At 54.5% G+C, this 51,801-nt stretch overlaps 11 protein-coding genes across 11 annotated transcripts; 6 read left to right on the top strand and 5 right to left on the bottom strand.

Annotated features, from left to right (window-relative positions):
- Window positions 1-5,642: 5,642 nt before the first annotated feature.
- Window positions 5,643-11,920, bottom strand: TRIREDRAFT_53226 (uncharacterized protein; the record flags this gene model as incomplete). The annotated part of the gene is made up of 2 exons (XM_006961565.1): window positions 5,643-6,122; window positions 6,236-11,920. 2 exons carry the CDS (start codon window positions 11,918-11,920, stop codon window positions 5,643-5,645), a joined length of 6,165 nt encoding a protein of 2,054 aa, XP_006961627.1.
- Window positions 11,921-12,397: 477 nt separating this feature from the next.
- On the top strand, window positions 12,398-13,409 carry TRIREDRAFT_53492 (uncharacterized protein; the record flags this gene model as incomplete). The annotated part of the gene is made up of 3 exons (XM_006961150.1): window positions 12,398-12,602; window positions 12,664-12,726; window positions 12,796-13,409. 3 exons carry the CDS (start codon window positions 12,398-12,400, stop codon window positions 13,407-13,409), a joined length of 882 nt encoding a protein of 293 aa, XP_006961212.1.
- A 291-nt stretch (window positions 13,410-13,700) lies between these two features.
- TRIREDRAFT_34306 (uncharacterized protein) lies at window positions 13,701-13,997 on the bottom strand (the record flags this gene model as incomplete). The annotated part of the gene is made up of 2 exons (XM_006960970.1): window positions 13,701-13,880; window positions 13,968-13,997. Coding segments are annotated over 2 exons (210 nt in total), but the record flags the coding sequence as incomplete, so codon positions are not given.
- Window positions 13,998-14,699: 702 nt separating this feature from the next.
- Window positions 14,700-16,646, bottom strand: TRIREDRAFT_102648 (uncharacterized protein; the record flags this gene model as incomplete). Its single annotated transcript, XM_006961566.1, has 1 exon — window positions 14,700-16,646. One exon carries the CDS (start codon window positions 16,644-16,646, stop codon window positions 14,700-14,702), a length of 1,947 nt encoding a protein of 648 aa, XP_006961628.1.
- Window positions 16,647-18,659: 2,013 nt separating this feature from the next.
- Window positions 18,660-19,576, top strand: TRIREDRAFT_21198 (uncharacterized protein; the record flags this gene model as incomplete). Its single annotated transcript, XM_006960916.1, has 2 exons — window positions 18,660-19,255; window positions 19,320-19,576. Exons 1-2 carry the CDS (start codon window positions 18,718-18,720, stop codon window positions 19,574-19,576), a joined length of 795 nt encoding a protein of 264 aa, XP_006960978.1. The 5' UTR covers window positions 18,660-18,717.
- A 135-nt stretch (window positions 19,577-19,711) lies between these two features.
- TRIREDRAFT_102650 (uncharacterized protein) lies at window positions 19,712-20,444 on the bottom strand (the record flags this gene model as incomplete). The annotated part of the gene is made up of 5 exons (XM_006961567.1): window positions 19,712-19,816; window positions 19,882-19,944; window positions 20,015-20,039; window positions 20,098-20,188; window positions 20,279-20,444. 5 exons carry the CDS (start codon window positions 20,442-20,444, stop codon window positions 19,712-19,714), a joined length of 450 nt encoding a protein of 149 aa, XP_006961629.1.
- A 551-nt stretch (window positions 20,445-20,995) lies between these two features.
- TRIREDRAFT_43884 (uncharacterized protein) lies at window positions 20,996-21,751 on the bottom strand. The gene is made up of 3 exons (XM_006961009.1): window positions 21,476-21,751; window positions 21,250-21,417; window positions 20,996-21,185 (listed from the first exon to the last, which is right to left on the bottom strand). Exons 1-3 carry the CDS (start codon window positions 21,740-21,742, stop codon window positions 21,123-21,125), a joined length of 498 nt encoding a protein of 165 aa, XP_006961071.1. The 5' UTR covers window positions 21,743-21,751; the 3' UTR covers window positions 20,996-21,122.
- A 319-nt stretch (window positions 21,752-22,070) lies between these two features.
- Window positions 22,071-22,914, top strand: TRIREDRAFT_102652 (uncharacterized protein; the record flags this gene model as incomplete). Its single annotated transcript, XM_006961151.1, has 2 exons — window positions 22,071-22,496; window positions 22,576-22,914. 2 exons carry the CDS (start codon window positions 22,071-22,073, stop codon window positions 22,912-22,914), a joined length of 765 nt encoding a protein of 254 aa, XP_006961213.1.
- Window positions 22,915-26,380: 3,466 nt separating this feature from the next.
- Window positions 26,381-30,058, top strand: TRIREDRAFT_73809 (metallopeptidase; the record flags this gene model as incomplete). The annotated part of the gene is made up of 5 exons (XM_006961152.1): window positions 26,381-26,638; window positions 26,808-27,662; window positions 27,728-29,363; window positions 29,434-29,579; window positions 29,721-30,058. The coding sequence occupies 5 exons, from the start codon at window positions 26,381-26,383 to the stop codon at window positions 29,901-29,903; spliced, it is 3,078 nt and encodes a 1,025-aa protein (XP_006961214.1). The 3' UTR covers window positions 29,904-30,058.
- A 2,435-nt stretch (window positions 30,059-32,493) lies between these two features.
- Window positions 32,494-38,175, top strand: TRIREDRAFT_119664 (uncharacterized protein; the record flags this gene model as incomplete). The annotated part of the gene is made up of 5 exons (XM_006961153.1): window positions 32,494-32,565; window positions 32,596-33,337; window positions 33,467-36,210; window positions 36,359-37,112; window positions 37,182-38,175. The coding sequence occupies 5 exons, from the start codon at window positions 32,494-32,496 to the stop codon at window positions 37,844-37,846; spliced, it is 4,977 nt and encodes a 1,658-aa protein (XP_006961215.1). The 3' UTR covers window positions 37,847-38,175.
- A 10,214-nt stretch (window positions 38,176-48,389) lies between these two features.
- TRIREDRAFT_102655 (phosphodiesterase) lies at window positions 48,390-51,322 on the top strand (the record flags this gene model as incomplete). Its single annotated transcript, XM_006961154.1, has 4 exons — window positions 48,390-48,561; window positions 48,631-49,449; window positions 49,584-50,176; window positions 50,336-51,322. The coding sequence occupies 4 exons, from the start codon at window positions 48,390-48,392 to the stop codon at window positions 51,320-51,322; spliced, it is 2,571 nt and encodes an 856-aa protein (XP_006961216.1).
- Window positions 51,323-51,801: the final 479 nt, after the last annotated feature.

Genomic DNA, 51,801 nt, shown 5'->3' on the forward strand with positions numbered 1-51,801 from the left:
TGATGTTCAATCGGGAACGTGTTGGGCATTACCATCTGCTCCATGGACACGGCTGTTAGTCTAAGTGGCTGTATGTAGTAGTATGCATGTTTACTGTACGGAGTTGCGGGTAGCAGAGGTTCAGTTCGGAGTGGATGAACAAGCAAGCAAGCAAGCAAGCACACGTGCGTGCCATCTCGCCGTCTGTATGGCATCGAATTGACTACTATTACATAGTAGTACCTACCTACTGAAAACAACTACTAGAGCAATAAAGCTACCTTGATGGCATCGACTCCATAGGACTACTTCCATCTCAACTTAAACTTGAGTTTCGCCTCCCAGTCTCTGGGGCAGCGGAGCGACGATGTGGGCTTCGCGGCCTGTTAGTCAGAGGACAAGCAATAAAAAAATCCTGGAGAGAGCTTCAATTCTTCATTTTTGCAGAGGAGAGTTTGCCGCGCTATTCCCAGTCGGAACTAGGGCTGGGCTGAACTGGGCTGACTGGCACTAGCGGCATCGCGGGATCTCGATCTAATACATATGCGGACTTGGTCGAATGGGGGAAGACGATTGGTTGTAGTAGTAGGTAGTATGTAGATTGTACCAAAGTAATCTGATGTGAGACCGAATCGTGTTAAGAAGAGGCGAGAATTTGCATCAAAACCATCGTATTGCTGTCTATGCATTATCGTATGCGCTTCTTCTCTTCGCTTTGAAAAGGGGTGTGTGTATGTGTGCCCCTTTTCCCTCTCTTTTGCCTTCCGGTGACATTCTTCAGTGGTGATGATCCAGGGGGGTGTTCACGATACTAGGTAGGAAGAGGCACTGACTCTGTGTACGCGAGCGAGCGAGCGAGCGTTGTCTTGGAGTTGGGCGACGGCCTGCAATAGTACGAGTACTACGTCCGCATCCTCAGCTTGTCTCGTCCAGTGCTGTCTTGTCTTTTTCGATCTTGGATGGCAATCGAACGAATAGAAGGCCTTCTGCTGCCGCAGTGTGCGCATAGGTCCCAAGGTATTATTAGCACAAAGCCTCCTGAGATGCCACCTCATCACACACTTGCACTAATCCGTCCTTCCATGATGCCTTCACTTCCCCTTTTTGTCGTCTTAGCAAGCAAATAGGCATTCTCCTATTCTCCGCCGTAAGAAAAAGAAACAAGCACTCCCATCATTCCCGTCATGAGCCGTCAAGCCTTTTTCTGCGCGCCCCCCTTGCCCGGTGCCCTGTACTCGGGTCCAAGCTAAGAAATAGAAGAAGAAAAAAAAAAACAAGCCATAATTCCAATCTAGCAACCAACAGCCCTACAATACGATCATAGCCCAACCCGCCGAAAATATTACTCCGTCATGGATTTCCCGTTGGCTTTTGGGCTTTTCTGTCGAATACACAGCAGGGAGGAAAACTTGTCTGTTGCTAGGCCAAAAGTTGTCCTCCACCAACAACAGATTTCCCGTCAATGGCATTTAGCCAGCAAATCACGTCCAGTGGGCGTCTTCTACCGGCGCCGCCTCTGCCGCCTCTTGGGTCCGGCTGTCGCTAGATGAGACGGGACAGCTTAGAGGAGGAGCTTGTACATAGAGACGGGCTGCTGGTGGTGGCGAAACCCCCCCCCATGGAGCTGGGGAGGGAAAGATGAGAAGCCCCAACCGATTCGTGACGAGCTTGACGAGCTACTATGAACAACAATCGCAGCAGTAATAGCAGAGACTACCGTAAGTGTAAGAGCTACAAAGGAAGAAACACAAGGCACCGTAATCCGTCGTCGTATCAAACGACTTTACGGCTCTCACACCTCCGTCATGCCTCATACAATCATTGATCCGGCAATCAACTGCATAACTTGTATCATCCTATCTCCCCCCCCTTTCCGCATCTTCCTCTTCCATTCCTCTTCTTTCTTCAGGGGACCAGCCCCCCCTACTCCGGCACTCGCCTCACCAGCCCAGAAACAAACTTTCCTCGCTCCTGTGCCGATATCCTGATCCCTCCCCCAATCCTTCTCAGTAATCCGTCGATCCCTGAGGGAATCTTACGATCGGTGGCGTGAGCCGGGCGCGACCGGCTCTTCCGTAGTGGCTGCTCTCCGATTCGCTCCCTCAGCCCTGGGTTCTCCCCTTTTTGTCCCGTTTCAAGGGTTCTGGGATCTCCCTCTTTTCCCTCTCTTCTCTCCTAACTTTCTTCATGCAGTAAGATTTTCCCCTGTAAACACCTATCTGTGACGTGCTGATGTGTGACATTTCAAGCATTGTCATGCCATGTGTCCCACGAGATTGGCGATGGGAATTTTCCCTCAGCCTCAGGGGAGGGGGGTGCATGAAATTCTGGTCAGTCGTCTTGCATGATGTGTTTGAAACAAGTGAGAGTTTTTGTAAGCACATTACTTTGAAACGCGGCGCTTGCTGCCGTGCTCCGTAATGCATAAGGTAGGCTTTGGCTGACTTGATACTATACACATGACGCATAAACGGAGTTGAATCTTTGAATGACTTCTTCTTCTGACCAGCCAATTAACCGACAGTAACCACAAACCTCAAACACTACTACAAGCGTAGTGCTCAAGTAAAGGAGTGGCTATAGCCATACAGATCCACTTCCATCTCGAGATCCTCTCTCCACAAGTCCACGGCGGCATCAAGCCCGACATCCCTCAACCCAAACACCGTCCCGGCCATCGGCCAACTTCAGCTCAACAATTCCCTTGAAACTCCTCCCATATTTCAAATCTCCTTAGCAAAGAATATACTACCCTGAAACTCTAAACGTCGCTCCTTTGGTGCTTAGTCTCTTCCCCTCCCCTTTCATCTCGCCACAGCAAACAAGCCAATTCAAGCCACCACACCACCACTACCACCACGAAACAACAAAACAGACTTTGGCCATTCAATCTTAGCCTTCACATCCATCTCCTAATCAACATCTAGAATAAGCAACCAACGCCATGGCTTCCCACCATTCCATGACCGCGCCACGGTCTTTCCCCAAAGCCCGGTTCGCACACCCTCCTATAGAAACCACCATTGCCCGTTGAGGACGGATCTTCATCAAGCTAGAGGAACTGAATAGCCTCCTATTCGTAGCTCCCGCCCCCCCCCCCTCCAGAGGGATCACAGGATCCCCAGGACTTGGACTTGGGACAAGTCTCAACAAGCCACAACCGCGGGGCTTTGGGGGGGAGAGCAAGCTTGGCGAAAGTCCACTACTACTCATCACTACCTCTGTATGTAGTCTGTGCCATGATAGTTCTGGGGAATGTTAAGTTTGCCACCTCTATTTCTCCGCCGGCAACTACTATACTATGGAAGCGAGAGCCAGAGAGAGGCTGTACCTCAGCTTAGTTCTCCATCAAAACCCAAGCCATCCTCCATACCCAGCCATTGTCCATACAGAGAGCACAGGCCTGGATGAATACCAAGCCCCCCGAAGATTATCGGGTCAAGCCAGAGAATCAAGGTTGAAACGGTACTGGCGAAGCTCCAAGTTGGCTTGGGCTCGCCTCCACAACGGCTGGAGAGGCAAACTCACTCCCCTTTGATGAAGAAGGAGACGATGATGATAGAGAGACACCTGGTTAGACAGAAAGGAACTTGACGAGCAAGTACCTCTTCTCCAAGTCACTCGCATCGCATCCGCAAAGTCCATGCAGCTCAGCTTTCCGCTGTGGACCTCTTTCAGGACCAGAAACCAACCAGTCACCACCAGACACACAATCCCCATCATCATCATCATCAGCATCAAACTGTAGAAAACCGCCAAACGAACCACTCAAGTCTCTCCAACTCACAAGCTCACGCCCCATCAAAGCTATCCATCGTCCAACCTACGCACAGTATTCTAATGTTGACTCCCAAAACGGCCACACGCATGATTCTACGCTTCCCAAAGGCTCACCAATAGGAACAACAACCGCAACAACAACAACAACAACCACTCGTCCCTACCAATCGCCCTCTCTTCAGACTAATGCACCACCACCCTTTCCCACTAAAAGAACCCCCCTCCCCTCGAAAATGGTGAGGGGGATCATGCAGAAAAGAGAGAAAAGTAATCAGGCAGCGAATAGGAACTGTCCGCGAGATTTCTACCCCTTTATTGACAGCGAATGTCTGCAGCAGCAGGGGCTCAACTCAGCTGTGGCCACGTCGAAGAGCCTCGGCCCGTTGCAATTTGGACATACTGTAGTTATCATCAACCCGCAGCATGCATCTCCGTCGTCGTCATCATCATCATCACAGGAGGGAGCGCCATGCTGGTCTTGTATAACGTCATGCATGTTTGTACATATACTATGTCTTGTGTATATTTGTGTATCTATTCCTCTGTGCCGTTCTGCGTAATGTTAGGACGAGGCGCAAGGAGGCATCATTGAGGCGTACGGTTCCTGTGGCATCAAGCCATGTCGCAGCCTCGTCACCTCCCACCGAACTCGAGAATCCATTCCTCTACAGGGGTAATTATGAGAACAAGTAAGAAAGTGATGGAAAGGAAAAACGAGGCTACGCGGCCCTGCAGCTGCATGTGAAGTGCATATATGCCTCCCATCCCACAGCCCACGATACACAATCCCACTACTACCTAATCTACAACACTCCGTAGGTATCAAGAAACACACACATTGCGTGAAAAGTACATATCTGTACCAATTGTTATATGCACGCTGTAAGCCTTTTGTCTCCTCAACATCACTGCCCTCCCTCACCTATAAGGTCCTCCTCTCACATTTCTTTCAGCCCAACAGAGACATCAAGGCGGAGGAGTCAACCTACAAAGAAACCTCGCCATGCATCCAATCCCACCCAGCAGAAAAAAAAGCCCACAACTTCTTACATGCCTTATACACACACACACACACATACATATGCAACAATAACAACATGCGTAGTCAGCTTGCGGCCAATTGGCAGCACATAAAGATGCCCTGCAAAAAGTCCTCTTGTAACAGACATGAGATTGGCTCCCTTGTCCTGAGCAGAGCGGGCCACTTTTGAACGTGTGATAGAGAAACCACTCAGCTTCATCTCTCTCTCCCTCTCTCTCGTTGGCTGAAAGACAAGCCCCCCTCCCTGTGGACCGTCAAATATGCAGCAGCAGCAGCAGCAACTTCATACGTTTGCCACATTTTGTAGTATCACGCATCCTCTAAGCCGCTGTCACTCTCAACTCCTGCAGAGCTTGCCCACTAGGAGATGCCGAAGCCGACTTTAACATCGGCAAACGCCCAACTATCAAATGACAGCCACGGAAAACAAACAAGGGGGGGGGGGGGGGGGGGGGGGGGGAAGCGATATCACTTCGTATAAGCAACGCCTCACCTGAGCCTATCGGCTTCGTTTCGCAGCACCCGGGGCGGGTGACACTTGGGGCGTCGAGGAATGAATGCGACAGAAGGAAAGGGAAATAGACATCATATTCGTCAAGGGCTACCATCACCATGCATCTATCTATATACATGACATGTGTTTTCATCCCGCGCCTCATTAAATCATACAGAAACTCCCATCATGCACCCCGCCCGGCTCACGTATTTGTACCCTCGAATTTGCCAACAAACGCTTGCATGAAGCGGCAGCTTGATATATCATCTTCACGACAGGGCTTCTTTCTCCTGTGTACTTTAGTCGTGTAAGCGGCCCCTCACTTCTCACCTGGCCAGTGGCCATCTAGCCACCAAAATTCATCTTCAGCGTAATGGTTGGCTGCGAAGTCTCGTTGGACAGCGACTTGTCCGCAGCGCCGGCTGCCGGCCGACCCGATCGGATCACTTCCTCGAGGAACGCTCGCTGGCCACTGCTCAGGCCCCCGACAATGGCTCTAAACACCCCCTGATCCACCGCGGCCAGCTCTAGGAGGCGTGTGCTCGTCTCTGCGTAGACCTCCTCGCCCTCTCCTGTCGCTCTGGCCATGAGGGCCGGGATGATCAACGACATGGCGGCAGTCACTCGCTCAGGCTTGACCGACCTTACGTATAAGCACAGTGTCTGACAGACGAGTGATCGAGCCCGCTCAGGATCCTCGGGCTCCACATTCGTCACAAAGGCCAAGAGCCGTGGGAAGAGATAGCGGGCGATGCTGACATCTGCTGCAGAAGGCGCCCCTTGCAGCAGCAGCGAGCGGATGCAATTGGCTGCTATCTTGGCCGTCTTGAAACAACACAGAAAAGGGGGGGAAGCCGTTAGTACGTGGGTAGTCAAGACGACGCAGCGAGAAGAGGGGTGGACATTGTCTGGGTGGGTTTGTTGGGATAAAAACATACCATTCGATCTGTGAGGCAGTCTACGACCTCATCTAGATAGCGTGCGACAAGGGGTTCGGTAGCAGGCAGCTGATTCGTGCCACTTGTAAGAAGGATTGTCGTCGCGAGCAGGCTGTTCTTGACAGAAGTCAAGGATGTCGGCGTCTCCCGCTTCTGCGCGTTGAGGTAGATGGACAGGAAGCGCCGGAGGCACCCTTGCAGCTGGATATCGGTAGCCGACGGGCCCTCAGCCGAGTCCCTCCTCGACCTGGACATGCTGGCGACGAATCGTTTCAGTATGGCGAGCGACTGTGGCACAATGAGTTCCTGGCAGCCGGGCGTGGCGAGGATCGTGGCGAAGATGTGAATGATGCATGCATGCAAGTCCGTCTTGATGATGGAAGGGAACACCTCGGCAGCATCGACAATGGCGTTCAGCGCCGTGCTGATCAGCATAATGGCCTCCCCGTTCATCTGGTGTCGCGCTGGCGCATTGCCCTCGGACAAGCCCGGCAAGATGCCAGACAGGACGAGGACAATGATTCGCGTCAGCTCAAACAATTGGTCAATGTCCTCGGAGAGATCGCCGTCGTCATCCGACTGCCTTCGCGCAGAAGGATGCGTGACACACAGGTCCCTGGCAACTTCGACAATCACGCTCTGGACATCCAAACCTTCCGTCAGCACAAGGCGATCCAGGAGATCCATTGTCTCGGAAAATACGTCTGGCCGGTAGATTGCGTGCCCGGTCACGCTCGGGTGCAGAATCTTCTTGAGGGCTTGCAGGATGGCCAGCATCTGCTCCTGCGTGGCCAGCGAGTTGTCTTGCCCAGGTCGGGTGGCCAAGGCCTCAAACGCGAGGCCGAAGAGCACGAAGAAGAAGGCCACCGGCTCGTCTCGGTAGTTGATGCCAGGAACTTTTGTCTGGCCATTGGTAGATGTCTCGCTTAGCTCCTTGCCGTCAAGGGCATCAAAGACAAACTCGCTGTCTTGCTCAATCAGGCTTGCAATCGCGTCAACAAGCTTGAGCCATGCGTCTTGGTAGAAGCGAAGCAGCGTTTCGCGATTCAGCGCTGCGTAGATCGTGTCCAGGCTACCCGACATCGATGGCGGTCCCAGAGTCATGGAGATGTCAGGCTCGAATCGAAGTCGAGCAAACTCTCGGAGTGCCTCCAACCAGAGAGGAGTCAACTTGCCGATATGCGGCTTGAGGACGTCCAGTAGATACTTCTGCTCGCTGCTGGCGACTTGCAGCTCCGCCCATGCCGAAAAGACGGAGATCTTGACCATGACCTGGGCGTTGGAGCTGAGACCCTTGAGATCACCAATGCCCGCGTTTTCGTTGTCGCTTGAAAAGTTTTCCAGGGCATTGACCAGTGTCTTTAGGATACGTCCCATCCGATCGACATCGGTAACGATGCCTATTGATATGAAGCTTGCGCAGACGTTCACGGCCTCCGAGGCCAGTTCAGGGGATGAATCGGCCGCAAACGCCGGCGTCAGTGCAGAGCTAATCTGGGCCTGGTACTGCTCCAGCAGCATCGCCTCCTCAAAATCCGGATCGGGCGTCTTGCCAAACATCTTGAGCACCGCGCCAATGATCTTGAGGCCCCAGATACGCAGCTCCAAGACGCCCGATGTTGATGCCGAAAAGGCCATGCGAACGACATCCGCAATCTTATTCTGCAAGGCAAGCTGGGCCTTGGACTCGCCGTTTGCTGCCACGTCCTTGGCGATGATGGCAAACATGTCGTAGATGCAGCTCATCGCGAACGTTGTGACTTGCCAACGCAGGGGCTCTGCTTCTGACGCGGCATCGGCCTTGTCTTCCTTTGCACCCGCCGAGGCGGCAGCGAACCCTGCAGCCTCTTCATCTCGTAAGTCAGGCAGGCCGCCTGTCGTAGACTTGTTTGCGTCCTTCTCCTGTTCTGGCTTAGCTCTCGTCATCTTCAAGACAGCCTGGAAGCGTTGAAGCCATGAGGAAGTCTCGGTCAATGCTGTCTGATGCAGCCAGTTTCGGATAATGTTGCGGATCCCGTCGTGGGACGGTTCAGCATCGAGCACCAGCCATAGTAGGTCCTCAAACCCCTTTTCTGCTTCTCGCAGTACGTCTCGAGGATCTCGTTTCATGATGTTATACAGTCCGTCAACGGCGGCGTCTCGTAGAGTGGCGTGTTCAGACGAAAGATACTTTTGCAGCAGTCGAACGTAGTCTCCAAAGTGCAACTGTCCGGGTGCGTACAGAGACAGATGCTCCAAGCACCCCAGCGCAGCCCTTTCCACGAACACATCCTGCTCCTCTTGGAACTGCCCAACCAGCGTAAAGATGAGCTCTCGTGACTTGTTGGCATCTTGAAGGTCAGGGCCCAGCACGTTGATAAGCGAGTCAACGCACCGCGCGATGGCGGCCGTGGTGGACAGCTCCATCTCAAAGTTCATCGTGATGGCGGATGATATCTCGGCGTGATGCGTCTCAGAGACGTAGAGCTGAGCGAGCATTCCCAGGGTGCTTGGCACGTAGGTGGCGAAGCTCAATCCCGCAGCATCTGAAGCCAGTGACAACGCCTCAAGGGCCCAGTAATGGACCACCGGATGAGGGTCGTTGCAAAGGGACATCAATATGCCCAGGATCGTCTTGAGATGGTAGCCAGCCGCCATGCCGCCCACTTTGGTCTGGATTGCACCCAAAGCCATTGCGCAGCCGGCTCTTGCGCTGGGCTCCCGATTTCCAACGATCGTGTCGACAAGGTACTTGATCTCCTGATTCGTAAAAGCGTTGCCGTACACATTGCATAGTCTTGCCACGGCCGCATAGCCGAGGCTGCGGACATACTGATCGGGATCGAGAACAAAGTCTCGCACAATATCCTGCAACAACCGCTCAACGGCGATGTTGGAAATGTCTCCCGAGGGCGAACTCGTTTCCTTCACGGCAACTCTCATTGTGCACAAGACGGCTGTTGCGAGGTTGGCGTTGATGGCTGCTTTGCGACCAAGATCTCGCTGGAGAGAGCCCGCAGACGCAAAGGTTCTGATTTGCTCTAGGATGCTTTCCTGTACCTTGGCCGGGGTCAACGGAAATGCAAAGGCAAATAGCTGGATGGCGTTGTTGATGACCTCGGTAGCAGGGGGGTCAGGATCTGTCGTGCCGTCGTCTATACCGCCAATGTACAGCATCGAGGCATCATGCTCAAGGCTGCCGCAGACGGGCGATTGCAATAGACTGTGAATGAAAGCCTCCGAATCGCTCTTTCGAACCTCATCTTCTTGTATGGCGTTTTCGTTCTGCCCAGGTAGCGGCTTGACGTTGAACCCGGCTACGAGACCCGTTATTCCAAAGCCTGTATTATCGCCAACATCCCAGATCGACTCAAAGGTGCCGGCAGCATTAGCTATTGACGCGCTCAAGGAGTTGGGTGTGTAGTTATCGGGGTCTGCAAAGAGTGATATCGCAAGAGTCAGCAGATTCGACTGCAAGAGGGCTTCGCTGCCCCCTGCAGGGCTCAGGTTGACTAATTTGATGTAGCACTGCAAAACTCTGCGCTGCACCATTCTGTCGAGATCCTGTAGCTGGAGAGCGGGAGTCAGTCTCTGCGAGATGTCCTCTGTTATCTTCTTGGAGGGCAGCGTCTTCAAGAAGGCGGTCGTGCTTTGGAGCATCGCCGCGATACGCTTGGAGACATCGACCGTGAGGAGCCGGTTGTTGAACTGGAGGAAGGCTAGAATTGAACCCAAAGCGCATTCCCTCACGTGGGTAAGAAAGGATGCTTCGAGGAGGCTTCTGGCCGAAGTGTTATCCTTGGCCAGGGGCTTTGGTAGGGCGTTCTTCCACAGCAAAAGCAGCTGCGACAGGTGAATCTTGACAAAGTTTGGACCCAGGGACATGAGACCACCGATGAGAATCCAAGCCACCTGAATCTGCGTGCTCGAGACCCGCAGTTCGGACTGGCTGCTCGATTTGAGCAAGTTGGTTGCCATTGTCAGCACTCGGCTGTTGACGTCGAGAGAGCCGTGCAAGGGACGAGAAGGGCTGGCACTCAGAGTGGCCGCCAACCCATGCGCGAACCCGATACAGCGCCTGGGAGAGTTGCGGCCCGATCCCAGCAGCGACAGTTCTCGGCTGAGGCTGTTCATGCAAACCGAAAGGCAGGGAAGTAGCTGTTGAGGGCATGCAAGGACGAATGTCTTCATGCAATGCGAAGCAAACACCTGGACCGAATAGCTTGGGTGCTGGAGAACCTGCAAAAGCCCATCTCGACACGACTCTGCAAAGCTGTTTGCAGCCGACCCCAGCGACTTGATCAGCGATGCGACAGCGTTGAGAGCAACGACCAGAGTATGCTTCTGAGGCTCTGGCCTTTCGGGCAAGGCCTGGGGATAGTTCTTCAGCACGCCGCTGATCAATGATTCCGCCGCAGATGTTTGGCCAGATTCTCCCAGGATCTTGCGTCCAATCACATCCTGGATAATGGCATCTATGATCTTCCGTGATATCAAAAGGCGATAGCGGTTGTTGTTGATGGTTGGATGGCCGAGGACATCGACAGACAAACTCTCCACGATGCTGAGATAGTTGGTCTGCACAGTCCGCTCTCCGAGCCGGCGAAAGAGCTTGCCGTAACACACCCCGATTGCGGTACGAGCTCTGTTTGAAGTTGCAGCCTTGACGTAGTGGCCGGCCAAGATCTTCAGTATATCCTGAAGTGACAGAGCTAGGTCTTGACTCCGCTTTGCGCCAGGAGCCGGGCTCGACGAGCGGGATGGGATCTCGTCTTCATCTCCTGCAATGTTGGGATGCGTGGAAGCCCGCTTCAGCTTCGTCTTGGACTTTTTGTTCTTTGTGGCAGCTTCCGCTGCGCTGGATTCTGAGTAGCCCTGCACCAGGGCCTCGGCAAAGCAGCTCGCCACGGCATTGCGCACCTTTGCGGATGATGAGTCGGCAGCCTTGAACATGGCCGTCTCCAGCTTGTCAAAATCGGTAGAGTTGTTAAAGTATGTGGTGTGCTGCACCAAGGCTTTGAGACACCGACACGCAGAGACCACGACGAGGCTTCCCTTGTCGGCAGAGGCATGGCTCCTAGCCTGCTTCCACACGTCCCTCGAGATGTACTCATCCATGGATCCCTCGACCATGGTGACAATCTTCTCGAGGGCGGAAAACACCGCCGCCCTGATGCCCGCATTGTTGGACGCCGACTTGAGCAGCTTCAGCAGCGTCGTGCAGGCCAGCTGATGCAGGCCAATGGCGCTGTCGCCCGCAGAGGCGAACACATCGCCCAGGCAGCTCGCGGCCGCATGCTTCGCGCGCGTCTCGCCATCCGACTTGGACTTGCCGCCGGCCGCAATCGCGACGAGGTCGTTGATCGTCTCAAACAGCAGCTTCCTGTCGCCCTTGCCGAAGATGTGCGCCAGGCAGGCCCCCAGGTTGTTTCGGATGACGCGCGACGGCTGCGGGGCGGAGAGGTTGATGATCTGGAATATCTCGCGCTTGAGGTAGAATTGCTGGGCCGTGCAGTCGTCCGCCGACAGGCTCAGCACGTGCTGCCGCAGCCTCGAGACGAACGTGAGCAGGAAGAGGTCCTGCTGCTCGGCGGGCAGGGCCTGAAGCTTGGCGAGATCCAGCTCCGGGGTGGCAGTGGCCGAGTCGACGGCGGTGCTGGTCGGACCGCTCGCAGCGGCTCCGGCCTCGGGCTCATGCGACGACATGGCGTGGGGGGGGATCCAGGCGTCGTCAGTCAGAGGGGAGCCCCGTCTGGTCGAGTGTGTCGTTCGATGGCGTCTCGCTTCGCTTCGCTTCGTCTCGTCTCGCCGTTGCTGTGATGTCCTTGATAGGGGGATGGCCAGCTATGTATGTGTAGTACTACTAGGTAGTACCTGTATCCAGCTGGTGATGATGGGCATCGACACTAGCGGTGGTGCCATGGCCAATCAGCAGGCGGCAGTGGCTCTAGAACTGGCAGCCCTCTTGCCAGAGCTCCAGGGAAGATTGTTTCCCCGGCGCAAATCCAGGAACATGCGATCTTGTCCGCGTGCTGAACCCTGAGGCATCTGGGGGGAGGGATAGACTGACTGAGCGTCCAAGACTTGGAGCAACTGCAAGACGTCTATTTAATCGACCATCTCTGCGACTGGTGCTTCGGCTTGGACTCAGTAGCAATGGCCACCGCAAAGACATTCTCGCTCATGACAAGATCTTGTCTCTCGGCCACTCCTCGCCGCTTGCTTGTACAAGTGTGCCCGTCATGCTCACGGTCATTCGGAGCGACGGCGTCTCAGTCCGCTGGACACAACAAATGGTCCAAGACGAAGCACATAAAAGCAGTCACAGACAAGAAGAAGATGTCTGAGCGCGTCTCATTCACAAAGCTCATCACCATGTATTCAAAGAGTGAGTGTTCCTTCTAATAAGCTTCTTAGACGGACTGCCTCCAACGATTGACGTATCAAAGTGTACGGCGAAGACATCAGATTCAATCCACAGCTCGCAAACGCAGTTGCGGCCGCAACAAAAGGTACAAGCTATCAATCTATATTTTTTTTCTCAAATTAATGTCACAACTGTCGTCCTAACTCGTAGACAGCAAGCGTGCCAAAGGCATTGATCGAGGGCGCCATTGCACGAGGCCAAGGTCGCTCCACGACCGGCGCACAGCTCGAGCCCATGACACTAGAGATCCTCATGCCCCCCAACATCGCCCTGGTTGCCGACATTGAAACGGACAACAAGACGCGCAGCTTACACGACCTCAAGTTTGTCGTCAAAAAGGCTGGCGGCTTAGTGGGATCGACGGCATTCTACTTCTCCAGACGCGGGCGAGCCGTGTTCAAGCCGAGGGACGACGGCCCTTCTCTCTCAGATGTCCTGGAAGAGGCAATCGAGCATGAAGGCACCGAAGATGTCGAAGAGCACCCTGATGGCGGCTACGTCATCTGGACGGAGCCATCCAAGCTCATGGCCATCACGGAGGCCATCTCCAAGCGCTTCGAGCTCGAGGTCGTCGAGTCCGAGATCATGTGGGCCGCGAATGAAGACACCAAGGCCGATGTCGACTCGCCCGAGCTGGTGGAAAGCCTAAACACCTTGCTTTCCGGTCTGCGAGAGTACACCGAGGTGAGGGCACTCTTCGCCAACATCCGACAGGGAGCCATTACGGACGAGGAATGGGACAAGCTGGAGAGGCACATAGATATATAGACACTGAACCCCACTCGTGAATTGTACAAACAAACACAGATCCATAGATTTTGGAGTAGAATTTCCCCTTTCCCAGTTCCCATTAACTTCAACCTGAACGCCAACCATGCAATTCGTCCCATCTTCGCCGTAGCGCCCCATCCACACACTTCATATCATACAAGCCCAGCTCTTTATTCTTCCCCTTTCACCCTGTATCAACGCCCCAAGTCATCTTGCGCGATACCATCAAGAGCTCTCGTTCTTCTGCGCCTGTTGAGCCTGCTGCCTCTGCTTCTCCTCCAGCAGAGCCTGCCGGAGTTTCTGTCGCGCCACGATTCTCTCGTACTCGGCCTTGATCTCCTCTCGATCCTGCGGCAGCTTGTTGCACTCCTCGGGCTTGGGCCAAAAGTCGTGGACGGTGAATCGATTGTCCAGGTTTGTTCCAAAGTAGTACATGATTCCGATAGGGAACAGCAGATAGGTGCCGAACTATCCACGGGAGGAAAAGGAAAGCAAGAAGTCAGCCAAAACTTGCCGTCATTGCTGGGGTTTTGGTGACAAGAAGAGGAACCTTACCTTGAAGACTTCGAGGTTTATGCCGCCCATTTTGACCTTGGAATTGCTGCTATTTCGTCTTGAGATTGGCTGGGACAATGGGGAAATGTTGCAAGTTATGGTATGGATGCTTGAATGACGAGAAGTTCGCCGTGGACGCCTTTACATCATAACCTCGATAGAGCGATAGCTTCTTCAACCCCGCCAAACCGAATCCACACCTCACACCACCCACTTTATCCCGGGGATCGGCTGTTCAGATCCAAGACACCCAAGACCTCGCAAGCGCTGATGCCTCTGTATCTTGGGACAATTTTATACAGCAAATGAATGAATTTTGACACCCTCAATCCATATTTGCATCTTCCAGGGCTTGTCCCAGCTATGACTACCTAAGTATGTTTACATATACCCTCAAGTTTGAACCGGCCACGAGTCGAAACACATGCAGAGAGCAGCAAGAAGAAGTTGTGTGTGAAGAGGTATGGATAATATCGCCCGTCCCTCCGCCGTGCTCATATAGACCTTGTCATCAACCCAGACGCACACATGCATAAGAAATACATAAGAAAACAAATAAGAGGCCGTATGAGTCCCTCGCAGCACATCAACGCCATCCGACTTTCCATTTCCTGATAGTAGTCCGAAACCCTTACCCACAATGGGGCTCAGTGAGCTGAGATAAGGAAACCAATCCTCTGCCTACGAGACACGATAGACGCCGAGCAAGCCCCGTATATACCCAAAAGTGCATCACTGGGCGGAACCATTCTCTTCCTTGTCCGCCTGTGCTTGTGCCTGAGCCTCCTCCATCATGAAACGCTCAGTAAAACTCCGAGGCGTCCCAGTGAAGCCGGATCGGACAAAACTAGCGCGGAAACTGCTGAGGTCTGCTTCGTCCATACCGCTTCGACCATCCAGACCGCCCACGAAAGTGTTAAAGTTGCCCAAGGAAGCCGCCCGAGCATGCACCTCCGGGTTGCGCACTACAGGCATGATGACGGGACGGCCCTTGTATGATCCAAGGGACCCAGGCTGAAACCTAGACACGGTGGACGTGGAGTTGTCAAACCGTGCCGGTCGCATGATGGGAACAGCCGGCGAAGTTGAATAGAGAGACTGATGGCTGGGTCGGTCCATGCTGGGCACGTCATCTTGAGATCCATCGGAAAGCTCGTCATCGTCGTCGTCGTCGTCAGGCGGGGGAGGCTGTCTTTCGCGGGGCTTTGGCGGAGCACTAAGGCCGCCAGGTTCAAACTCAAAGAGCTCATCGTCATCGTCCCCATCATCGACCAGGGTTTCATCTACACGAGGAGGTGGATTGCTTCTCTCCCGATGATTGCTGGCATTGCTAGAGCTGATGATCGATCTGTTCGGCAACGATGCCGCAGCTGAGTGTCCATTGACCGCTCTCTTTGGGGGCAATTGGGGATGTGAGGCAGACGCAGACTTCCCAACTCCGAGAGAGTTGCGTTTAGGCATGGCTAGATAGTCGTCTTCGTCGTCTGAAGAGTTGCCGTCATCATCGTTGTTTCCTGACCCGCGATGGTTGACGTCATCGGGATATGACGATGTCGCGTTGCTGGCTTGCGCAGCTCTCGATGGAATGGTTGATGTATGGTGGTTTACTGTAGGTGTGATGAGCTCGGCAGAGGTAGGCTTCCCAGGAGGCATCCTGGCGGTGTTGTTCGGATGTGATGGCGCCTCGTCCGTATCAGGATTCACGACAGTCCAGACAGTGCCTTCCTCCGCCGGCGCTCTCGACAAAGCTCGCAAGGCCTCTGTGGAGGAGCTCTTCCGGACTGGGGGCTCCCAGTCCATGTCGTCGCCCAGTATCATGCCAGAGGCAATTGGATCGTCCTCCAAGGCCGGCGGTGATGCGACGGGACCTAGGAATTCGACCTGTTGCGGCGATGACGTCGGCAACACCTCTGTTCCCATAACCTCAAAGCGAACTCGCCTTGGGCTCTGGGCCGGCTTAGATGTACTAGATGAGCGTCGCAGGGCACTTCTCCTGGCCTTGGCGTCGCTCCTGTCCGAGTTGACAGACGAGGTTGACTCTTCGGTAGCGGTCCTGACGAGGCGGTGCGCCTCGTTAGGAGCCTGAGGGTCTGCGGGCGGCGTGTCGTTGCCTGCGGTTGCAAGGCCGCCCTCGGTGATACCATGATTGGTGGCAGTGCCGCTGCCGCTGCCGGTAGCTGGTGGTGCCATTGCAGGCGGTAATGAGTCGGCAGCCGTCGTCTGCGTGGCCGTGGTCGAAGCCGTGGCCGCGGCCGTCGAGTCACCAGGCGAGGGAGCTGCCGGTCGGGGGTCGTACTTGGACGGAGGCGAGCTGTCCAGCAGGGGCAGATAGCTCGGCGTGAACAGGCCCTGCAGCTCCGTCTCGCGTTCGCGCGAAGTGATGGTAGGAGTGCCGGGAGGCTCGTTACGGGCGGCGGGCTGCTGGGATGAAGCCGGGTGAGGCGCTTGTGAGTCAGCGACAGCGGCCTCGAGCTCGAGCTCGGGGCGGAGCGTCGGATAGTTGGCAAAGGACTGGACAATGGCGCGCTGGACGCTGGATGCGACGCTGGGAGAGACGCCGACGAGCAGATCGTGGTAGTAGCGCTGGAAGTCGGAGAGCAGGTCGCAGCGGTAGGCTCGCATCTTGCCCTCCAAGTCATCCAGCTTGGTGTGGAGGCTGCTGAGCAACGTCGCCTCCATTGCGGCTAACAAGAGGCTGCAAGCGGACTGGAGCGTGTCAATGGCCTTGATCTGCCCATGACGCTAGGCAGGGCGGGGATCCGAGGGGCGGCCGCTGATTTGGAGCCGACAAGCTTTTTGGCTGCAACTGTATGCACCGTGGCCAGAAAAAGAATCGGATCGCGGGCAGTTATTGACGTTGGAGAGAGGAATTGACCTGGCCGAAGCAGGTTGTAGATCTCTGGGCGGCCTGGGGTGGATTTCACTTAGGCACAATGCTGGACTTACATAGCGCCGCTTTTCCCCCCCCCTCCCCACCCACGCTCTGGCCCTGCCCGTGACCTCGTCTCTTGTTCTCTGGCCGGGCAAGAGAGAGCTTCTGTTACTATCAACCAATATTTACCTGTTCAATTAACCTCGTCGATCGTGCACTCCAGGTGTCCTTCCCTCATGTCCATCCCGACCTGGCACGAAATGATACCTATGGTACCTACCTTACTTACCCAGGTACTGCTTCTCGGAATACGAGAATCACAACAGGCACTGTCTGCAAGGGCAACCAACCCGTGGGCGTTCTGATCCGTTGCCTCTGAGGGGGCTTACGCTAGGCACAGATTACCTGGCAGTTGAACCGGATATCGTCTGCGGCATCGCGCCAACCACGCTCGCCCGGCGCAGTCGCCGCGTTGGACCAAGGTCCAGCCGGTTGTGTGTGTGAGCTGCTGCTGCTGCTGCTGGCAGAGGGTGGTGGGCAGGTGGTCTTACACGATATGCCTCCCTCGGGAGAAAACGCCGTGGTTGGGATGACTGGGCAAATGGAGCAACCACCCGGCATTTCTGGCGTCGCATCGCCCTCGTCGCTGGATGTGGCATCAGGCAGACCACCCTCTCGGACCCCGGTTGCCCGGATATTCCAGGATGCTTCCAGACCACCAGAGAGGCCTGGGCCAAGCCCTCCGTCCGCCCAACGGGGCCTGAATCAGCGTGGGCAAGGCGTGGGCAAGGCGTGGGATACAGAGGGGTTTGGGGTGCTGCTCATGCATCATGCTGCAGATCTGCCCCTGCTGGTCCACCATCCCCTCACCCATTCGGCAGCACGCGAGACAGCCATCCATTCGAGCTCTGGACGTATGGCGTACGAGTATGGACAGTCGTACAATCGTGCAGTGTCTGTCGGTGTGGCTGTGGTGATGCAACACGCCCATGCCTTGCTTTTACGTGTACTCGTATGAAGCACAAAGTAAGACGGAGCTTCCGCATTGAGACCCAAAGGTAGGCTCTGTAGGTATTTGACTTACAGAGACCATCCATGTTCATCACCAAGTGTATCGTACAGTAATAGTAGCACAACTTATGGGCTCTTACAGCCTTAGAGTACAACCGATTGCCTGTCATGTGGTATCTTTGGCCCTACGTACTTACGGCCATATACTCGTACTACGACCTACTACCTACCTAGGTAGTAGTAGATACTGATGGATAGTGCTCGTGCTTGACTCGCACTTGATGCCACGCCAGAAAGTAGTGTTGGCATTGTCCCGCCGCCACTGAAAGCCATCCAGGCTCCTACATCGGGAGACAACGTAATGCCACCTACATACCTAGTAGATACTAGTAGGCACATACGCAGCTCAGCTTTGTTATCGTGGACAGCATCGAGATTCAGCACGCGACTCATCAACACACTGATACTAGAGAAACCAATCATCATCCAGAGTCAAGAGTGATTGAGTGATAAGCATGTGAGATCATGGGCTTTGGAATACGAGCTGAGGCTGGTGGCTGAGGGCTGGCGACGATCCGCCCATCGATCAGAGATCCAGAGCTCCTCCAACTGTGGCTGGAGCATGTGGCTGGTCAAAGCTCACACCGCCTTTCTCAATCGGGACCGTCCTGACAAGGTTCCCGATATTCTGCCCCCATAGCCTTGCCAGCTGGTGGAGCCCGGCCCAGCTGCGCGTGCCTGCCTCTCCTTTGGCAATCAACGCCATTTCACCAATATTCCATCCAGCATATAGGGAAACCTCGGGGGGACGCAGCATCACCTTCACCTTCTGGCTACTCCTCCACTGCGGCCGACACTCCTCCCAGCATGTCAACCATTCCGGCCTCGGCCCTGCAATCGGGGTCGCCGCCCATCATCCCGCTGCCGTTCAACGCCAAACAGCCCGAGAAGGTGACGCTGTATCCGCTATCCAACTACACATTTGGCGTCAAGGAGACCCAACCCGAGGAGGACCCGTCCGTCATCGCCCGCCTAAAGCGCCTGGAGGAGCACTTCAACGAGCATGGCATGCGCCGCACGTGCGAGGGCATCCTCGTCTGCCACGAGCACAACCACCCCCATATCCTGATGCTGCAGATCGCAAACGCGTTCTTCAAGCTGCCCGGCGACTACCTGCGGCCCGAGGACGACGAGGTCGAGGGCTTCAAGGCGCGGCTGGACGAGAGGCTTGCGCCGGTCGGCCGATTGGGCGAAGGCGAAGAGGCGGGCGACTGGGAGGTTGGCGAATGCCTTGCGCAGTTCTGGCGGCCAAACTTTGAGACCTTCATGTACCCCTTCATCCCTGCGCACGTCACGCGGCCCAAGGAGTGCAAGAAGTTTTACTTTATCCAGTTACCAAAGAGCAGTAGGTTCATCTTCATATCCGATCAGCTGGCCGCACATACTCACGTCTGCCCCTTTTCGCACAGAGGTTCTCAGTGTGCCGAAGAATATGAAGCTTCTCGCCGTCCCCCTGTTCGAACTCTACGACAACACCGCTCGATACGGACCGCAACTGTCAGCCATCCCACATCTCCTCAGCCGCTACAACTTTGAGTTTGTCGACGAGAATGGCGACGTGGTTGCCGCGACCCCTGGTTCAGGTGCCCCCGACGGATACGTGCCCAAGTCCAAGGTTCTGGCTGGGGACGACACAGATATGGTGGAGGAGAACGGAACACATTAATACGGGGAGGGCTGGCACGTTGGAAAAAAACATGGCGATGGTGTTTGGCGCATAGGTTATATGAATGTACACACTCTTCGAAACTTGCGGGCTGTCTAATTTTCCATACAGACTTGTCAATGCTATAGAATCTTCTCACGCCTTCTGTCCTTTGTCTCCCTGGATTGTTGCTATGATGTTACGCCGGTGCTTGCTTGCCCTGAACTCTAGGTACCAGATGCCCTGCCATGTTCCGGTAGCCTAGATGGTGGTTAGCATGAACACACAAGTATTAAGTGAAGAGGCGCAGGGCTGTGACAACTCACCAACTTGCCGTCCTTGATCGGGATTGTGACGCTGGCGCCAATGAGGGCTGATTTGATGTGAGCCTGTTTAAGGTTAGAATCCGGCTTGACATCAACAGACTCCTGGCTTTCTCAGAAACAGTTTGCAACTCACCGGCATGTCATCGGGACCCTCAGCGCTGTTGGAGATGGGTGTTAGTGTGAGACTCGACCACCCAGAGGTCCATTGTCACTTACTCGTGGCGATAGAGGGCCTCTCCCTTGGCACCATAGTCTGGCGCAATACGGTCAAGAGCATCGCTCATATCCGCTCTGACATCCTCATCCCCTATCGAAAACCAAAAAAAGGTCAAACATTGCCCACAAACAACCTTATATCAATGCGACATAGCAACACGAGGAAGAGGTCGAAACCTACAGTTCTCATTCAAGCTAAGAGCACAGCTCGTATGCTGGACAAAAAGATTCAACAACCCGACTTTGTACTCCTGAATCTCGGGCAGCGCCGAGAGGATCTGGTCCGTGATGAGGTACGAGCCGCGGGACTTGGCCGGGAGTGTGATTTGCTTCTGGAACCAAGACATGGTGGCAATGGTGGTGTCTGCAGGTGATGGTGGAGATGACTTTGAGAAGATGTAGCTGAGAGGAAGCGTCCAGAGAAAGTGGAATACGTCTGGGAACAACGACAGCATAAACAGGAGGATAAGAAATATGGTGGTGATGTCGTTGAGTTGTTGCTGAGGCATTCTGTGGTCACGGTGATGTTATGGGAGCAAGAGGTGGGGACTTTTTTGGCAGGCCGCCTTGGAGAGCCGCTGGCTTTTAGTGGGGTTAGTGGTTGCATGTACAGAAGGGGAAGTACTTGCCCGGTGATGGCCTCACGATGCAGTTGTGTGACATCAGCGTCGTGTACCGCGACTGAGGAAGAGATGCTGGAGGCTATTGCGACATGGCGATTATGGATTTGATAACATGGTAAGAATTTGATTGAACGACTAGCGATGGTGTACCTATGTAGAGGAAATTGTGTTGTCGACCTAAGGTAGGTAGCTTGGTATAGGTACCTACTTAGGTTTCAGTGTTATACCGTGTGATGAGAGTCAAGATGATCTACAGCATCTTCAAACGCCGATATATGTACAATATAGTTCTTATTTTTCTTCATTGAGGCTCTTCATGACTAATACAAAATATCCCGCGAGTCGACCCATGGCCTGTCTATCCCCATCAACTCAATAACCCATCTTCCCGCTGCAGTGCGTCTATTTCAAAGGGTAGGAAGTCTCGGGCAGAGACTCGAGGTGTTTTCGGTGGTGCTCATTAGCCTAAAACACGATTAGCATTGATCCCGATGCTCCCAAAAGAGTGTGCTTTGGCAGTCTAGCATACAAAGGGGTTTCCGCAGTAGTTGCAAGTGGCAATTTCGGGCTTGTCGGTGTTGATAAAGATTCTGGGGTGACCAGCAGGGCCGCCGCCGCCGTCGCATGAAACAATCTTGTCGTGAGTCCATTTGACAGGCACCTGGTGCACCAATTCAATCGCAGCGTACGGTTGGGGCTGGAGAATCACATCAATACTTTTGTCCTCGCATTCCAACACCTGTCGAGGGTTATACCTGGAGGCTGAAGTCGGTCTGCTCGAAGCGGGGGCCAGTCATAGCCAGTGCTCGTGGCTTCTGGCTTCGGGACCAGATGGCGGCTCGGTTGGGGGCCTGGGTGATGGCTTTTGAGTCGCTCTCGAGGACAGCGGCCGTGTCGCTTGTGCCGGTAACGGGCGCGGGAGCTTGAGCCTCGAGTCGGCGGGCTGAAGTCGTGAATGTTCGGCTCGATGCGCGCACGCCGCGCGTAAGCGCTTGAACCGCTCGCAATTGGGACGAGGCCATGGCTGCGACGTTTGCGATGGGGTTGCAATAATCTGGACTCGAAGCCGAGCAGCGCTTCTCGAGAGTTGAGGTTGAACCGAGCAGCAATACCTAGAGGTGGGTTGAATGAGCCGGAACAAGGATTGTCCGGGATGGGCTGGTGCTTGCTGCAGGCGCATTATCGACAAGCTCGAGGTAACTTTTTTTCCCTTTCCGCCTCTTGTTTACAAAAGCCATCATAAGCCATCAACGAAAAGGAGAGCTTGCGCGCCACCGAAGAAGCAAATCCAGGCCTTCTTGAACAGCAAACAGAAACCAGAGATCCGCGAGGCGGCAAAATATCATCAGGATGGCTCCGGACACGCCAAAGGGGCCCTCCTCAAGGCTGCTGACGATGAAGTTCATGCAGCGAGCTGTTGCATCCGCAGCTTCATCGCCACAACCCGACGAAAACTCCCAGACGTCCAAAAAGCGAAAGCTGAAGCACTCAGCAACCGCAGCTGCAGAAGAGCGAATCAGCGCGCTGATCGATCAGGCCTCGATCAAGGCTGCTATTGAGGAACAAGAGGCGAAGCGACAGGCAGCCCTGGCCCTACACTCTGCGACTGGCGCGCACTGGGTTTTGAACACAAAGCTGGACAAGTTGAATGCTAGCAAGCCGTCAGAGCCTTCGCTGAACGTTGTCTATGTGGGCTACGGAGATATAGATTCAGACAACGAGTCTGGAGGCGAAGACGCTCCCCAGAGTGGGCGGACATCGACGCGCAAGCCCAAAGTAGTCGAGGATCAGGCATGTTTACACCTCCCCGCCACATGACCACTTGCCCCTTATCGCTTGGCTGACCCTTTAGCAGAAGCCTAGCCCTAGTAAAGACGACCAGTCAGGTGAGGAATCATCTAGTGACGACGACGATGATGAAGAGCCGAAACGCAAAAGTAGACGTCTGGACTCTGGAGACAGCTCGAGCCGCTCACAGTCGCGGTCGATACCCAGACTCAGCGAGGAAGCAAAAAAGGCCAAAGATTTCCGCGAGAAGCGGAAGAAGAAGGAAGTCCGGCTCAACACCATTTCTTCTATATCGTCTGCAGGTGCTGGGGGTGCTGGGAGCCCGGCCTCCAACATGACCTGCTACGTTTGCAAGCAACCCGGGCATAAAGCGGCCAGCTGTCCCAAGAACTCCTCCAGGAGATGATTGCTATTGCTTCTTTCCTTGACGCTTCACTTTGTGGTGTGAACTCTCGTTCTCATTGATCCACTTTCGCGCATTCGATCCCCTGGAGGGATGTATACATTTTTCATGAATGCAAAAGCTCGCCTGCCCCTTATATACCCGATTTGCTAATAGGGCAAGGCAAACTTGCTTCGGCTGCTTGCATCATATTCTTACCTATTTGCACATAGAAGTACTTGGTCAATCACCAAGACATGCTGCCGTCTCCGAGATGCGCAAGTGAACTATCAGCGAGCTTTCCTAGGGTGTTTTCTCGGGCATGGATAATATAAATATAAAGTACGAACCTAGGATATATCATTAGATCAAAGACATTCTCTTCCTCCGTGAAATCGATCATAACTTTCAATTGTATATACAATCTACCGATACAAAAAAGGCTGTAGAGCGGAACGTACCTCTGGATGTCGATGTAAGGTAGCCTGGTAAGATATGGAGCATATCACGTCCGTTTCCGGAGGCTCTCAAAACTCATGCAGGGTGGGAGAGATATCAGATCCAACCGCGGGGCTGAGACGACGCCGTTACGTTGTCACATGCATGCATATTATATCACAATACGACGGCGAGATGATAGATGCTTTACCATTGCTTGCCTGAACATTAGCTTGGAACTCTATGTGGCGCGTTCATTCTCATCTCCAGCCCAACACTTAATGTCATCCCAATTGGTCCTTCTTCCAAACCTCGCACGACAGTTTTGTCCCTACACCACCTATCACATGTACAAATCACACATAGAGGAATCCTGTGAGCCGATCACACAAGGGATAATCAACATCTCATCTTGCAATCCTACATCCCCGCATGAAATCTGCTGCGGGGTCTAACAATCCTTCGCCGAAGGATGAATCCACCATGGAGGGCAATATCGACAACTTTGTCCGTCCAGAGCCATGGTCCGCAGCCGCCACCCTCGAGCGCATGCCAGTGCCGCAAGGCCGCCCGCACGAAGGCGTACATATTACTACTAGGTACATGCATATGAATCCTATAGAGCTCATTCACGAGCTCTAGGCGTTCTTCCCCGGGCCTCACTTATGCCGGCCATTATAATTCGCCTCCCACTTCCCCGCTATGTTCCGGTACTCGATCCAAGATCCATGGAGGAGACGCGGACTTTTGCACTACAGCAACGCCTAGCCAGGCCGCTCGCTTGTCTATGAGGTCAATAGTGCCTGCTAATGAGGAATGAAGCGTCCAGCCAAGCTTTTGCTCAAAGACTATCGGCAGTGCTCATCAGTCACGCTGGGTGTCTCCAATGCTCGACATTGCTACGGTGGCGCAACCGGGAACCGAGTTGAGCACACGATCAGGTGTCACGGACGAGAGTCTTGGGCAGCTCGAGCCGGATTCAATGCCGGCATCACGAGGAACGAGCACGAATCCTTTTACTGCCCGCAATATAGCAAAAGTGTCCTCTTGATTCGGCCTCTTTTTCCCAACTATTGCCCGCTGGCTGTGGAGCTGCGGGCACAGCAGACTGGACGAACAGCTGCGCGTTGATCAGAGGTAAGGCGTTGACCGGCGACAGCCGCTGCTTGGCTCGGCTCGACAACCTTGATGGACTGGTGACACCTTCACAGTCCAGGGGAGTGGTTGACGTGTCAAGCACCCAACCGCCTCTTTGCACTCATCATGCATGGTCCTTGGTCTATGCTCACCGACCCAAGGACTGGTAAGCAGATCAGATCGCAACCCTGACCTTTTATTTGTTTAGCGCGCCCCTCTCAACGGAGTCCAGGCAGAAGACGCTTCGAGGCAATCGTCGGCATCCCGTCAGAGCTTTTGCGGTTGGACAAGGACGCCGCTATGGTTTGTCACGGGCTGTTTGGGGTGGGCAATGTTTGTCCGTTGGTATCAAGGACTCATACGCAGTCATGCTGAGGCCAACGACAAGCTTTCTGCTGTTACTGCTCTTGTCATCATCTGCAAGTTTTCGTAGCAGCTTTACGAGTAGTACTCATACGACTCTGGGCGAGGGATATTAAGTCGTCTGTCCATGACTGGTTGGCTGGCGGGAGTTTTGGCAGAGCATCATACGCAGTACCTACCTACCCACTACGAATCCACGCTTAAACAACCAAGAGAGTGGAAACGAAACGGGGAAGCATCATCACTCCTGCTCCCCACACCCCTTGCAGCATTTCAGAGCTTGGCTCCTTGTGCTGCGGCTTGTCATGTCTCTCCTTCGATGCAGGACGGGCCCTGCAGAGCCAATAGACGCTGTGTCACCACATCCCGAAGCACGGCCCCAACAAACGTCCGCGGCATTCGGCCTGCTGGCCTTGATTCGTGATCATGGCGGCAACATCCTGGTTCATTGGCTTCTCCTTAGTACATAGAACCAGCGCTCCAATACCTACAACAGCTTGATGAAAATGATCTGCAGCCTAGTACAGCAATGAACCAAGCAGCAGAGCGTGAAGCAATCAACACCATGGCCAATAAGAGCGCAACGGATCATCGCAGGGAGCATGTATTGTAGTACAGCCAGCTTGGCGGCGCAATCCACAGGACGGACATTGATTATAAGTAAAGCCATCCCGCTGTTTGCCGCCTCAAGGGAGAAGGCTGGAGGGCACCTTGAGGGAGGGGTGGGCTAGCTCTGGATAAAAGAGGCCCTTCTATACCCTCTGCTCCCGGATCGTGTAAGTCAGGTAGATATATATAGGTAGCATGTAAGCTTCATAACTCCTCGCGAAGCAGACTCTGGATGCATTCATGCAGGGCGTAGCGGCCGTCTGACAAGGTACGCCATCAGCACGCAGCTCTTCCATCTAAACGCACATTCGCGCTGATTTTCTACATGCAGAAACTCGTTGGCACCATTCATCCAAGCGCAGAAGCGCCGCTTGGGATTACTTGCCTGCTTGCTTATCGCCTTGCGTCAGAGCAGACAAAGAGCGTCTGTCGCCCCCTTTTCCCCTTGCTCCTCCTCCTCCTCTCCCTCCTCTCCCTCCTCTCCTTTGCGACTCGCCGTTCAGACTCGGCGACTGCACCACGAAAGGTCCGATTCCCACCAATTGCAGCTTCCGACAACAACCATTGAATCCGATTGAAGACCACGCGAAAGCCTCATCACCAACGGCATCCAACCACATTAATCCCACCAAACCGCAGCCAGCTCCCTATTGCTGATTTTGCCGTCTTCCGACCTAAATAGACAAGGTGGCGCCTCTTCCCCACTAAGCATATACCTACAAGCCTCACACACACCGCAACGGGACTCGCATCAGTCAGCCAGCCCGCCACTTACCTTACCTACAAAAACCACCAGCAGCCCATACCCATAGCTCGCCTACCCCGTCCAATCCTTTCAGGGCCCTTCAGCTGAGCTGCCTCTCTGTTCGAAGCCGTCTCCCGCGCTCTGCCGTCTGTTGATGCTTGCAAGTCGGACTCTGGACGCTTCGTGAAATCCCCCGCAATGGAGCGAGTGCCGGCGCCGGTCAAGGCTGAGGCCCAAGGCCCCAGTCGCCCATCGTCGGTTGTGCTCCTGACCGACAAGCTGGAGAAGCCGTCGATAGACGAGCGCGAGTACAGGGTCATCCGCCTGGAGAACGGGCTCGAGGCTCTGCTGGCGCACGATCCGGAGGCGGACAAGGCCAGCGCGGCGCTTGACGTCAACGTGGGCAACTACAGTGACGAGGCTGAGATGCCTGGCATGGCACACGCAGTTGAACATGTAAGCGGTGGTCCCCTTTGATTATCCCCTGTTTGTTGGATTGCCTACCTAGTGGTTGGGTCCCTCTTTGTTTCTCACGATCCTTCTCCCGCCCTGCAATTGTCGTCCTCGCCCATCAATTGCGCGTCCTGTGATGCAGCAGCCGGACTAACCCTCTTGCCAATGGTAGCTCTTGTTCATGGGCACGAAAAAGTTCCCCATCGAGAACGAGTACAGCCAATACCTGTCTGCAAACTCCGGCCACTCCAATGCGTATACAGCCTCTACGTCGACCAATTACTACTTCGAGGTGGCGGCCAAGCCAGCCAATGGCCAAAATCCGTCAGATGCCAACCCCTCGCCTCTGCGCGGGGCCCTCGACCGCTTTGCGCAGTTCTTCATTGAGCCGCTCTTCTTGTCCAGCACTTTGGACAGGGAGCTCCAGGCCGTCGACTCGGAGAACAAGAAGAACCTGCAGAATGACACCTGGCGCATCCACCAGCTCGCCAAGTCTCTGTCGAACCCGAAGCACCCTTTCTGCCACTTCTCTACCGGCAACCTGGAGGTGCTCAAGACCATCCCGGAGTCCAAGGGGATCAATGTCAGAGACAAGTTCATCGAGTTCCATGCCAAGCACTACTCTGCCAATCGCATGAAGCTCGTCATTCTGGGCCGTGAGCCCCTTGACGTCCTCCAGAAATGGACCGTCGAGTTCTTCTCCGACATTGTCAACAAGAATCTGCCTCCCAACAGATGGACAGAGGAGCCTCCGTTCCGCGAGAGCGACATTGGTGTGCAATTCTTCGCGAAGCCAGTCATGGACACCAGGGAGCTGCACTTGTTCTTCCCATTCCTTGACGAGGAGCACCTGTACGAAACACAGCCTGGTCGATACTGCTCTCACCTCATTGGCCACGAGGGACCCGGCAGCATCATGTCATATATCAAAAACAAGGGCTGGGCCAATGGTCTCTCTGCCGGTGCTTCTCCGATCTGCCCCGGCACGCCCGGTGTCTTTGAGGTCCAGATCCGACTGACGGAAGAGGTAAGCTTATGCATGCATGTTTTGCATTCCCCAGATATGCCCTCTCTAACAGCTTGACACCACAGGGCCTGAAAGTCTATCCCCAAATTGTCAACGTCTTTTTCCAGTACATTGCTCTCCTGCGCGAAACGCCTCCTCAAGAATGGATTTTCCAGGAGCAAAAGATCATGGCCGACATCGAATTCAAGTACAGAGAAAAGGCTCCCGCGAGCCGGTTCACGAGCAGAGTCAGCTCCGTGATGCAGAAGCCGTTGCCGCGAGAGTGGTTGTTGAGTGGCTACAGCCTTATGCGCACCTTTGACGCAGACCTCATCCAGCAGGCTCTGGCCAAGTTCCGCCCAGACAATCTTCGTCTCTGCGTGGTTTCACAAACCTACCCGGGCACCTGGGACAAGAAGGAGAAGTGGTATGGTACCGAGTATAGATACGAGAGGATTCCAAAGGACCAGATGGAGGATTGGAAGCGCGCCATGGAGACTCCAAGCCAGAGCCGGCTGTCAGAGCTACATCTGCCTCACAAGAACGCCTTCATACCCAACAGGCTCGAGGTGGAGAAGAAGGAAGTGTCGGAGCCCGCGTTGGCGCCTCGGATCCTGCGAAACGATGAAGCGGCTCGAACTTGGTGGAAAAAGGACGACACTTTCTGGGTGCCCAAGGCCAATGTCATTGTGGTCCTCAACATTCCACTCGTGAACGCCTCCTCTCAGAGCTACGTCAAGGCCAAGCTGTTTACGGAGCTGGTGCGCGATGCGTTGGAAGAGTACTCATACGATGCAACGCTTGCAGGACTCGAGTACACGGTGTCCCTCGACATCCGAGGCCTGTGCATCGAAGTCTCGGGATACAATGACAAGCTTCCCGTTCTTCTTGAGCAAGTCACCGCCACGCTACGCGATCTCCCAATCAAGGACGATCGCTTCACCGTCGTCAAGGAGCGCGTTACTCGTAACTACGACAATTGGCAGCTTCATTCGGCGTATCAACAATCCGGGGATTATACGTCGTGGCTCAACGCTGAGCATGACTCTCTGGTCGAAGAGCTTGCCGTGGAACTGCGAGAAGTCACGGTAGACGATGTGCGGGAATTCCAGAGGCAACTGCTGGCCCAGATGCACATCGAGGTTTACGCACATGGCAATATGAACAAGGGCGATGCGCTGAGAGCAACGGATACGGTTCTGTCTGCCTTGAAGCCTCGCGTCTTGCCCAAGTCTCAGTGGCCCATCATCCGTTCGCTCATCCTGCCGCCCGGGTCAAACTTCGTCTACAAGAAGACGCTGAAAGACCCTGCAAATGTCAACCACTGCGTCGAGACATGCCTCTACATTGGCGAGAAGGGCGACCGACAGACGCGCGCAAAGACTCTGTTGTTGGACCAGATGATCCACGAGCCCGCATTCGACCAGCTGAGGACAAAAGAGCAGCTAGGATACATTGTCTTCACGAATATGCGGCCCTTTGTCACCACATATGGCTTCCGCATCATGATCCAGAGCGACAGAACTCCCGACTACCTCGACAAGCGCATCGAGGCCTTCTTGGTCCTGTTCGGTGAGATGCTCAAGAACATGACGGAAGACGATTTCGAGGGCCACAAGCGGAGTTTGATCAACAAGAGGCTCGAAAAGCTGCGCAACCTCGACCAAGAGACCAACAGGCATTGGGCCCAAATTTCCAGCGAGTATTATGACTTTGAGCAAGGTAAGTGACTGACGAACTTTGGTTGTTCCGCGCTTCATCCATGCGAAATACTAATGCGTCTGAAATCCAGCCCACCAAGATGCAGCCCACGTGAAACCAATTACAAAGGCCGACATGATTAGCTTCTTTGACAAATACTTTAGCCCATTCTCGAGCAGCCGAGCTCGTCTTTCGGTTCACTTGTGTGCTAGGGGTTCGGACGAGCGGGATTCGAAGGTCGCGGACCTCTTGAAGGAGTCGGGACTGGAAGGCGTTTCCAAGGAGGACCGGGCGAGCCTTGACCTTTTGGAGGGACATTTGAAGACGAGACAAACAGTTCCCGAAGAGCAACGAACATCACTCCTTTCCAAAGCCAAGGAGCTGGGGCTTCCCCAGACGGCCCCGGAACTCTTGGAAACGCCAAGCAACATTGCATCCGCGGTAGACTCGGCCGTGGAGATTACCGACGGGCGACTGTACAAGGCCGGACTGCGGGCAAGCTCTGGAGCTCGCCCCGTCAAGGACATTGCCGAATTCGAAGAGACGGACCCCAAGCTTTGAGTGAGACGGCACGTTGATGAATTATGATGAATTTCCTATGGTCACACAGAAAGAGGGAACAGGCAAAGGAAAACACGATAGATGTCTGATGCTGCACAAGCAAAGGAAGTTACATTGGGGCGAGAGTTGGACAGAGGGTATCAATTACGGTACACACATTAGAGCTCTCTCCTCCTCCTTCTCTACGTCTGGGTATATCTGAAGGAGGAGGGGGGGGATAGGGTAACGTGCTTTCGGGTTAGAGGTCGCCTTCTTGGACAAGAATCGGATCTTTGGACTGCTTGGAACTACTTGGTGACGATGACTGCTTTGGCTACCAGGGCTCACCCGGCTTCATCCACGGAACGGTTACACGAAGCTGTACAGTTAGAACGACACGTTTAACCCAACCTCGGTACTACCTATTACGCCATGTTGGCCCTCTTAGAGTCGCTTGAGAAGCTGCCGTCGTTGAGAGGCCTGGCTTGCAAGCAACCGTGTACGACTGTGCATTGTGACAGCCGTAAACTTGAGGACATACTGGCGGCTACTAAATTAGTAGTAGGTAGGTAGGTAGGTACCTAGGTAGGTATGCAAGGCTCTAATGAGTATATGCTGTGCCAATATGCAGGGACACTGACACACAAGCGAGGTCAGGCATGTATCCGAGGAGATGCGAGCTACAGCATCAGCATTCAATCGACTCGGGCATAGAAGTATTGGTGATTTATTCCCAGGCTCGGTCTGCCCGCATGGTTGTTGATCCGGCAGACGCCAATAATCCGCCACAGCGGCGGGCTTCACTGGAAAACTGAAGGGCAGTCATGAATACCTATTGCCACAGCTGGAAGCCCGGGAAAGTAAAGCCTGCTGATGATTTGTATCGTAGGTATTTGCCAATGTTCAGAGGTGGTGACATGATCTCCCAATTCCAATACCAATACCAGAGGCGCACTTTCGCACCCAAAACCAGTATTTACAGGTAACGAGAGCACCGGCAGTTGGCTCCTTTCTGGCTTGTGCGCTGGCAATGCCGGCTGATGCGTTGCATTGACTGCAGTTGGTACGTAGGTACGAGAGTAAGGTACCTAGACTCGATTCACTCGAGGCTTCGTAGTGGGACTGCCCCGCCATGTAGCTTTGTGGTAGCTGGAGCGGAAGGGAGAACCTTTAATCGCCTACGAGTACCTCCCTAGGTACTTACAGGTACTGACGCCTACGGCAGGCCAGTGGAGTTTCTCTGGCTTCTTCTTCTTCTTCCTTTCTGCACTTGTTTTGTTTTCTTTTGCATCTTCTTCCTGCTTGCCTTCGCATTGTATGACTTAACAGACCTCTGCGATAGAGCACACACACAAACACACACACACAGCCCGCGATTGACTCGAAGTTCTACGATTCTTCAACCAGGTTCAAGGCACTATTACTGACAAACTGCACCTTGTTCTTCTGTCGTGTGCTCGTACAGTACGTACCATATCTGCAGCTTCATCACGGCGGCATCATCACCCTCGCTCACCCAAATCGACCAAGGCGCGGTTACGTACAAAACGGGGCCCTAACCCAGATCCCGCTGTTCCTCTTTTGGGTGTCAGCTCAATTTTTTTTTTTTCCTCGTTCCCCAGTTCGACTTTTTCTGTGCCCTTCCTTCGATTCACTTCTATTCTCTTTTCTCTTGTTTCCTGTACGGACTACTCGTACTCGACCCTTCTTTGTTGTTTTATTTCCTTTTACTTGTGAATTTTTTTTCCCAGGAGGGGGGCTTTGCATCAGGTTAGCCTCGGCAGCAAAGCAGGAAAAGAAACATAAGGAACCTGCAAAGGACGAGCAGGCATACGCGCACGTACGTACGTACGAGTTGACTCGTACCCTCTTTTTCAGGCTTGCGGGCGTCTTTCTGTTCAAATCTTTTTTTCTTATTCTCCCCCTCTTCGCACTTGGCCAGGTACGAATTACAGCAGGATATTACAGGGACACACACTGGCCGACAGAAGGTAGGTCACAGTCAGGCACCACGGCACAGAGACGGTGGCGCTATGCCCAGTCCAGGCCAGCCCAGCCCAGCGCTTCAGCCCACCCAATCCACCCTCCCGTCCGTCCCTCATGCTGTGCTGCAAGCAGCGAGAGCGAGTTGCATCGACAAATACATGGACATGACCATGACCATGGCCATTCGCATGTGCCTGTTCCGTTGTTCTGCTTTTTTTTTTTTCTTTTTTGGCTTCAGCTTCTACTTCAGCTTCTCTCTTCACTCTTCCTACCCTTGCTCTCTACCTTTACCTACTTTGTTTTCATCTACTCTGCCTTAGTCATCCCCCTTCCCTTGCATCATCACACCCACGGCCCGGAACCACAGCCAGAGCCAGAGGTAACTCGCAGATGCGCCAGCATCACGCCGTCGCCTCTGGTGCTGCAGCAACGGCCGCCGCTTGTGACGTCTTTTGCCCCTTCAAGCCGCTGCAAATAGGAAAAAAAAACCCGATAGAAAAAAAAAGAAGGAGGAAAAAAAAAGCCGTCCAGATCCAGAAATAGCTGACACCTCGCCCCACACAGCCCGTCAATCACCGCCTTGCCCAGAGGACTGCACGAAACAAACGCCGCCTCCACTGCCCCGATGTCCGGTGGCCCTGCCTCTGCTCTGTCAACCCCTCGGCGACGGTCTGCTGCGTGCTGCGTCTCCGTCTGCGTCTGTGTCTGCACCTGTGTCTGTGTCTAGAGCAGGTACAAGTACACGGCCATCCCCATCGCCTCTGCCGCCAACCCGCTCCCGCCGTTTCCCCCCCCAGAGCTGCCCGGGCAGCTCACTGTCAAGACGTCTTCCTCAAAGAAGAGAAAGCTCGCCCGTCCCTTGACCATCGATCTCGACGCCCCGACCTCGCCATCGCCAGACACCGCCATCCCCTCGTGCGAGCCCGACGACGACGCCGCCGCCCTCTCCTTTTCCGCCACGCCCATAGCCTCCGGGCTTGAAGCGCCGCTCTACGTCCGTGCCGGCTCCGTAACCGCCTCCAGCGTGCCCCCGCGGCTGCAGACCCAGGCACAGGCCCAGATCGCCTCGTCTCTCGTGTCTGCCGACTACGCTTCCTCTGTTGCCTCGTCCCCCGGCACCTCCTTCTATCCCGAGCCCTCGATCGACAGCGAACGAGGAGGAGACGACGCGAGCTCCGTGCGCACCTACGCTAGGAGCCAGTCACCCTTCCTCATCCCCAGGAAGGTTCTTGTGAACGGAGATGCTGATCTGCCCCAACGCTCATCCTCTCCGTTGAAGCGACGAGCATCCAGCATGGATCCCGAAACCATCCCCAATAAGAATGGCGATGCCGCCACCAGTGCCGGAGACGTGGAGATGGCATCGTCCTCCCACCCCTCGGCGGAGCTGCCCCGCGCCATGAGCGTTGATGTTGAAGCCTCGGACTCCAAGCCCTTGGACAACAACGGCGCTGACGCCGCCGCTCAATGTAAGTTTCGACAATGAAAAGCGATAATAAAGAAAAAGAACTGTCACATGGAGTACAAATGTCTTGGGGAAGAACAGTCAAGTTTCAAGATTGCACAGTTACTGACACATCAACTCTGTTTCACTGCAGCTGCCCCTCCTCCTCCACTCATTGAGCAGGTCAAGATTATCGAAATGCTCCTCAAGGCTTCGGCGGAAAAGCTGCCGCAGGAGGGCGATCAAGCCTATATTGTATCGCGCACATGGATGGATAAGGCGCTGTCCTTACGCTCCGGCAAGGTCGACGAGGCTGAAATATCATTGGGCCCGGTCGACAACTCCGACATCATCGAGGAAGTCATCCAGGAGCCTGGCCGTGAGGATTTCGTTCGGCTCAAGCCAGGGCTCGATCAGCAGTCATTCGAACTCTTCCCCGAAGATGCGTGGAAACTGGTCATGGATTGGTACGGCATGGTAGAGGGGCAGAAGCCCATCATTCGGACGGCCATCAACACTGCCGTCGACGCCCAGTCTCCTACTGAGATCGTCTTTGAGCTGCACCCCCCTATCTTCCGGGTGCACCGGCTTTGGTCGATGCTGAGCCCGCTGCCAATTGAACAGACTCTGAAGGCCGAGAACCCTCCTCCTCTTGCCTTGGTCAGAAGCCGCAAGTATCACGCTCAGACGTTCATCAAGGATATAAAACGCCTCTCAGGCATTCCGATGGACCGCAAAGTTCGTCTGTGGTTGGTCGACACCGAGCTGCTCCAAGCACAACAGGCTCCTGCCAAGACTACAGCTCCGGCTAAAGCTCCGGCCCTCCTCACGACACCTCCCGATTCGCCCGGCCGCGACGAGGGCTCCAGCGGAACGGCAGAGTCTGGCTGGTCGCATCTGCTCGTTGATCTTGCCACGTTCGGCAGTTCCAAAGATGCCAGACGAGTCTCTAGGCTTGCGGATCATACTGTGAACCCCAACTACAATGGCTCCGCCTCCATCCAGCTCTTTGACCTTGTGACTGACCAAACCCTTATTGTGGACGAGTTGGTCAGCAAGGATCTCTGGGTGAGCACCTGCACGAGCCGGTCACTGGTCGAGAAGGCGATACCCACGCGTACTAATGATATGGCGTTGTCCAAACCGTTGAACAATCGAACCAGTCCCAGCTCCTCAGAGGGGCCCACCACTCGTGGCAGGATACAGAAGAAGAGGAATGGCCGCAGTGTTGGCGCCGTGGGTCTGCACAATCTGGGGAACACCTGCTACATGAACTCGGCGCTGCAATGCGTCCGCAGTGTAGAGGAGTTGACAAAGTACTTCCTGACGGATGCGTACGTCTCCGAGCTCAACAAGACCAACCCCCTGGGTTACAACGGCAAGGTCGCCATGGCCTATGGCTCGCTATTGAGGGAGATTTACGATGAAGGCAGAGGCTCAGTCAGCCCGCGGGACTTCAAAAACACCGTTGGCCGCTGCCGAAGCACCTTTGCCGGCTGGGGCCAGCAGGACTCCCAGGAGTTCCTCGGCTTCTTGCTCGATGCTCTCCAAGAAGATCTGAGCCGCATCAAGAAGAAACCGTACATTGAAAAGCCGGACTCGACAGACGACATGATCAACAACCCAGAGGCGATCAAGGAAATGGCCGACAAGGTGTGGGACATTACACGAAAGCGAGACGATTCCGTCATTGCGGATCTCTTCACCGGAATGTACAAGTCAACCCTCAAATGCCCAGAGTGTGGCAAGATCAGCATCACGTTTGACCCCTTCAACAATCTGACGCTGCCCTTGCCCGTCGAGAACATGTGGTCCAAGACTGTCAAGTTCTTCCCTCTCAACGATGTCCCGGTCATGTTTGAGGTTGAGCTACCCAAGCATAGCTCCATCGAGGCTCTCAAGTCGTTCTTGTCGATTCGTACTGGAGTGCCGCCGAACCGCCTCATGGGCGCTGAAGAGTTCAAAGATCGCTTCTTCAAAATCTATGACAACAGCGGAGATGTGTCGGAAGAGATTGGTGCAAACGACGTTGCGACCTTCCACGAACTGGAAGCCGTGCCTACCAACTGGCCTGCCAAAGGCTACCAGAAGAAGCCTCGCTCAATGCTGGACCTCGACGACACCCCGGCCGAGGCCACCGAGGAGTGGAATGACCCCAAGTATGACACCATGGTGGTACCGGTCCTGCACCGACGCCCATACGGCACCGGCAAAGTACCTGAGGGTACCTCTCCTCCGCATTTCATCACCCTGACCAGGGAGGAGGCGTCTAGCTACGACATGATTAAGCGCAAGGTTCTGGAGAGGGTCGCAACCTTCTCTACCTGGTCAAAGTTCAAGGAACAGCAAAACGCCGAAGGCTCGGAGGCAGACATGGTCATCACCACTGCGTCCGACGCCGACTCCTCTGGAGACGGAAAGGTGGTCGCAAACTCTGTCGAGGGAGAAGATGACATTGTTGACGTGACTATGAAGGACGCTGCGAGCATTGCCAGCGCCAATGCCGCTGCCATGCCTCCGCCTGAGCTGCCTTTGCCCAATCAGCCCCAGCTTCTCCGCCATTTCAACTCTCAGCGCCCCAAGTTCATCCAGCCGGGCGAGTTCCTCGACCCAGAGCTGCAGGGTCTTTTCGAGCTCAGCTATTTTGCTAACCGTACCGACGGAACCGTCCCCACGGGCTGGACCAATGTTGACAACCACAAGACGCTTCCGAAGCTTGCGGATCGGATTCCCGAGGATCGGAGGGAGGAGGAAGACCAGCCAAGCCCTGAGAGCTGGAACAGCACCGCCTCTGGTAACGAGGAGAGCAGCAACGAAGAGGAGAACCCACAGCAAGAGTCATCACAGACCCGCATGGCGGACGAATCCAGCGAGGAGGACGTGCCTCACGGCGCTCGGGTAAGTTATTCTAATTTGACTCGGTTTTGTTTTCATCTTATGCCACACAGTTCTCCATACACTACAAGACGACGGGTTGCGATTCCCTTCATGGCATCACTTCAACTCCTGCTGCATGCTCGTCCTGCTGACCAATATCAATGTGTAGACCTTGGCTCGAACTGGTGCAAATCGGCCTCAGAAAATGGGTACTGGGGGCCGCAAGAAGTTCAAGAACCATAAGACATATGGCAAAAAGGGTAACAAGCGTCGTGACAAGCAGATGCGTGCTGGAAAGCACGTGCAGCGCTCGCCCATTGTCGAGTCTGAACCAACTCCTCCGGCAGTAGCCGATGGCGGCCCCCTGATTCGACTGTACGAGGGCCTAGTTGTTGATTGGAGTGAGGAGGCCTGGGAGACCGTGTTTGGCTACACTGGAAAGAAGCAGGATGCGAGCCAGGGAGCCAAGACATTTGTCGACCTGGAGACTATCAACGATCCTGCTCTCAAGATCAGCCAGAGGAAGCGCCAATCCCGTCGATCCCGGGGCATTACCCTGGATGAGTGCCTCGACGAGTTCGAAAGAGCCGAAGTTTTGTCGGAGCAAGACATGTGGTACTGCCCGCGATGCAAAGAGCACCGGAGAGCGAGCAAGAAGTTTGATCTGTGGAAGTCGCCGGACTATCTGGTTGCCCACCTCAAGCGCTTCAGCAGCTCTGGATGGCGACGAGACAAGTTGGACGTGCTGGTCGACTTTCCCATTGAGGGCCTCGATCTCACCTCGCGCGTCATTCAAAAGGAAGAAGGAAAGCAAGAGATTTACGACCTCATCGCCGTCGATGACCATTATGGTGGGCTGGGCGGAGGTCACTACACCGCTTACGCAAAGAACTTTGTCGATGGGCGGTGGTACAACTACAATGGTGAGTTTCGACCCATCGAGAACACGCCGCAAGTGCAGAATGAATTACGAGCTAACTTGATGGCATCAGATTCTTCCGTTTCAGCCGTGTCCGATCCGTCGTCGGTGGTGACGAGCGCAGCGTATCTGCTCTTCTACCGCCGCCGCACCAACGGTCACCTAGGTGGCCCGCGATTTGCCAAGATCTTTGAAAAGTACAACACGGACACGAGCGGCGACGACGAGGGTGAGTCCGACGACGGCCTTGGCAGAACCCTGGGCTCGAGTTCCGGCGCTCCTCGCACCACGATCAAGTCACTGTCGGATAGCCAAGACGCGGAGCTGCCCCCTTATGAGGAGGCGATCCGAAGCATTGAAGACGAGGGCTTGGGCGCTTCAAGCAGCTACCAAATTGCGGCGCCCAAATTCGACATGACGCAGAGCTGGAGCTTCAACAACCTCGACGGTAGTGGCGCCGAGGGATCGACCGCTGCCGACTATGCTAGTGACGACGCACAGTTCGATTCGTCTGCCGATGAGCGAGGTGGCTCTCGGGAAGACTTGTTTGAAGCCGATACTCACATGGCATCGGCCGGCTCCGTGAACGGATTCGCCAACGGAGAAGCACCGTCTCCCGCGGGCGCCCACGAGGAGGTTCTGACCGTGCCTACTGGGCCCTCGGGTGGCGAGGATGAGGATGTGGTTGCTGAAATTCACATTGAGGGCGATAACGCCGCTCGCAGCGAGTTGATGTGATGAAGATGGATGAAGGCCCGGGTTGATGAAAACATGATACGAACACGTCTCTTATCGACTACGGCATTTGCATATATAGACATTTCGTGTGGGCCGTGGGTACATGTGAGATGACCTGAGCAGAAGCTGCTAAGAGGAACAAGCGAAACAAAAGGAGCGACAACGGCATACAGGCACGGACACACGCACACAAAGGCACACACTGGACGTGTACAAGTGGATAGAGCTTTAGATGACGATGAGCCCGCTTGACGGGACAACGAGGGACGGCCTTTGAGCCGATGAATTGATGATTGGCATGTACATAGGATGCATCAGGCCGGTTCCAGTTGGAGAAGGATGGGAATGAGTATGTATTTTGAGTGTCAATGAGCATTACTGTCAGAATAGAGAAGATGTAGTAATAACATGGTACATTACCACAATGAGAGGTCCTTGGCAAAGGATCCACAAACCTCATTTTTTCGCCACGATCTTGGGTCTCCCCCCCCTCGGAAGTGGGAATATGATGTATCACGTACATACATGTGACGCTTGCACATGCAAAAGTGTTGATGCCATCTTGGACGATCTGGGGAAGCTTGAAAGGAAGGGCAGGGGGGGGGGAGGATTTGAATGGGCGGTGGCGGGATTTGTGTGTGGGAGGAGTCTTGGAAGCCCAAGTTTGTGTGGCGAGTCATGTGTTGATGCTTGATGGGGCGAGCGAGGGCTGCTTTGTTTGTGATTGTGATGGATGGCATGATGGGCTATAATGGCGTATGATGATGTACGATGTGTGCTTTGTGAAATATATGGATGGGGGAGGGGGGATGGGAAATGGTGTTTTTTCACTGGAAAGGTCTATGGAATCATTGGTTCGTGTGAGGGTCTCGGGGACGTTGTAGGGTAAAGATCGGTGTATATTTGGAGGGGCGAGAGATGTTGAGCATGATTCATGAGGTTTCTCGTTCTTTGTTCAGAGACGGGACATGGCATGCTTTTCTTTTAGTGCTATCACTGGATATTGCCTTACAGGTAGCCATTCAGAAAGGGAGATAGACTGCTGTACGTATGTTCTGGAGGATCTACACGTCAGTCGATAAGCGAGTAGCACATGTCTACGAGAATCTGTAGTTTCATCCCTCTGTTTCAACTACTCCATCCAGATAAAGAGCCTTGTCTAGTATTGGAAGGCTGTTTAACGGGGATCGACGGAGGAGGAGGCGCAGTCGAAGAAAATGCATTGGGGGAACGATAAGAGAAATGCTTGTCAAGACTGAGCTACTAGTAGATGAAGATTACAAGATAAACTACTAGAACCCAGACAGTGGATCGATAAGAACGAAAGGATGCAAGAACAAGAAGAGGAGACACGGAGCTACCGAGATCCATCTTGCTATGGCGCCATATGTATGGGGGGGTTTTTATAGAAATGGAGTTTAAATCTAGCAAGAGACTTGGGAACTTTCTGGCTAGAGCCTTGTTTCAAATGGTTGTTGCAGAAGCGCGAATTTGTCAAGTGGGTTTTTTCCCCTCTCTGTTTTTCTCGGAGCGAAGAAGATGGGGGGGAAAGAAAAGAAAGAAAGAAAGGGCATGATGGTAGATGGAGATTGGTGCAAGTTCATGCCGAGGTGAGATAGATGGATGTTTTCTTGGGGTGGTTGATTAGCGAGCAGGGCATTTTCGCGATTTAGGGGGGGCTTTCCCCCGGGGATCTTGTGTAGACGTTTCGTTTCGTTTCGTTTCGGTCATGGTGCTGTGGGCGGATTAGTTTCGACTACCTAGTACTACTTGGATACATGCTGCTCAATGGTTGTTGTTCTCATGTGTTTTGGATTGAAAAGGATGATGATGTGTCTGGACGTGTATACTAATCGGACGGGGATCGTCGTGTGTTCGTGGAGGGCTGTGAGTGGCTGCGTCAACTACCCAACATGCAGTGCCGGCTGCACTTGATGGCTTTTTTGTAGGAGTTGTCTATTCCAGACTTGCAGGACGAAAGGAACAGCGAAGCGATTCTGGACAACAAATGCATGTTTCAATACAGGGAGCCTGTTATGTATGGCTGCAGCGTCCCAATCAAGTGTGTTGATAATTGGGGCTTGACAGGATTGGATTGGATTGGTCTGGGCTAGGTGTTGAATATGCAGGGTGATGCAGGGCGATTATGCAAGGGAACAGGTCCAAGAGCTGCCACATCAGAGATACATATATAGTACTGGTAGTAGCACTACTACCACTACAGGAGATGGCGATGAGAGACAATGCAGAATTGAGGCATTTTGACGCCTCAGGTGATGAAGAACAGGGATGTAGAATAATAAGAGCAAGGGAGAGAGGATGCAAGGGAAGCTTTTCTGAACGGGACTCAGGACAGAGGGCCTGTGGATGATGGATGATGATGATGATGATGATGCGGAGTGTTGTAGCGAGTTTGTAAGTGGTTGGCTATACGGATGATACACACCATGATCAGATGGCTCGATAATAGAGAGAGTTGGACAGTAGTGTGTAGGCTGTGTCGTCAACGGACTCTTTGTCATTGAAATCAGGCAATCGGGTTCGGATTGCATTCCGAAGGATGAATTGAATCAACATCCCGAACTTCCGGGATAGAGGACATGTAAGCGCCAAAGTATTCACACCTGAACTAGTACTGCATAGATAGTAATAACCACCTTGTTCTCTTAAAGTGCGAATATAAAGTGATGACACGACAGAGGGAGAAAAAAAGCCAGTCTTGGTCGTGGTCAGACGTATTACCCGGCGAATGACCCGAATCCCACGAGGGGAAGAGAAAACAAAAAAAGGGGGTGGGAGGAGGAGGAGGAGGGTATGATGGGGGGTGGAGCAGCATGCATGAAGTTTTGGAAAATATTGGGAAGATGGGCGATGCGAGAGACAAGGGGAACACGCAGCAGATGGGTATGAAAATAGCATGCATTTATTTTGCTGGGGAGCACAATCACGCGAGGGGGATCAGCATGACAAGCACAACAGGCTCATCATAGTGTTTATAAAAAGAAACAACTGGAGACGAATCACTTTTGGGGGAACCGAGGGATCCATGCAGTTGATGCCGATACAGAGCATTACCGCGATAGAGAGAGAGAGACAGAGAGACAGAGGGACAGAGCAAAGGAGAGTCCGCGGGTGGAGCGGCGGAGGTCGGGTTTAAGATGAAGTGCGGGCGCTCGGACCAAAACCGCCATCGAGTGCGAGAAAGATGGAAGAGATAAAAAGAAAAGAAAGGGAAAAGAAAAAAAAGAAGAGAAAAAAAAAAGGATTTGAGTTGGTAGGGTGTGGTGGTTGGTCCCTTGCGAAGCTGAACAGAAAACGGAAAAGAAAAGGAAGAACCTCTGGAAGAAAAGAAAACTCTTTCTAGAATGCCGCTAGAAGCCGCCAAAAAAGGAATGGAGATGCGCTTTCCCAGGCATCGGAGAAGAAACAGCGCGATCGACGGAATCTTACAAGACCAACTACAGTACTATGTATTACACTGTAGTAACTTGACTAACACACACACACACACACACACACACACACACACACACACACACACACGAGACCAACGCTTCTTTTGCTGTTGCTGCTACTGTTGCTGTTGCTGCTGCTATTGCTGTTGCTCAAGGTGGATCTTCTAGAACAAGACGATGACACGAACCGGTACCACTTCTGAATTGACTCGTGCTCTGGAACCAACTCCACGGGATCACTGCATTAGTCCATCGGTGCTGCCACCCATTCTTTTGACGAATGGACAAACATGGAGTGCAGCCTTCTTTACTACCGGAACTCACTCGTCTCTTCGGCACGCGCCGGACTGTCTAGAAGTCATTCAGACTTTTGACTCGACTTGGCTTGACTTGACTTGATATGATGATGGGTGGAGTCGAGTGAGTGAGTGGTTGGGCGTTGTCCAGAACAGGAACCTTCTTGCGCGCGCCTAACCAAGCAAAAAAAGAGCAAACAAGCAAACAAGCAAATAAACCCTCCCCCAGAAAAGAAAAGAAGAAAAAAACCACAGGACAGGACAGGTGAAGAGGGCAAACGGCAGTCCCGGGAAATTCTGAATCGAAACTAGCAAGAGTCGGTTATTAGGGCTGGCTACCTCAAGGTCCGATGTTGTCGGGACTTGTTTTGCCGCGAATCTCGAGGCTTGCTTGCGTGACCGGGAAGCGCTGCCGGAGATGCGGCTCTTTTTTTTTCTTTTTTCTTTTTCTTTTTTCTCAGCTTCTAAGAACCCTTATGTCTGTGTGTATGTATTACTATGTATGTATTACAACAACGCACGCTAGTAGTCATAGGGTGGTGACACATTCTCTTCGCGCGCTTCTGAGCTGTGGGTTGCCGATGAGAGGGAAAGTACCTAGGTATTGTAGAGGATTTGCTTGTGAGAGTGGCGCTTTCGGTGACAGACTTGGAGTACATACGTACATAGGTAGCTGACGCACAGTATGGGACCGGGCACCAGCTTATGATCTGGACTCTTGTACGGATCGTACGGACCTGCAAAGGCCAGATATATCAATTTCGTACGCAAGGGCTGCTGTACGGAGAAAAAGGGTCATCGTGAGCCCTTGCAAGGCATCGGGGGGCTGAAGCTGGACAGTGCGGCAGCGTGGTTGCTGATTTCGACGGCCACGTCCCCTTGCAATAAAAAAGAACATGGAAGAGGCCGAATCAATATTAATAGTAATACTAGCATGCACATCCAGGCACAGGGGGGGCTCGGTATGTATGTATGTATGTGTGTATTGTGCCTGGTTTCTTGTTGACGAGGTGCTCTCTCGACTTCCCATGTCCGTCAGCCCTCAACCCCCAAGCAACCAACGTGCCGATCGCGGAATCCAGTCAGGGCAAAACAGTGAGGCAACGGCACAACGCTGGGGATCAGTGTCCAGCTTTCTTCGGTTCCCGAGAAATGCTCCGTACGGCACATTTAATCCAAACAACTAGCAGTAGTAGTTGATGCTACGTCAATGGAGTCTACAATATTAGTATGAGATGCTACAAGAGGGCAAAGAAGTCACCACTAACAGACACAACAACGGGGCCAACGGGTAGTAATACTCATCATCAAGCAAGGCGAGACCGAGCGGTAATCTCTCCGAGCGCGCCTGATTCTCACAGAAAGCTGGAAGAAAACCGACAGGGCTCGCCGCGTTTCGCCGTCTCCACGATCTCGGCTCTTACAGGAACAGCATTCAGCAACCAAGACCGCTCAAGGTGGACATAGGGCATGTGGCTGCCCGTGCTAACGGGCCTCCGCGCCTCCGTACCCGAGCGGCCAAGTCCGTAGCCTCGATCCATCGTCTCTCTGGCTTGCAGAAGAAGGGGGAAAAAAGAAAATATCACTAGCCGTCCGATAGTACTTGTATCTGTTCGGAACGGAGCAAGCGGAGGTAGGCGTAGTACTACTACTGCTACTCGTAGAGGAGGCGATTCGATTCTATGCAAGGGACCAAGACAGCAACTGACGCCTGCGCCTTTGACGTAGGTGCCCTTCTTCCCGCTCCTTTCTTTTTCCTTTCTTTTTTTCTTCGAAAAGGCCAAGCGTGCGCCCTCTCCGTTGCGCCCTTCTGCCTTTGTCCCGTTTTTAGGTTGCTTTCTTGTCCCTTCTTTCTGTTGTTGCTTTCGTTGTTGTTGTTGTTCCTCTTTGGCTTTCTCTCAAACATGATCAAATAAGCCCCCCCTGCAGTTTGCCGTGAGCTGAACAGAACGTGCAGATCCACCGGCCTCCAGCAGCAGCCCTGGTCGAACTTGTCCCATATCGTTTAAATAACCGTGGCCTAGGCGAAATCCCATCATCTCCACCCTGGTTCTTGCTGCGGTTGCCCTGCCTGGTAACAACTCCCCCCTGCCAGGCTGGGCTGCAAAGCCCGGTGCCATGGGTGAGGAGGGATGGAGGGAGAGGGAGGCTTTGGGCAGGCATGAAGTCGTATTTCTCATTTTGCTGCCTCCAGGGTTGATGGCGCGTATTGCTGCAGGGAAGTGATGCCGAGGATATTGATACAAGCAGGTAGGTAACTAGCGAGCCAGGCCGTGTGAATTGTGCCTTTTGGTCCCTTGTTGCGAGAACAAGCCATCCAAGTAGTACTCGTAGTAGCCGCGGATGGTCGGATCTGGGCTTCTTTAGCAGCATCGGCTCTTCATTCTCTCTCGTACGAGTCCCCTCCCTCGTTTCAGAGGCTGAGGAGGAGGGTGTTGGCTTTTCGCATCGTCGGGCCGGCCGAGATCGGTCTAAAGAAATTGGGAGGCTGCGACCAAAGACTCGAGGGCTCGTGCGTGCGCCTGGGTGGCTTTTCCGCAACCTTGTCCTTCTCTGCTTCTACCTACCCGTCCGTTCTCTAGAAGAAACTTGTGATGGTGTTGTATTATCTTTTCCCAACAAGGACCAATCGCGATGCCGGTGCAAACTGCCAGGTTGCGTTGCTGCATGCCAGGTGGTTCCCATGGCCTTGTACCTTACCTACCTACCTAGGTACCCACTGTACGAAGCACAGTACCAGCATTCAAGCTTCGATGATGCAAATGATTTTCATGAACCAGCGGCCGGAAGCCAACAAAGCAAAGCAGAGTCAAGCACCTCGAGATTGAACTGTGCAGCAGGCCAGAAAAATCCTGCTTGTAGCACCACCACCAGCGCCGCGCGGGACACACATTACAAAACAGGAGGAACCCGAGATCTGAAAGAAGAGCGAGCATCAGAGTATCACAGTAGCAGTGCAGGTGGGCGGCATGGGGGGGCGGCACAGTGCGAGCGCAATCTGATGCTCTGGCGTGCGTGATGCAGCCGGCAGGGCGACGTGGAAGCTGGGATTGGCCTCCAGGATGTGATTTGATGTTGCTGTCGTCTGTCGTGTGGTGTCAAACGATTCCGTAGGCACCTGTATTGTTGAGTCAACATATCATTACCTAGGCACTTGTACAATACAAAGACGCAAAACTGCCGCCACGGTTCCCGAGGCACGCGGCCAGGGTTCCCCCGATCTGAGTGCCATCAACGCTCAACTAAGAGATCGAGGCTATCCTTCAAAGTTGCCTCCATGATGCCATCATCCATCCACCATTCCCCCAGCGTCTGGTCCTTGATCTCCCCTTGTTGGAAAGAAAAGGCGCTGCAGCGAAAGCGAAGGCCCTTGAACCGGCTGCGGCTGTCCGTGATTGGCCGCAACATGCCTTCACCGGGTGGAGCGCCGGCAGCGCCCAAAAAGGGATCCTCTTCCCCTCTTTTTTTTCCACCCCTTCACTTCACTCCCCCCCTCAAACCCCAAAGTTTCAATCCCTTCCCTCGCCCAGAAACTTCGTTGCAGCCTTCCATGTTCTTTCTTTCTTCATGGAAGACTTCCATGGCTTGAGTCAAAAAGCGGCCGGCTCGCTCGTGAGTGGTCCAAATCCAGCCCACAGCCAAACCTGCATGCATGCATCAGCACCTCCGCACTCTTGGGTCCCCCATTCTGGTCGATTTTGTTTTGTTTTTTTGGGGCCATTCAGCGGCCGGGGATGTGCGCCTTGCATCAATCACGGCGCTGCTCTTTGCCCAATGTCTGGAGCTTGTCTTTTTTGTGTGTGTCTCTTTCTGTTCTTGTCTCTTTTGTGCTGGGGTGGAACATGGGGAGCTACCCTGGTCCTTCCCCCCGACCGGCATGTACATGCTGGTACTTGTACATTCCCGGGTTGATGATGACTTGTAAGGTAGTCCTCGTGGTTCATTGTGAGCTGTCTGTTGCTGGGACTCATTGGCAGCCCAGCCTTTTAATTGCCAGATCATGGAGCAAGCACAACTAAGCAAGCAAGCAAGCAAGGTAGGTAGGGCTGCTGATGCCTTTTACTGGTACATACCTACATACCTCCATGGCATCATTGAAGTGACAGGTACCTTAGCAAGTGGAAGCAAGCAGCAGAGCGGGCCTCCACGCTGTCAATTATCTGCAAGGTGTGAAGCATGTACTCGTACAGTAGAAAGGTAAGGTAATGTAAGGTATTGGATGGGCTGCTTACCTACCTATGTAATCGCAGCGACGCGACCGATGGCCTGGACACTGTCTCCCCACGCTTCCGTCCACCGGGACCTGACCGGAGCCTTGGTACCGCGCCTGGACATGACGAGTCGCCTGTTGGACGTGTCAAAACCGCAAGCATTAACAGCAGCAGAGTGCCAAGATAGTCATGTCCATCTCTGTATGTATGCAGTGGCAGGTGCAGTCCAGCACAGTGCATACTAGGTACTATTACATTACATGTACGTGTAGGCACATGCACTCGGTAGGGAGTCGCGATGGATGATAACGGAGCCCGGCGCTCGAAGTCTCGGTACCGATCTGTACCTTCCACTGCCTGAGGTGGTGCTCCTCTCCCCCAAGCACTGCAGCTGCACGGAATCGAGTCCCAGATAGGGCTCGCCTTTTGTTCGTCGCTCCGGCACCTTGATATATCGAAGCCCTTTCCCATCGGCCGTCCCTGTTTGGATTATTCCCCCCTCCATTTCCTGGGCAAGAATAGATTGGAGGCGCCGCGCCCGATTCGCCTCAGCCCAAGCAACCGCAGCCCGTCGCGCCATGGCGTCGTCGAGCAGGTTCCCTTGCCCATGACTCTTCTCGCCTGTTGCTCGCTCCATCACTACCTACTGTGCCTCGTGCTTTCGTCGTCCAGCTCCCTTGAGAGAGGACGGACAAGTTTGCCATCAGGGTTCAGTACCTACTTGTCAGCTACTGGCGCCCCGTGCTTCCCCCTCTCCTCCAACGCAGGTACTCGCCTTGGCTCTCGTCTGCGCCGTCTCACCTCGCAGCTGCTCCCTGCTTCCCAAACCACCCCCCCATCCGCCTTTGTCCAGCCGCCCTTGGCCGTTGAAACCAGACCAGACCAGACCAGACCAGACGACGGCGACGCTCCAGCAGCGACTCGCTTCGGCCTCGTCTGCAGCTCGCTTGAGCCCTCAATTGCTGCCTCTCGCAATCTGCCGTCTCGCTCGACACTGACGGCATCTCATCACATCGCATCGCATCGCATCGCATCGCCCTGCCAGAAACGCCCTCGCGCCGATCCCTCTCGCACGGCTGACGTCTTGCCCCTCCGCCAGCGTCCGACACCACTTGCACTAGCCCGGCCGACTAGCAGCAGCAGCAGCAGCAGCAACAGCAGCAAGCCGGCCCAAAGCCTGCATCTTGCGCCCCCCCAGTCGTGCCCAGAATCTTTCCGAGCATCCTCCAGCCCAAGGCCTTGCAGGGCGAGACACCAAGGACGAGCTAGAAGCGCCGCTAGACGCTCGCTGCTCTCCACTGTGCTGCTGCGGCGCCGGAACCAGGCCAGGCCAGCGTCCACAGGGCAGCCACACGCCACTGCGCGCCATCCACAGCATCAAGGCCCGTCAGATTCGTTCGGGTCGGGTTCCATTCGGTTACCACAGGTTGCCAGCCAGCCCAGCTGCTTCGCTCTGCGAGCCTGAGCGCTGCTGTGGCTTGGTGCTTGCTCTGCTCAGCGCTGGCTCGGGAGCCCGTTGCAGTCCGCTGTCCAGCCCAGGGTCGTCGACCTCGGGGCTCCAGCTGCCATTCTACCTAATCGAACCCCCCCGAACAGGCCCCAAATAGGGCCCCGGAGGCTCCTACGACGACGCAAAAGCCACTGCACCCAAAGCCACTCAGAGGGCCCCCCCTTGGACCCGCCCGCGTGCGCCAAGCGTCTAAGACACACCCTCTCTCTCGCTCTTCCACTTCTTGTGCGACTCCAGAGGTCGCCTTCGACTCTTCTCTGCTTGTTCCGCGAGCTGCGGCTGCGTCTTGCGTCCCGTCGACCAACTACCGTTTCTTCCCTTCCTTTTCCCTTTTTGTCCCGTTCGACGACTCACCCAAAACCTGTCCGGACACGCACTTGGCTGTGTGTGTGCTGCAGGGAGCACCTTCTCTTGTTCTTCCATCTTTGTTCCCTTTTATCTTGTCTTTTTTTCTTCCCTATTTCTGGTGAATCGTCGTCCGCCACGATCCGGCGTCAGACACACACACACACACACTACTGTACACACACTATTACCTTACACACACGCAGCTAAACTCGATGCTCCTCATCCCGCGTCGCCGCCATTGAACCTTCTTCAACTCGTTCCTTTAACCTCACATTTTCTCCCCAATTTCTAAGCCAAAGGCGCTTTCTTCTGGAACACACAGAGTCTCCCGCCTTCCCATCGTCGCCTCGGCCGCCCTGTCGCAATCTCCCATCACAACAACCGCTTTCCTTTTTGAACTTTCTCCCTGTCGAGTCTGCGCGCGCGCCCGAGGACCGCACCAAACGTCCAGCCTCCTCCCTCCACCACCACCGCTGCTCTCTTACTCCGGCTCTCTCACGCCTCGAGCTCTGGCGATCGATCCCCTTGTCCGCGGTCTGTGGAGCTCCCTCACGTCTCGCGCGCCTCGTCGACGCTGGCTCAACCAAGGTCGAAGCTCCCGAGACGCCCTCAGCTCGAATTGTCCAGTCGCCTCGTGCCGCCCATAGCCTTGCGCGCCGCAACCCTTGCCCCGTGTGGCCAACGTGCTCCAGTCGCGAGACTGGTAGCCTTCCGTTGCCCACCATGGACAGCCTCGCTTGCCATGTCATTTACGTCAATCGCAGCGTTGGGGAGGCCCGGCTGCTGCGCGCCGAACCAGACGATCCCGCGGCCTTGCCGACAGGCGCTACCCCCGATTGGCACCGCGATCGCGTTCGAGAACTCGTCCAGCCGCTGCTCGACGCCTTTGGCGACGGTTGGTTCCTGCTGCGTCCCTAGACTCCCCGTCGCTCCTTACTGACTCGCCATGTCGCATCCTATATAGTCCACGTCTGTGCCACCGGCGCTGCCTGCATGGAGAAGCTGATGCAGCTTCACGAAGCCGGCTCCATGATGGACATGACGCCAACCATGGTCCTCTTGGACACGCCCCATGACGAATGGGTACCCGACCCCCTACCGAATGCCTCCTCTGCCGACCCCAACTTCGTCAGCCGCGACTCCGAGATTCACACCCCCGACGAGAACCTCTACGGCCTGGCGCTGCTGCAGAGGCTCATCACCGAGGCGCACCTGCGCAGCATCTCCAAGCTCGTCGTCCCCATCCCCATCATCAGCTATCCCGATTCCCGCGAACAAATGACCGACGGCACCACCGAGCCCTCGCCCAACGCTTCCGGCTCCCAGCCCGTCAGTCGTAAGCTCATTAGGAGGTGCTTGGACCTCGGCGCCGTCGACGTGATCATCAGCCCCCTGGGCCCCAAGTGCATCGCGACACTCGAGATATGCGCTTATAAGGCCCATCGGGACGCTGCCCGCGACCAGCAGGCCATGATGGAGATTACAAAGGGCCGGAAGCGATCCTGGGTCGGCGTCAATGAGCAGAAGCCCTTTGCCTACCTCCGCGAGGCCATGGTCTCGGGCCTCATGAACGGAATCTGCCGCCTGTCTCCCGAGGATGACCAGATCGCCAGCGCGCACATTGCCGTTTCGTCTGAGCGCCAAGCCGTCATCGCCGAGGCCGTCGGCCGCTGGCACTTTGATGCCCACGAATTCTCCGACGACGAGCTGCTGGTGGCTGCGCTGCAAATGTTCAAGCATGCCCTGACTTCGCCAGACCTCGCGAGGTGGCGGATACCCACAGGTAAGTCTGCTGCAGCGTGCCCGTCTTTGTCCACCCCATGCGGTGCTAAGACAATAAGCAACCCCCCTCCCCCTCCCCTGAAAGATGCCTGCATCCGCTCAGCCGCCGGAGTCGAATCTGACCAATGATCTCAGACCAACTCATTAGCTTCCTGGTCGCATGCCGTGCTGCATACAACAGCTTTGTGCCCTACCACAACTTCCGCCACGTGGTGGACGTCCTCCAGGCGACGTTCAATTTCCTCGTCCACATTGGCTCGTTCCCCCCGTACCCGACCTGGTCGCAACCGAGGCACAAGGTGCACAGGTCGCCCATCGCCTCCATCGTCACCTCCTACGAGGCATTGACCCTCCTCGTCACGGCCATTGGCCATGACGTCGGCCATCCGGGCGTCAACAATGGCTTCCTCACCACGCTCAACGCCCCGCTAGCGCAGCTGTACAATGACCGATCTGTCCTAGAGTCCTTCCATTGCGCCGCCTTCTCGCAGATCCTCCGCAGGTATTGGCCCGCAGTCTTTGAAGATCGCAAGATGCGCGGCTTGATGATTAGCTCCATCTTGGCGACGGACATGGGCCTCCATTTCGACTACATGAAGAAGCTGGCGGCGCTCAAGAAGAGCTTTGAGGCCGACGGCAACCCTGCCAAGTGGAATGGGCGTCAGTTGGAAGATGCCAAGGTTCTCGTGTGCTCGCTCCTTATCAAGTGCGCAGACATTAGCAACGTGGTATGTGTTGCATGACATGTGGAATGTGCAGGATAGAGGATACTTTGTCCCTCCTCTACTCCCTCCTCTTTTCTTTCTTTTCCTTTCTCTTCCTCTGTATTATTATTTTTTTTTATTCCAGCGCCGAAGTATAAGTGGGCGATACTGACCCGTTGACAGGCACGTCGTCATTCGACAGCGTTAAAGTGGATGCATATGCTCTCGGAGGAGTTTTCGAGACAAGCCTCGATGGAAGACGAGCTTGAAATTCCGTCGTCCCTCATGGCGCCTCCGAAGAAGGACATTCTTTCCCTGTCAAACGCCCAGCTCGGCTTCATGAACATGTTTGCCATTCCGCTGTTCCAAGGCGTGGCTGAAATAATGCCGGCCATGGAATACACCGTCAAGGAGCTTCACATTAACAAGAAGATCTTTGAAACCAAGGTGCAGGAGGAACAGGCCAGGGAGCCGGAACCGGCTGGCCCGACCGAACAGCACCGGCGAACGAGGAGCTTCCCAGTCGAAAACGACAGCGAGCTGAAGCTCGAGATTTCACCCGCACCGAGTCCGTCCACAGCCAAGTCCGGCCACGATCCTCACACTCCCGTGGAGCAGCACCCAGATGTCAACGGCATGGCCTTTGGAGTGCCTTCTTCATTCGACGCCGTCAGAGACGTGACAGACGGTGATCCGTTCACCTGCCATCGACCAGACGACCCGATGGAGGGCAAGCTGGCCCCGTCAAAACACCGGACGAGCGAGACGACCGAAGGCAGCTTATCCGCTGGCTTCCCCGCCGACTGGGGCTCACAAGCTGCGAGCGTGGCCACGGGCAAGATGACGCTGTCACCCAGCACGCAGGGCACCAGCATTGTCAGCAACGAGTCGGGAGAGCGGACCCTCAGCGTCCCCGCGTTCAACATGTCGCCTCTCAGCCTTAAGGGGTCTCCGACGTCGCCGCGTCGAGAGCGGGACCGCGAGCGCGAACGAGACCGAGATGTGCCGCATGGAGACGACGATTCGTCGCCGTTTGGCGGTAGCATTGGCCGAGCCGAAGGCAAGGCACTTAAGAAACGGCCGAGCAGATTCCGAATGATAGACTTTCCCTTCTTTAAGAGGAGCAAGGGATCAAGTCCTCCATTCCCGACTGCTGATACCTCGGGCTGAAGGGCCCAAGCTACACGAAACCGAAGTAGAACAATAAGCCACGAATGGACTCCCGACACAGAAGCGCCTGCTTGCGAGCGAAGAAGCGACATTTACTACTGCCACGCGGAATGAAACCACTGCGACACGGCTACGATTATGGCCCCATGATTTTACGATTGCGATTGTGCGAATATAGCCCTTTACGGGGGCTACGGCCATGTTATGATGTGCCTTTGTTTATCACGGATCGCGGGAAAAAGTCATTCGGTTGGTTCATGGCGTTGGGTCTTACGAAGCTGAGCCGGCTATATCTGTCTGCCACTTTGATGCTGCGCTGCGATGCCTTCCGGACGGGTTCGTCGGGGATTCGGGGGCCCTGGACAAGACCAAATGAGAGAAACAGCAATTGCAAAAAAAAGTAAAAGGAAAAAGCACAAAACACACAAACGCCACACATTTCGGGTTTCAGATTCTGGACGGAAACAAACAACTCTTCA

This window comes from Trichoderma reesei (assembly GCF_000167675.1).
Source record: "Trichoderma reesei QM6a unplaced genomic scaffold TRIREscaffold_1, whole genome shotgun sequence".
NCBI classification, from domain to species: domain Eukaryota; kingdom Fungi; phylum Ascomycota; class Sordariomycetes; order Hypocreales; family Hypocreaceae; genus Trichoderma; species Trichoderma reesei.

Excerpts from the sequence above, each read along its gene's own strand:
- TRIREDRAFT_43884 (XM_006961009.1), bottom strand. The coding sequence starts at position 21,742 with ATGGCCTCGTCCCAATTGCGAGCGGTTCAAGCGCTTACGCGCGGCGTG. Across the intron at positions 21,418-21,475 it reads AGACCGACTTCAGCCTCCAG|CCCCAACCGTACGCTGCGAT; the intron begins GTATAACCCTCG and ends GTGATTCTCCAG. Across the intron at positions 21,186-21,249 it reads ACTACTGCGGAAACCCCTTT|GCTAATGAGCACCACCGAAA; the intron begins GTATGCTAGACT and ends ATCGTGTTTTAG.